This window comes from Argopecten irradians, chromosome 12 (genome assembly GCF_041381155.1).
Source record: "Argopecten irradians isolate NY chromosome 12, Ai_NY, whole genome shotgun sequence".
NCBI classification, from domain to species: domain Eukaryota; kingdom Metazoa; phylum Mollusca; class Bivalvia; order Pectinida; family Pectinidae; genus Argopecten; species Argopecten irradians.
The window spans coordinates 36,233,335-36,296,063 of record NC_091145.1 but is presented as its reverse complement, the minus strand read 5'-3'; the positions used below and the strand labels follow the sequence as shown (position 1 = coordinate 36,296,063).

The 62,729-nt window shown below is 35.3% G+C and overlaps 2 protein-coding genes across 3 annotated transcripts; one reads left to right on the top strand and one right to left on the bottom strand.

Moving 5' to 3' along the window:
- Positions 1–4,380: 4,380 nt before the first annotated feature.
- Positions 4,381–33,747, top strand: LOC138304823 (protein starmaker-like). Its single transcript, XM_069245133.1, has 3 exons — positions 4,381–4,531; positions 8,899–9,553; positions 29,712–33,747. Exons 2-3 carry the CDS (start codon positions 8,938–8,940, stop codon positions 30,647–30,649), a joined length of 1,554 nt encoding a protein of 517 aa, XP_069101234.1. The 5' UTR covers positions 4,381–4,531; positions 8,899–8,937; the 3' UTR covers positions 30,650–33,747.
- Positions 33,748–37,368: 3,621 nt separating this feature from the next.
- On the bottom strand, positions 37,369–46,768 carry LOC138304822 (uncharacterized). Of its 2 annotated transcripts, none has more exons than XM_069245130.1 (4): positions 46,652–46,768; positions 41,023–41,274; positions 40,165–40,635; positions 37,369–39,920 (listed from the first exon to the last, which is right to left on the bottom strand). In XM_069245130.1, the coding sequence occupies exons 1-4, from the start codon at positions 46,653–46,655 to the stop codon at positions 38,551–38,553; spliced, it is 2,097 nt and encodes a 698-aa protein (XP_069101231.1). In that variant the 5' UTR covers positions 46,656–46,768; the 3' UTR covers positions 37,369–38,550. The 2 variants fall into 2 exon arrangements, with proteins under 2 accessions (XP_069101231.1, XP_069101233.1); XM_069245132.1 differs by having other exon boundaries at positions 40,165–40,632.
- Between the last annotated feature and the right edge of the window lie 15,961 nt (positions 46,769–62,729).

Here is a 62,729-nt window from a genome sequence, read left to right as displayed (position 1 = left end):
TGCCTGATCAATATTTATGAACAGGATTATCTTGTCAGTGGGCGGTGATGTACACTCACTCTATCATACCGGTATTTACACAATAAGTACGATATACTTCATCTCAAGGGTTCACTGTGAAGCATTAGCTAAGCTGTTCATGTTCTTTTTTTTTCAAATTCATAGCCAGGAAAAAATGTCAAGTTCATGTTTTTGAATGAAAAAAAAACCCAGAATCCAGCATCAAAATATTACATGTAAATAAAGGTTTTAACATAAGTGATTGTTGTTTATCATCTTTTCAAATTGATTTGATTGAATTTCAAATTTTGAAAAGACACAAGCTTTAGCGAGTATCTTTTTAAAATTTGGAAATTAAACAACAAGATGAGTTAACTACAAATAGGTTTGTAAATTTTTACATTTTAAAATTAAATGTTTAGAGCTTAGTTGCAAGGCAATTATGGGTTGTTGTCTAGGAAATCTTTCATTTCTAAATGTTTTATTAAAGATGATTAAACAGGCATTAATCAATAAAAGTACTTCAGTTTAAGCACTTACTGTGTCAGTTTGGGTTTCGCTTTTATTAGTTAAACATCCTATTAACAGCCAGGGTCATGTTAGGATGTGCCAGGTTTGTTGGTGGAGGAAAACCAGAATACCCAGAAAAAAACCACTGCCCAACATTAAGTACCTGGCAACTGATCACATGGGATTCAAACTCGCGATCTAGAGGTGGAGGGCATGTGGTAATTATAATATGTCAGGACATCTTAATCACTTGGCCATCATGGCCCAGACTTGAATGTTCCTTCCTTAAAATACATAGAAAAAACTTTATGGTAGCTAGGTCCTATGAATATATGTCAGTATGGTTGAATTTGATGTTCTTTGGATATGCTGGAAGGTTCAAAATAATTATAATGCTAGCCTTAACCAATGGAGTTACTAGGATAAACTGGATAATATTGTGATGGAAATTAAATCCTTTAATGTACATGGTTGGGTGTATAAGTAGATGATTAATGAAAATGATGTAGTTATGATGTCAGAGTGTGATCGGTACAAGTAAGTATCTAGTCAATATTAGATAGTTTATTGGATGTTAGAGTTTATGTACACATGTATATAGGGATTAGTCCTCCCTGATCTAACATCACTAGGTCAGCAGTATGTCACCAATACACCCGACACATTCCTGTCTGGTACAAAGTGGGGCACCAACATGTTTCAGTGATCAAACATTGTGAAATTACTCTTCTGTACATGGTCTTATGAACTGGAACATCAATATTTCCTCAAATGGTGTTCCTGATGACCATCATTTTAAATAGATACAACAACATTATTAAAACTAACCAATTGCGTTTTTAGTTTTTGGTAATGAATTAATTTCATGATATTATTTTTGTTTAAATTTTTGCCGTTAAGATAGTCTTTTAAGCCTTTGTTTGTTTCAGTTAAACAAAAACTCTCTGTTGGAAAGCTGAACAGAAGTCGAGAAATAATTCATAGAGTCAATTTTTGTTAAAAAGGAAAAAAAATTAGGCAATATTAAGTTGTTATTGTTCTTATTAAGAAATATTGTTGAACCTGCACTCATTTAGATCATGTATGTTGGTAAGCTTTATAAGGGTATGGTATTTCTATAGTATTTACACTTAATTGACATTTTCCAATTTAGATATTGAACTTTACCATTGTGTAATGCAGGTTCAGGTTCATGTGATCAGGTTCGGGGACTTATCCTCTGCTTTGGAATGTGGTATGAAAGAGGATATGATTATGGAACTGGGGCCTGGTATAAGGTTGGATTATTGTTAATATCAAAATCAATTATAATTTAATTATCTCATCACCATTCTACACAATGACTAGTAAGCTGGTATGGGAGAAATCTACTTAAGCTACATATGTATTAAATTACTTTTGGTTCAAAGTTCATAGGTGAAGGTCATATGTGCATTGTTGATGTACATTTGTTATATGAATTGTCTGTCATTACAATATAAAAGCTCAAATTCCTGTACGCCTATTTTTCTTATGCATGAATTCTACAAAATACATCCAGAATGCTAGAGGTTGCTATCAAATTTGGTTGTCGTGTTTTACAAAACACCATACTCAGGTTTTGTAAAAGACTGATTGGTCATTATTATCAGTTTTTGGATCAGTTTTGTTGTCAGTTGTTGTAACATGTCGGTTTCTATAATGTCTCACATCACATGCTTCAATAGAGAAGACCAAAATCCAAGAGATACAGAATTCACTCTTATAGCCAATTCTCAGCATTTAGTAGGTAATGGAAATCTTAATTGTTATTCCCAATTTTTACTGGAAAGAGGGATATTGCTTTGTGTTTGTCTGTTTATCTGTTCCATCTGTCATAAGGGCATGGTGCAGTGTCAATCCAGCCTTCAACTTTTGCCTTTAAACAACTTCTCCTCGAAAACCAAGAAGCCCAGACATGATACTGAATCTGTAATATACATGTTGGGCTACCAGGTTTGTCTAACTGAATAACCTTGACCTTCATTCAAGGTCACAAGGGTCGAAAAGGTTAAAAACTTAAAACAATTTAATGTTATTATCTAAGCAGATTAGAGATATTGGTTCAAGTATATATTGCTGGAATGAAGGGCTACAAAGTTTGTTCAAATGAATGACCTTGACTTTCATTCAGGTTTACAGGGTCAAATAAGCTGATATGTGGGGGAAGTACTGTATGTGATGACTGCCAGCTGGCCACTGGCAGTAAGAGTACCAAATAGTACCATAACCTGGACACCTTGACCTTTCTGTCAATGGTCAGTGATGTTGACATTCATTCAGGTTTACAGGGTCAAATAAGCTGATATTTTATTTAAACAATTAAGTTCAATTATGTGGACCAAGTACCTTTGTGTTTCTTTGTTTAAGAGAGATGTTTAGTTGTTAAAAACAGGATATTTATGGGAGACTGCTGAAAGAAGAAACTGGGAGTGACACACAGAAGGATTGGCGAGTGACAAATTACCAGGCATGTGGGGATGTACTGTATGTGATGACTGCCTGGCCACTGTCAGTAAGAGTACCAAATTGTAACATAACCTGGACAACTTGACCTTTCTGTCAATGGTCAGTGATGTTGACATTACAGGATGAGGAGATAATAAACTTGATCAACATGGTATGATTCCGACTTCCTAGCGTACAGATCTGCCTACACTACAGTGTAATTTCAACACCTACTGCAGTTATAACTTCTTGTAGGATCACTCCCTAAGGCCGCGATCACTGTCAACTAGCTGGTAAGTATTAAATCTTGTGGCATTACATGACAATTTCAAGGTCAAATGAGTTAAAAAATGTTTAAAGAACATCTGAACAGATATTTACCATTATAGTCAGTTTAATTTTCACAGAGATTGGGTAGTATTTATGCAAAATGAAACATTGTGATGATTGCAAATTAGTTCATTCATATACTTCCCCTGAAATCTTTTTCTTAAAAAATTTAATTTGTTTTCCCATGTTTACTTAAAATTGCAAAAACTTTAATCCACCTAAAACAAACTTGTTACAGTACTGAAATAATATTATATGGAGTTGAAGACTTTATTTCAAATATTTTTTGGTATGTTTAACTTGTAATTTACATTATGCTACCTTTTTCCCACTTGATGACAAAAATTCTCTGTGACTATGCATCCGTGGATCCTTGCATAGATAACTTCCTGGTGAACAATGGGGATGGGGTAGAGATATATAGTCCTCATCACATGTGAAACCTTGCTTACAGTGCTTAAAACCCTCAAATTTTGTTCCTCAATTTCAAAACTGTTGATTTAACATACACAGTTCATTTTCAGAGAAAAGTATTTTGTATTGCTCATTAACCCTTTTTTAACATGGATGAATTGTACAAGAAAGACCTTACTTTCTGGCCTGCAAGTCAAAACATAACGAAGGTATGACGTAAATGGTAACAGTTTGGTTTCCAATGTATAATGCCACATCCCAATTTGTATATACAGTGGAATATAAAAGTATGTAGTATTCAAACCTCTGTTACAAATACATTTATTGATTCCCTTCACAGGGAGTATGTGATCTTATTGTGAAATATTATTTTTTAAGACAAAAACTCCCAATATTATAATCAACGTTTATTGTTAAAGGGCTTGAGTGTTAATTGACTTGTATAACTGAATAAATTACAGAGTATTTGGTTGTCATTTGAGGTGTGTAATAAAACATTTGGTAACGTCCATGATGATATTGACAACGGACTGGTGATGAACTCACAGCTGTAGGTAACCATGGAAACGTCTTCAGTTTATATATATTCTGATCAGGTCTAACCCGTCTGCGTGGCTGATGGATGAGTGAGAGCACTAATCCAACTAATTTGTACAGGATCATGTTTGGTGTAATAAGTGTGTGAGCATTGTGAATATATAGAGCTAATTTGTCACTGAACTTGGCAGGAAAGGTCGTCGGTATGGCCAGGTGAATGGAATTGTCTAATAGCTTCCTCTGTCACAGTGCTAGCTGCCACGACTTACTGAAGGTAGGCTCTTTGGTCACATAGAACTCTTAGACAACTTGCAAGCATTTTTCAATTCTTTAGATATGCATTTTTAAAACATTCATAATTACCCTGGTATCCACATTGACATTTTCACACCGCTATCCTATTATGGTTTTATCTTATTTTTAGCAGTAAATTTTACCTGATATTTCTTGAGGTTAGCAAATTCTTAATGACACCATACAAAGATTCATTTTTAAGCCATGGTTCTGGTATATACACAGTTATAACGAACCTCTAGGGACCAACAAAATCACTTTGCTATCAGCATAGTTCGTGATATACATATTGCAAATAAATGTTTGTATAGGAACCTTGACGGGGAATAAAAAGTACTATGTTGTAACTGTGAATTAGCTGTATAAGGGTGTTTAACAGCATTCTATCCTCAATTTTGATTTTTTTTTAACCAAATATGTTTTCTATCATTTTTTGTAAAACAAAATTCTGGATTTTATAAGTTTTGTGTAAAAGTAATTATGAATAAATTAATGATGTTGCAATTTGTAAAATAATAATAGTATGAAAATCCATCTTTCAAGTTAAAGAATCATTTTGGTGGTTTGCTTATAAATAGATGTATTAGATAAATACACAAATGTATTCAATATAAAAATAATTTTATAATACTGCTGAAGAAAGCATGTGTAAAATTGTGATCACGCAATGCAACATACCATGCTCCAGTTCGTTATCTTCTACATAGAAGAAGAAATAATATAATAAATGAAGATGTTTGACTTGAAGGATCAATATCTTGTTACATGTGGAAGCTAAATCTTTACTCCTTGTGAATCTCCCAGCCTTGAGTTGAATATCTCTGTTTTATGGAACAGTACTGGGAGTACAGAAAAAAATATCAACTCTCAATGCTAATTTGCTCTTCCTTCTACAGAGAATAAGATTGTATTGATTTGATTAGACTATAAGAAGCAAGAATAACTGGTTATTGCTATATACAACTGCCTTGATAGATTGTCATCTTCACAACTGAAGTTTGTTATACATACACAGTGAAACCTGTCCATAAAGACCACCCAAGAGACCAAGAAAAAATGGTCTCTATAGCCAAGTGGTCTTTTTCTGCAGGTAAAATTGTGTTGAAAATGACCATTTGGGACCCAAAGAAAGTGGTCTCATTAAGCAGGTGGTCATTATATAGAGGTGGTCATAAGGCAGGCTTGATTGTATCGGTATTGTTCAGAAAGTACCTCAATGTATATAGGATTTTTTTCTCTATATTCACATGTACCCCATTTAGGTCCCCTCTATTCTTGCATGTGGTTACGTGTTGCATATTACGTACATACATTTTTGAGATTAATTTTGAAACCAAATTCAAGCAATCTTGGATATTTATAATCATTGAAGCTTGGTTGATGTCTGATGTTAAGGTGTCCCAAGTAGTCAAATATTCCAAAGGGACAAAGGTCTGGTTTGTTAAGTCATCTGACCCTGTGGGTCAGGATGACCTAGAGTCATCATGTGTCGTTCTGCGCTGTGCAATAACCAAAAGGCACAAGCTACTCATATTGGACCTGCAGCATGCTGGCATGTAGGGCTAGTAAGTTTGTTCAAATGAATGACCTGACCTTCATTCAAGGTTACAGGAATCAAATATGCTATAATCTGTAAACATCTTACAGTGTATTTCAGTTCTACGGTATCTATTATATTAACAGTCAGATGACCATTAAGGCCCATTGGGTCTCTTGTTTTGTTTATGTCCTATTAAGAGACCAGGTCATTTAAGGACATGCCAGATCAAGATAGCATAGGAAAGCCAGAGTACCCGGAGAAAAACCATCGACCTGCAGTCTCTACCTGGCATAGGAAGAAAGGAAAAGATAAATTGTTCATTGCAGTGCTCTTGAAGAGCTCTTATTTCAAAGTATTCACACAGTGTAACACAAAAACATTGCACACAATGGGAGGTGGTCTGTAAATGACGCTGGCTGTTCATAGGACGTTAAATCTTAAAGCAAACTGATTTAAATCTTGTGTACTATCATCCTATTCCTCGGACAGTTGGTCAACAATATATGGTGTTATGTGTATCCTGATCTTCATGAAATTATTGAAACAATTTTGATCATTGTTAAAAGTAAAAAAAAATATTTATAAGCTTTACATCAAAGTCATTTTGAATGGGTACAATGCCCAGTACATGTTATAGGTGTTGATTTGATGAGTGTTGAGACATAACTAAGTAATTATATCTGGGACACAGGGCCAAGGGATTACGTACCAGGTATTAGTTAGTAGAGTGTATAACGTTACGGGATTTGTTTGGTCGTGATAGGATTATACCTATTTAAGAGCATTACAATCAGATTACACACAGCCTATAATCAGACTCCATTACCAGTTCTACCTACTTATAATACCCTAATAAATCTGTAATCTCGCTGTAATGTGCTGAATGTGTGTTGGTTACATTGACTGGTGTGTCCACTACAAGTGACCCTAGGTCTGGTGCGTCCACTTGTTCTGACCACACGACACCACTGTCAGTGATGTAACCAATGATTTCAAAGGAATGATTATAAAATAACTTTTGTCCTAGTTTACATCGATCTCGACAACTTTGTGGATTTGTAAGTATGTCATTTTACAGTTCCAGAAAAAATTGATATGCAACTCACCGATTTTAAACGTTCAATATTGTTGTGTATGTTACAGTATTTAAAAGCAGTATTTAAGAAATACACTTTCTACATATATATTACCTATATAGCTAAGTTCTTTTCAACAATATGACCATAGCTGTTAAAAGAATGTAAAGATAAAAAAAATTAACACTGTATTACGAAAAATGAGAAGATTGTTTTGGTATCTCTCTTTTTTGGTCAGTTAGGTTTTATATGTGATCTACAAAGATTGTAAAATGTCTATTCTATTGAAAGTGGGTGGTTGGTCAAACAGAGGAACTCAAATTGTTCAAAAAAAATTCAATTTATAAAACTTTGACATTTCAATAACTAGTAAACCGAATGGTTGAAAATGATAAATGCTTATATTATAACAAAATCATACAGTCTGATTGTTACCACAGTGATACTTGGTCATTTGAATGCTGTAAACCAACATGTGGGATCAAATTTTTTAAATTCCACAGAAAAGTATAAATCATGACAGTTAATCATCATGACATTTTTTCATACAGAGGTACTGTGGTCTACATCCTGAAATTAGATTAACAGTGAATAACAAAGACTATGAAATTAATTGGTTTACATCATTGAAATTATATTAACAGTGAATAACAAAGACTATGAAATTAATTGGTTTACATCATTGAAATTAAATTAACAGTGAATAACAAAGACTATGAAATTAATTGGTTTACATCATTTAAGTTAAGCTTTACATGAAAGTATCTAGTCAGGACCAACAAAAAATTGGCAGCATCTTTGTAATGAGGAAAGTTTGATAGTACAATAAAGAATATTGAGATTGTTTAATGAAATGCTAACATCATAACAAAACTATTGAATATTATATTGATTGCATAACTTAAGGTAAGCGGACCAGGTGCTCCAGTAGTATGGGCACTATCTGATTCATCAGTCACCATACAAATGTACCTAGTAGGTAAAATCTGGGTTTATATGCATTACTCTTGTATAGGAATCAGTTTATGTATATGTTACTTATATAAGAAGGGATGGACGTGGAAATCATTAGCGTTTAAAAAAAAAATTAGAACACCAATTTTCAGATAGAGCAATAATCTATGATTACACCAATACTTACATTTTTACTGCATCCCCACTATGTAACCTTACCAAACAAAGTGGTTGCCATCCACATTTGTTAACCTAATTAATTTCAAAGTGATTCTGTAATTGTTCTGCCAGCAATCATAAAAGATGGCTGTTGAAATTGCTGATCCTTCCTTTACAATAATGAATGAATTTATTCATTATAGAGGCAAATCATCATGAGATTTTATTATAAAATAGTTATTAAATGTAATATAAGCATTGAACTGCATTCAGTTGGAAATTGTGGATAGATGAATGACAATTGAACAATGGAAAATTAAGTGCTAAAAAGAAGCACCTTAATTAAGATTGCTATTGTCAACTTGGCAATCATCTTTTTCCATAATTGCCACCTGAAAGCAGTTCAATGCTTAAATAATCAGTGCCTGTTGCCATATCTTGAAGCGTCTTCAAAATTTGTTTTTAATCAAAATTATGTTGTAACACATACTTTGGCTGTCTCGTTAAGAAGATAAAAAATAGAGTAAAAAAATAAGAAAATCAATATAATGGGAAGAACACATTGAGATGTAATTTCTCATAAAATTTATGTTTTATTGATTCTGATGTCTTCCTTAGATCAGAACTTGCTGAGTTTTTGTGAGCACTGTCTGAGGAATGGCGTCCACCGAGGATACAGTGAACACTGGTGAGGGGGCTGAACGGGTCAAAAGTCCGGCAGACAGGAACGAGACCCCAGGGGTCAAAAGTCCAGCTGATGGGGAGGAGACTTCAGGCGTCAAAAGTCCTACAGATCAGGACAGGGAGAAAAGTCCAGTGGGAGAGGAAAAGCCGAAAGGGAAAACTCCGGACAATGATACAAGCTTTGAGGATTACACTTCGGCCGAATCGGAGGATGTGTCTCAAGCTTCTAAAGTGGAAAAACAGGAAGAATCAGGAACAGCTAATCAGGAAGAATCTGGAACAACAGAATCTACAAATCGGGAATCAGGAACTGAAAAAGAGAAAGAAGAGGGAGGATCAAATCAGGATTTAAAAACAGAAACAGATGATACAAAGAACAATGATGATGTTAGTGTACAAAATGATGATCCTGAAAACTTAGGACAAATTGATAAAGGGAATGAACAGCCATCTGGTGCTGACCAACCAGAGACGAGTGATCAACAGAAAGTGGACGAAGGAAGTGACCAGGAGGAGGAGAAGAAAGATGGTGATGAGAGTGAACAAGATGTTGGAACTGAGGCTGGGAAAGAGGAGGAAATGGACGAAGGTAAGGGTACAGTGTCTTAACATTTATAAAAAAATCCACACAACTGACATTTTTCTTTAAAAAAAAAAGAATATAAATACAAATACTAGATGAATTCTTATCCACATATTATTAAGTCTTGAGATGAAAATGATATTAAGGAAATATTTTATAGTGTAGAGTCTTCATCATCATCAGAACTCAATCAAAGAGAGGGACCTAATACAGAATTGCCCTATTGTCAGCGTTGACAGGCTAAGGTTTTGGTTGAAACACTTATCCATAACCACTGACATTAATTTCTATTATAATATAGGATTATAATAATTCTGATTTCTGATAATCATTTACAAGAGCAGAAGGCTGGATTTTGAGAATTTTAAGAGGCCCAATGGGTCGAATTGACCATGTTACAGTTTTGGTGCAAGTCCAGAGTCGAGCTTTGCTGTTCTCAAATAGCTCTTGTATAATTTGCTAATATATTATCAGATGGGAATGTTATGCCTGTCTACTTTAGATGAAGAGTACATATTGATTGGAGTCCTGTGTATCCTTGAATTGTTGGTACTGCTGGACTCTGATTACATAAATATGATGTCATCAGAAATATATCTGGTAATATTCCTTACGTAACAAAAGCCCACAGTGTTGTCTGTCTGTGTAAGCTTAAGGGGTGTCAGGGCTTGGTGTCATTCCAACTTCTAAAGACTCCAACCTTCCTCTTGCTGTGGACTAAACAATCATTTAGAAATGTCTTTTTGATACTATGATATTGGGCTTATACCTAAACAACTTCAATTCTGTCTGTTTAATCAATGCCCCGTATTGAAATTGTGGGTGTGTGTTGTGGGTAGGGGACATACAATGTTTTGTTTTTCCTTTTTGGCAACACTGTGAGCATCCTGATTCATATGGGCGGATTTTTGTGTTATAGACATTTCTAGTTTTAGCATTGTTTTTGTGTTTATTTCATCATATGGTCAAATGTCCCAATCAGTTATGTTAACATCAACGCCCTCAATAGAGAGGTGTATTTACATCAAAGTACAAACACTTGTAGCAGGTCATACATAAATATATAAAACAGGTGTTGGAAATAAGAGATAGCTCAGAAATATCAATAAGTCTGTGTTCGGTGAGAAATATTACGAAGAGATTTCCAGTTGTATTTTGTGCACATGACTGCATGTCCATAATGGATTAGTTAAATGGGCGTTACTGCTGTGTATAGCTATAATGTATAGGGGTTTGCTACACAGAATAGCTCCAATCTCACCGTGTGTGTTACTGATTCGTACAGGACCTTCAGATCACCGTAACCTTGATAGGGTAAGTTTTCATCATCTCTTACAGGTCATTGTATAACCCATGTCATTGTTGTGACTTTAATGAAGAAGACTTTCGATGTATTGATAGTGATTTTTGAAAAAGGAACACTTTTATGTATTTTTCTTCTAATGAAAGCTGAGTTTCATGTAATAGAATTTTGGAATTTGTTTCAAATATGTGTAATGCTATCCAAAGTTAATCAATAAATGGATTGTGTATTACACAATCAAAAGTGGATGGCCTCTCAATCTCAAAATATAATACCAGATTCCATTGTATGTAAAAGTTACTTAGTATGGAAAACATCATTGGGACATATTACATTATACCTTGGTACTTATTGTTGAAGCTCCACTTGCTGATCGTCTAGACCTGTCATTTGAGTCCTTATATATATACTAGTAAATTAGTAAATTGAAAGGGATAAAACAGGAAGTGTTGATACATATTCACAAGGTCAGCTGATTTATGATATAGAATACTCTCTGACACGTACAATCAAGATCTGCACCAAATTGTCCAACTTTGTGCTGCATACAGTGTAATTTGTCTATATTAGATGTCATCAGTTCAGCATATTTGGCTGTTATTGACAGGTGTCTGGATTATCCAGGTTCTGACTAATATTACTATAATCAAGAAGGAAAATGACATACAATTAAGCTTGTATAGAAAAATTAAGGCCGATTCTTCTTCTGGTTCTCCTGATTTCACTTGACTGTGATCATTACAGTATACATGATAACATCAACTACAGCTGATGTTCAGTTCAATGTGCTTAGGTCACTGTGACCTTGACATTGAGTTCCAAGGTCAAATAAGAGAGCTTAAAAGTTTGTCTAGCTGCAAATAACTTAAAAACCTTTAATGATTTACCTAAATATTCAGTCATGAGCATATTTAGTGCTACATTGTAAATATGCCATATAAAGTCAATGTGGCCTTTATCCAAAGGTCAGGGGTCAAACATTTCTGTTTCATTCATTTAAAGGTAAATTACATAAGCTAAAGGTGATATCATCTACTGCTCATTAAACACATCTTTAGTTTAAGTTAAAATGGAATCATTATTTTCCCTTCCAACATACTTAACTCCAATGTTTTTTCATGTCAAGGTCACATGATTTGCTTTACAATGTCAGAGTTCAAGGTCACTTATGTTAAAATGTGAGGCATCATAACATTCAAGTCTTTGTTTTTCTCACCCCTTTAATACTGACACCAGGCTTTTGATACCCTGTCAACTTATCTTTTATCAGTGTAGCTCAGGATTGTTTTTCTAAATCCTATAATTGTGACGTCATGTCGGTTCGCACCATTCTCAGATATTTGTTTCATAGAGGTGTGGGGAAAAAAGAATTGGCCAATCAGGAAGTCAAACTTAGTATGAAAACGAACATTAATTATATGGCTACGATCAGGTAACAAAGACATCCGATGTGTATTTACTGTATCACTACGAGGTAAACAAAGTTATGTTGGTAGAATCAGTACATGTATACAGGTATTGGTAACAAATGACCACGTTTATGTCTAATCCATAGCCAGCTTTTCATGGGAGGAGATTAATCATCATAGACCTGGACATTGATTTTCTGGCCTGTTTGTATGTAAACACTAATTAACGACATTAAGTAAGTCTACACCCACCAAGTGTGGCACACATCTATTAGATAATGTAAGAGGTATTAACGACTGTAAATCTCTATAGTTACTGGGCGATTTATTACTACACACCTCTACCAGACACCTGTCCGTAACATATACCATCAGAGTCTAACGTCAGCTTCTATACATGTAGCTGTAATAGTCAGAGTCATGTAGGTGAACCATCAGCTTCTATACATGTAGCTGTAATAGTCAGAGTCATGTAGGTGAACCGTCAGCTTCAGAGTCATGTAGGTGAACCGTCAGCTTCTATACATGTAGCTGTAATAGTCAGAGTCATGTAGGTGAACCATCAGCTTCTATACATGTAGCTGTAATAGGTGGAGCCATGTAGGTGAACCATCAGCTTCTTTACATGTAGCTGTAATAGTCTTAGTCATGTAGGTGAACCATCAGCTTCTATACATGTAGCTGTAATAGTCAGAGTCATGTAGGTGAACCATCAGCTTCTATACATGTAGCTGTAATAGTCAGAGTCATGTAGGTGAACCATCAGCTTCTATACATGTAGCTGTAATAGTCAGGGTCATGTAGGTGAACCGTTAGCTTCTATACATGTAGCTGTAATAGTCAGAGTCATGTAGGTGAACTGCAATAGTCAGAGTCATGTAGGTGAACCATCAGCTTCTATACATGTAGCTGTAATAGTCAGAGTCATGTAGGTGAACCGTCAGCTTCTATACATGTAGCTGTAATAGTCAGAGTCATGTAGGTGAACCATCAGCTTCTATACATGTAGCTGTAATAGTCAGAGTCATGTAGGTGAACCATCAGCTTCTATACATGTAGCTGTAATAGGCAGAGCCATACATGTAATATTCAGAGTCATGTAGGTGAACCATCAGCTTCTATACATGTAGCTGTAATAGTCAGAGTCATGTAGGTGAACCATCAGCTTCTATACATGTAGCTGTAATAGTCAGAGTCATGTAGGTGAACCATCAGCTTCTATACATGTAGCTGTAATAGTCAGAGTCATGTAGGTGAACCGTCAGCTTCTATACATGTAGCAGTAATAGTCAGAGTCATGTAGGTGAACCATCAGCTTCTATACATGTAGCTGTAATAGGCGGAGCCATGTAGGTGAACCGTCAGCTTCTATACATGTAGCTGTAATAGTCAGAGTCATGTAGGTGAACCATCAGCTTCTATACATGTAGCTGTAATAGTCAGAGTCATGTAGGTGAACCGTCAGCTTCTATACATGTAGCTGTAATAGTCAGAGTCATGTAGGTGATAAACCATTAACTATAATAGCTTTCTATACTAGACATTATCTAGGTTGTGATGCAAAACTTTTATCGTACATATATACATGTACAATGTGTACCAAAGGTATTGTTAATTTTAGGGCGTATATATGTTGATGACATCAAGAATAATTATCTAAATTTACATGTACAAATCACTTACATGAAATGTATTACCAGTATACAACAGATAAAACTTCAACAAAGTCTCGCAACAGAAAGATCTAATCACAGGTGGGGTTTTGGTAGCCACTTGGTTGTCGATTTCAGTCCAAACTGTGGTCAGTTAAGAGCTACAGACTGATCTGTAGCTGCAATATTGTAGCTCAAAAGACTTTTTGACAGAAAATGGTGTCGTCATTAGAGCTACAATTGGTGCCTATTACTGCTAGATGTATAGAAGCTGACGGTTCACCTACATGACTCTGACTTTCACAGCTACATGTATAGACGTCAGGTTCACAATTTATAGACTTGCCATATACATTCCCTTCAACAAGACCATGTATATGTAAGGTAAAGAATGTCTCGCTGTGAATTTGATATTTTCTACAGTTAAGTTTTACCTCCAAGTAGGAAAGTGATATAAAACAAGTACCATAAAAAGGATACAAATGTGAAATAATGTTTTCTATGATCATTACCTTGCTCCATTAGCAGTAATAGGCACCAATTGTAGCTCTAAAGACGACACCATTTTCTATATTAAAGTCTTTTGAGCTACAATATTGCAGCTAAGGTCAAATGTGTCAGAAACGTTAGTAACACTGTGATAGTTTGTTACACTCGCCTTCCATACCTTATAGAACGGTTATTAAATTTGCTATGTACTTTTACAGCAAATACTGTTGAACCTAATTTGCAATGAGACTACTGTTTTGTGCAAAATGTGATCAATTGCCTGAAGGAGAAGTATTGGGTTACTGTATTCAATCACAGGGGGCCAACTCAATGAAAATGGATGTTGTCATACATTTTTTTTTTGTATTTGGTGGATGGACTGAGGAGTATATATGACAGTCATGTGATTTTTTTCAAAAAATACGAGATTTGGAAAATTATTAAAAAATCGGGATATTTACTATAAAACAGAGAAAGGGACGACAGTCGCCATATTGGATTTTTTACCCCCACCCCGATTAAAGTTAATTTTTTCGCAATAGTATACCTTTTTTCCCAGTGTCATAGTCACGCATCAGTCCTCCGATAATCCATGATCACACACAAACCATGCAAATGCATATAAACGATGTCTATATAGTCAAACGCAATATTTTAATCCAAAATTACCGGCGCTTTCTGACTTGTGACATCGAAAGCAACGTTCTAGTGAAGAGCGATTATAGAGTGACTTCCCCTGCAGTGTAATTCAATCGGTTTATTCCGATACGTTTGTTTTCGCGGAAAATTTGAATATTGAAACGTATCGGAATGCCTCTGACTAAACCCATTGAATGACATTGCAAGGGAAGTCACTCTAATCGCTCTTCACTAGAACGTTGCTTTCGATGTCACAAGTCAGAAAGCGCCGGTAATTTTGGATTAAAATATTGCGTTTGACTATATAGACATCGTTTATATGCATTTGCATGGTTTGTGTGTGATCATGTATTATCGGAGGACTGATGCGTGACTATGACTCTGGGAAAAAAGGTATACTGTTGTGAAAAAATTAACTTTAATCGAGGTGGGGGTAAAAAATCCAATATGGCGACTGTCGTCCCTTTCTCTGTTTTATAGTAAATATCCCGATTTTTTAATAATTTTTCAAATCCCATATTTTCCGAAAAAAATTCACATGACTGTCATATATACTCATCAGTCCATCCACCAAACACAAAAAATGTATGACAATATCCATTTTCATTGAGTTGGCCCCCTGTGTATTCAATCTAATAAGTGTTCCAGTAAACCCATAAGCACCCCTCCCCATTTTGTGGGTTCAATTTCACTTATATACCGTATTTTCCGTGAATTAAACAATTTTACGATTGAACATGTATCTGGTACGTTATTATTTTTTATCTTTATTATATTTTCATCACATATTATATCGTTTAAACACTTTTACAGTGATTTTTTTTCGGTGTATAACTTTACTAAACCGCCATTGTGTTGTGAACACGTTTCTGTCGGCGGATTTCCTTGAATTAAACAATTTACGAGTGAACATGCATCTGATACGTAATTATGTTCATCTTTAATATATTTTCATTGCATATTTGATCTTTTGAACACTTTTACAGTGATTTGTTCGATGCATAACTTTACAAAAATGGCGAGTAAAACTTACGATTTTCACATGTGAATCACGACGTAATAATGCAAAAACATGGTCAGATTTTGGTTTTCGTCCACGGATAAGCCGCACTGGTGTATTAGCCGCACTCCCGATTTTCAGGGAAAAAAGTCGCGGCTTATACTCCGGAAAATACGGTATATAATGAATTACCTTGATTACATACAGACTGAAACTACACTATGTAGGATTCTCTATCTGATTTCTTTTGCATACTGATTAATGGCATACTCTCAGCTATTACTCGGAGGATTTGTATTATGAGTGCTCTCCCATGCTTAGTAGCAAAGAAGAAGTCGTTTATGAAGAACCAAATTGACCCCTTTGACTCCGCCCCTCAGGCCCCTGGGGGGTTAGTCCGATTATTTGTACAATTTTCAGCCAGTAACCCATAAGGATGCTACCATTAAAATTTTGTTGAATTCTGACGAGCGGTTATGGAGAAGAAGTTGATTGTTGAGGGACGCCGGACACCACAGTATGGCATAAGCTCACTTTGGTCCTTCGGATAAGGGGTGCATAATAAGACCCATTTCACAAAAATCTGGGGATTCATAATTGTACAAATGATGGGGCTGACTCCCCGGGGGCCTGAGGAGCGGAGGTCAAAAGGAATCAATTTGGCTGTTTCCATATAACAACTTCTTCTCTGCAATTAAGCATAGGATAGCAGTCATAATGAAATGGTAGCATCCTTAATTAAATGATGGGGATTCAAAATTGTACAAATGATGGGGCCTTAGGCGCGGGGCCAAAAGGGTCAATTAGGCTACTATTTTCATATAAATTACTTCCTCTCTGAAACTATGTATTGGATAGCATATTCGTATGGTATATCCTTTGGACGGCCGTAACGTATTTATGCGTAATTATTCATTTGCCCCATTTCATGCACCCTTCTGGAGCCCCACTGAGACCGTTGAAAACTAAATACTAGTTTTTTGAAAAGGAGATGTTCATCCCTATATAGCATGACAATATTGATGCGGTCATTGCATTAGTGACGTCACAAATCACCTTTGAACATGCCCAAATAAGTCAAAAATTGAGGTCTGAAATCTGGATTTTAGTGTGTGCCCGGAAACCTGTCGTTGTGAGCTTAATTATCAAAATACAGACAGGCAGATGATCTTAAACGATAGAAGAGATATCAAAGTAATAGAAAATAGAGAGAAAGGGAAAAGGAAGGGGAAAATAGCACCGATTTCCAAAAAAAAAACAAAAAAAAAACAAGTCCCACGCGCAGGTTTCTGCCTCCCATGACCCGTGCGTGGTGACCTTTAGGGGACTTCCGGTGACTGTTTTTGCTTGTTTGTAGTGTGTACTGTTTGTTATCATCGTGAAAATGGCATCAAACCGAAATTTAGATGCAAACTGCTTTCATAGATGGCATTTGTAATAACCTACTATCAAAATTGAGTCAAGTTCGAATCCTGCCGGCCGTCGAAAGGATATATAGCATCATTTATATGGTTGGGATTCAAAATTAAACAAATTGTGGGGTCAATTTTGCTATTTTTAGGTCACCTGAGACGAAGTCTCAAGTGACTTATTCTAATTGCCTTTTGTCTTTCGTCGTCCGTCGTGCGTTGTATGTCCGTAAACATTTTACATTTTCGACTTCTTCTCCAAAACTGCTGAAGCAATTTCAATGAAATTTTGCACAAACCTTCTAAGGCATAAGGCTAATCAAAATTGTGAATTATATGGTCCCCACCCCCCAGGGGGCTGTAGGAGGGGCCAAAAGGGGTAAAATTGAGTAAAATTTCAAAAATCTTCTTCTCTACTCACAGATGTGGTAGAATCAAATACTCTTCATAGATAGAAAGGTCTTAAGGTCCTTTACAAAAATTGTGAATTATATGACCCTTGGGTCTCTAGTTTCCCCCTGGGAAGGAGGTTAAGTTTACTATAGTTTATATTGGGAAAACACATTTTTGAGCATTATTTGGTCATTTGTAATAGGAAATGAGTCAAATGTTGTCAGAATTATCAGTATGAGATGGCCATTTAATCCTATTAACAAATTTTATATGACTGACCCCCAGAGGCCTTGGGGCCGGGGTCAAAAGGGGTCAAATAGGCTAAAACTTCAAAAATCTTCTTCTGAAATTCTGGAAATGGTAGAATCAAATACTTTTCATAAATAGAAAGGTCTTAAGGTCCTTTACAAAAATTGTGAATTATATGACCCTGGGGTCTCACTTTTCCCCCTGGGGAGGGGGTCAAGTTTACTATAGTTTATATAGGGAAAACACATTTATGAGCATTTTTTGCTCAATTTTCATTGGAAACGAGTCAAAGAATTATTAGCCTGAGATAGCATTTTAACATCATATCCATATTGGTCCAGACTGACCCCTGGGGCAGAGGGGCGGGGCCAAAAAAGGTCAAACAGGCTAAAACTTCAAAAATATTCTTCTAAAATTCTGGATATGGTAGAATCAAATACACTTTATAGATGAAAAGGTCTTAAAGTTTGTTTTATAAAAATTGTAAATTATATGACCCTGGGGTCTCATGTTTCCCCTTGGGGAGGGGGTCAAGTTTACTATAGTTTATATAGGAAAAACACATTAATGAGCATTTTTTGCCCAATTTTCAAAGGAAATGAGTCAAACTTGATTAGAATTATTAGCCTAAGATATAGCATTTTAACATCCATATCCGTCCTCGATGACCCCCTAGGGGACCAGAGGGGCAGGACCAAACAGGGTCAAAATGATTAAAATTTTAAAAAATACCTCTAAGTTCACAGGTTTGATGGAAGCAAATACTCTTCATAGTCTAAAAAGTCAAATTTATAAATCACTGACCAACCTCAAGGCCCAGCATACAGTGTTTATATGTCTTTAATTTGTTTCATTATATATTCTAACTCAGGTGACCGTTAAGGCCCATGGGCCTCTTGTTTCTAATTGTAAGAGTCTTTGTGGTAAAAAAAACAGGTGATCTATACAGGCCTTCTGGGCCTCTTGTTCATTTTTTTAAGTAATCTGTGCACTTATTGGGTCAAATACGGTATACAAGTTAATTACCTGATTTCATTAGAATAAGAACATTATGTGGAAGTGTGGGGTTCGTGACTCCACGTTAATGAGAGTCAGGTATAATTGTCTCAGTAAAGTTTTGAGGTAAGAGCTAATTAAACTTTTAGGAGTAGCTGGATTTCCTTAGATATTTGACCTAACCAACCCTTAGTCCCTATCAAAGTCACCCTTGTTTTTATTTAGACATCCGATATGTTTGGTTTAGAGTCAGGTCCTTGTTTCTATGTTAACATTATAACAATACCTTCTAGAGTGTCTCAGTTCTATTGTTCCAGGGAGAAAACCCTGCCATGCAAGAATAACGAATAAATGAAGTATTGATGGAAACATAATTATCAGAAAATTAACTTTAAAAATCTTGATCTAATCTAGCAATACTATTTAGGAGAGTGAAATGTCCACTTTTACTCAGACAGAAAACCCAGTGTCACGACTCCCACCCTAAAATAATATTACTTTTCTATGGTTGAGCTATCAACAATACCTTAGTCCTTTAGACCTTTAAATGTAACATGTAAAAACTTTTTGTGCGTGTGATTTAAACCGTTGTATGTGTTAGATTGACTTACCCTGGACAGTGGGGGCCGGAAGTTACATAGATTTGTGTGTTTTACTTATTATATCTGATGTACATTTTATATACCGATATATGTACACTAGGCATTAAAATCTTTGTATGCGACTTGACTTGAAAGAGGATCATTTAATGGATTTCCTGTGCATTGTCATCTTACTAGATGTAAATCCGTTTAACACTGACACAGAACACTAAAATCCTCAACTATTTATACTTGCTCCACGCCACATACGGTACTGTACATATGTACTGGTATTACATAACGATCCAAAGACTTTCGAAACATGTATAAATGAGTACAAAAATTGTATTCGTTTTATTCAAACATGGATCGTTATCATATATCAACACATGTCCGAGATATGAAATCAGGAATTAAAAGAGCAGGTAGATGGGTAGAGGATAAGGAACAATGAATATACAGGTATAATTGGTAGATCAAAGACTCGGGGATAGGTCTACAACCGACACAGGTAAATAAACAGGTAGATGATAGTGGCCAGCCCTACCCAGGTGTAACAAACTGTTTTAGCTTGCCGTTATCTGACCAGCTCTCAGATTCTGTACTGTGTTACATGGTAACAACAACAGTAAACAAACGTCCATAAAAGGCATGCCGGCCCGCCACCAGTCACACTAACAATTACACCACCTAAGTGGACATTTAAATGGAATATACTATAGGGACGTATACGTGGAAGGAAGTTCTGTACTAGAGGTAAATATCTGCACAGGTATCAATATGTATACCTGGTAACTTTTTTGAAGCTGTTTAATGAAAAAAGTGGTTTTATAGAGAGGATGCTCTGCTGTCTAACGAGTTATAATTAACACCTATAAAGGAACCGAGATTTACCTGATATCATAGCAGCATATATACCTTCTGATTGTATAGGGTATAAGAGGCCACAGAGATTGGGCGATATCCCTGTTCCTGGAGAATTCAATATTTGATGAGATATATGACAGAAGTAATAAGCTGTTTGATACCTCGATCTAGGCATAGACTTGTATAGTACCTGGATCAGCTTAGTTTGGTTACTGATTTACTATACCTATATGACACTGTCTTATTGCCACGGTTACTTTCTGTAGGACGATCAGGGTATTATCACAGGTGAGGTATTACAAATGTACATTCTAAATTACAGGTTAATTATAGAGAGAAACAAATTCTGAAGTTATAAGGTGAGGTTTGTGTTTGAATTTGTTATTCTGTTATAGAAATACAAATTGTACATAGAGAGAAACATGGTCTAAAGCTATAGGGTGAGGTTTGTGTCAAGCTGAGTATATGAGTGGACATTTAATTATAATGGCTTTTCTTTGTAAATATGTTGAGGTTAAAAGATAGAACTTTTACATGTGTGTACAATGTATATATGTATGCCTTCTATAGTTAAATGTTAAATTGTTCTCTGTTATTAGTGTTAAAAGGATATTCAGATCTTTAAAAAAGACATATAACTTTGAAGCATGCAAAAGAAATATATACCTGTAATGATACCAAATGATATTGATATGTATTATATAGAACAGTCTGTCGTTAAAATAAATTGTTAATGATTTCACATACGATACAAAGTCTGTATCTAAAGTAAAAAGACTCTCATATTACTTACTTGAACATCAATATTAGAATATTTGATTGCTTTAGATGTTTGATGGGACCTGAATTTAACTCAAGGTTGGCTTTTGTAAATCTTGTCTGTATGTAGATTTTGGGTATGTAGAAAGCCAACCAGGCCAATGTCTTGATTAGATTGTTATTGTCAATATTACCTCCAAATGAAGTAGATACTATTTCTGTTTTTATGGTCTGTGGACCTAGCTTACAATACACAAGTACTTATTGAAAATATCCTTATGATGAATTTTGAACAAACTGTTTGGCCAGACTTGCATACTTAAGTCCCTACTGATGGCGTATATGATTTCTTCAGATCTTTACTGCTTATCCAATAAATTCTACAAATTTTTGTTGTTGTTGGAACAAATCCAATGTTTCATTGATAAGTACATAGAAATCTGAATGTGAAACGTTATTGGTTATTGTAGTAGGAGATATCCGCGACTATAGGTGGATGAAAATCGTCAGCGTAATTTCAGTGATGAGAAAACATTTGTTTATGGGAAAACCAAGTGTTTATTTTCTTGTAACTTTATTGGCTCAGCTATTAAGAGATTGTGTTTAGATGTAATAGTGCAACAACATTGATTTTCAGTTAAGCATGATGAATAATGGTGGCAAAGCATGCCTCCATCTGCAGCTGAAATATCCATGTGAAGACTTATAAATATGGATTGGAATTGGTTCAGCACTTTTGCAAATTAAGAAATTTTGACTGTTTCTTTCTTAATATTTTCTTGATGTTACAAACTTGATCTTTAAATGTTTTCAGACAAAAATCTTTTATAGTACTGCTTTTTTGGCTCCGTTACATTCCATTGTTGTATGTTATATTACTCTCTACAATTGTCACGACAAAGGTTTTAAAACTAAGGTGTTGCTCTTCTGATTGATCTGAGATGTCGCCAAGTTACTCATATCACATAGACAATGAAATTCTGGAAAATGTTTTTCCAAGTTCTAGAGTTTTTAAGGTAAAACTTTAGAATTTTGGTTGATTTTAATAATTTGCATTATAATTTAAAGTCTTCAATTTAATTAAGAAAGCTTTGTCTCATTCCAATCTAACTTAGACTTCTTAGTGTAGTATCTTTTCATACACGATAAATTTTACAAACAAGAATTGGTCCTATTCATACTTGTGAAACAGACTTTATCATTACTTAAAAATAAAAGATAATAATTATGCATAATATTGGTATTAAACTACAAGATCAAAGAATCATATTAAGTTAATGAAACATACTAGAACACAAGGTTGATTTACATGTACCAGGGTATGTTTGTCACAGCTAGTAACAAACAGTGTCAACATAAATACAGCCAGGTAATGAGCCTAATTATGGCTATTGATAACAAATCAATTTGGATTATAGATTGTTACTGAGTATAAAATTAATGTATTTATCACTGACAATTTGTCAATAACAGGTATTGTACACATGGGTACTAAACTATAGTGTGACTACAACAAAATAACACCATGCCATCACATATTACTTTTAATGTTGTCCAAACTTGTTAAGTACCAATGAAATTTCTGGATTATGTTGTTGTACTGATACTAATGCAAGACAGATAACTAATTCACCCCTGAAATATTATAATAAACTGGTCTAGTCTTTGATTAGAAGAGTCTAAATGTGTGTTCAGGGGTTAATGAGTTAAAAATAATGGAACTATAGACTAGGGAGATCAACATTGACCCAAGCTTGCTGAATTAGAAGAGTGTCCATCTAGAGGTCAGAGGGTTGAGTTCAATCTCAGGTCTGGTTGAGCTCCAATTTGTTACAAGACTGAACAACTTGCCAAACCCTCTTTCCAATATTGGACATGAACTTTACAAGGAATAAGATCTATATAAAAAGGATAGAGGAGTAAAGAGGGACTGAACAGAATCAATCATCAGTGATCTGTGTACCTCAATTGGTAGCAGATCTAACTGGAGGTTGGATTATTTCCAGATTCTTCTCATCTTAAATTTTAAAGATAAAAAGAGGGAAAAGCTTTGTTGATAATAACTTTAAGGGAAAAATACTTTTATTTCTTGTGGGGATTTAGATTTAAAAAATTCCTTGGAAAAAAATGTCTCAAAGACTTCAAACATCTTCTTAAGAATAAAAATATAACACCATGATCTTTTTTTTTAAATTAGATTTTACCTATATACCCCACCTGATTTAGAATTTTATTTAGAATCTTCACATGTAGTTCACATTTCCTGACCTGCAGGAAGGGCGTAAGAATTGTACCTGCTGTCCCTATTGCATGATCATAGAAGGCAACTAAATTTAGGATCTTCTCTCTTCTTCCTGACTTTCATCTTCCTGACATCTCCCTTAATTCTGTCTCACTGTTGGCCTTAAGTTTAGCACTCATAAGGAAGGCTCTGGATATGTAGAAGTATTTTCTAGTAAATATATGGGCAGAAGTAAAAGTAGGTATATATGTTAGAGGATTTTTATTTGCCTGTTGCAATCAGTTCTGTAATCAACAGAGATACTGAAGATATTGTCCAATTAAATTTGACATTGGATATCTCCACTACCTACTGAGTACACATTGACTACAAGGAAATTACCTTTTAGGCATGAATGAAGTATTACCAGATAATGGTTGGAGATAATTAGCTTTACCAAAAAATCTGCTGGTGCAGTTTGTAATTATTATAACATGCATGTTTCTTGGAAATTTGTATCTTTATTGATTGTTGATTACAGTAATACAGACACAAGGGAAAAGTTATTTATAAATGAATAGCGTGACCTTCATTTAATGTTTAGTTTGGTTTGATTAATTAAACATCCTGTTGACACCCAGGGTTAATTAAAGGACATTCCGGGTTTAGTAGGTGGAAGCCTTAGTGCCCAGACAAAAACCAGCGGTCAGTACCTGGCAACTATCCCACATAGGATTCAACCTCACGACTCAGAGGTGAAGGGTTATGGTAATATGTTGGGACATCATAACCACTCGCCTTCCATGGCCTCTAAGGTCAAGGTGACCTTGACCTACTGAGTTTGACCTACTTTCAAGGTCACAATGTTTAAATATGTGAATTTTCAGGGATTTAATATTAAAATTGAAAATTCTAAAGTTCAATATATTGAAGTTATTAACATAATCTTTCCACTTTAAGTTGGGCAGTCTCATTTTGGCTACTTCCAAATGAAATGTTCATTGTGAAAAAATTTTTGAATGTTTTCTGGTTACTGTGAAAACATGAATACAAACAAGCAACAAAATTAAGACACTATAATGATCGAAGCACTAAACCACAATCAATTTGTTATTTCTACCCCTAAAATAATTTTAAATTCCCAAATTACAAAAGAGAAGTGCCTAAAAATATTTCATATAAGTGATACTGTATTGTCCATTCCATGCCCGTTGACCCTGAAGCACTTTGACCCCAGATTATATAAGATTACATTGTTTCTATAGTGTTTCCAGGTACAACCTACAGAAAGCCAATGTCATTTATTACATTACTTTGGTACCGGTTAGAAATGGTGTACCCGGGGTAATAGACGTGTACATGTATTTACACATAGTTAGAAGTGAACGACTTTCCTCTTATTACAAATGTCTATTGATTTTACAGGTAAGACAATTACCAGGTATTGTACTGGTCATTACTATGGTTACCTGATTTTATTTTATGGGGTTAGTACTTAATGATCCATTAGTAAAGTTAATAACCCGGTGTTGGTATCTATTTGCATGTTGTGTGGGTGAAACACGGAACTATAACACGACTGCCACCACCAACAATCTTTACTTTAACGCTAGATGGTAAACTATCATGGTTTTTTTTTGTCCTTTGTCTTGAAAACCATGCAGGTCTTTCTTGGTGCAGTTTTGTGAACATCACTTATCTTTAAGGAATTTCTTAACTTAAATTTCCTTATAGAAAAGCATTACAAGTGTTGGGGAAAAAAACTTAAGTTCAGGAGCCTTCCTTAAAATCTGAAATGCTTTCCAATGGAGAACTTTAAGTTAAGAGATTCCTTTAATTTAAGGAATGTTCATGAAACTTTGCCCTGAAACATTTTATAGGGAAGAAGTTGAAAGTCTTTCTCAGTGTTGAGTCTACTGAAGAAAAGATGGTTGCTATGACACCATTCATGTCAGATATCCATCTTGGATTTTTATTGCACGCGCATTGCTCTATTGATGCTGCAAGAGGACAATTGTAAGTCATACTAAAGTAGACTGATATAACATTAATCACCCCTGGAAATTCATAATGAACTGTGCCGCTGCATTTGACTTTAAAGAGTTCAAATGAATGAGTTAAGATCACTTATTTTACATATCATTTAATTAATTTCACATAGCCTCCCCACCTCCCTTAAGATACAGCTTGTCCAACCAACTTTATACAAACTCATATAGTACAAATGGACTTGAAATACCCTGAAAATTACATTCAATATCCTTGTATTAATTACCCATTTAGTATGAATCGTTAATACGAACACCTTGGTAATATGTTTAAACCTACATAATGCGAAATGCCAAAACCAGAGTTGGCGAATCATGACCAGATAAATTTTGATAATTAATAACTCTGCCTTGTGTCGACACATGTCCTCTGATTCACATGGATCTGAACCTCCCTTAAGATACAGTGTATACAATTAGGAGGACTCACCAGAGTGCCCTAAGACAATTTTTGAGACGTTTTACATTGTAAAGGTCTAGATAAAAATCGGTAAACATCATACTCTACAAAGTACTATGTACGTAAAGGGTGGAAAGCCCCTCAACAGGAAACTTCTTCTCAAAAACGGTTACTACTGTTGGAAAAAGTGATTATTTTCCGTTCAAAATCATCCTTCACAACTATACAAAGCACCGTCACTTAGACAATTAGCAGCCCCAAAAATACAAAAATATGGGCAGATCGGGGTCTGGAAAATCATATATTTAGCAGATCCCTGTGCTCCAATTTGCATATATACAGTGGATAATCCACATACATGGGGTGAACAGTTGTCAATAAAACAATGCAGTAGTATATCCCTGTCCAAAGTCTCACTTTGTCTCATTTCTGTGTTTGTTGTACAAATGTCAACCCACTTAGTACGAAACCAGCATAATATGAAAGGATTTCAAGGGTCCCCAGAAATTTGTAATAACCGGGTTGGACTGTCCTTGACAGATAATTTGTGACTACATATATATGTAGCTGGATTTGACTGGATTGATACATTTTCTCCTCTCCTGTTACATATTTACATTAGTAATATAAGAGATAACAGATATAACAGACAGCTAAATACAGGGTTTCAAGATTCTAAAACAATGTTGGCCCAATTATGTATGATTAGTCCTACCTTCCGATGATAGTGATGTCAAAAAACACATCAAAATATGATGTCACACTCTCCAGAAAGTGGGACTAATCTACAATAAGTTGTTACCAACATTTTTAGGTCATCTGACCCGAAGGGTCAGGATGACCTATAGTCATCATCATGTTTCGTCCGTCGTCGTACGCCGTCCGCCGTGCGTTAACTTTTCACATTTTGAACTTCTTCTCAAGTTTGACCAGTGGGATTGAGCTGAAACTTACCTGAAATGATCCTGAGATGGTCCCGACAAAGTGTTGTTATTTTTCGGGTTGATCCGAAATCCAAGATGGCCGCCACAGCTGCCATCTTGAAAACACATTTTGAACTTCTTCTCAAGTTCTACCGGTGCGATTTGGCTGAAACTTACCTGAAATGATCCTGAGATGGTCCTGACAAAGTGTTGTGTTATTTTTCGGGTTGATCCGAAATCCAAGATGGCCGCCACAGCCACCATCTTGAAAACACATTTTGAACTTCTTCTCAAGTTCTACCAGTGCGATTTGGCTGAAACTTGCATGAAATGATCCTGACATGGTCCCGACAAAGTGATGTTATTTTTCGGGTCGATCCGAAATCCAAGATGGCCGCAAGAGCCGCCATCTTGAAAATATATTTTGAACTTCTTCTCAAGTTCTACCGGTGCGATTTGGCTGAAACTTGCATGAAATGATCCTGACATGGTCCCGACAAAGTGTTGTTATTTTTCGAGTCGAACCGAAATCCAAGATGGCCGCCACAGCCGCCATCTTGAAAACACATTTTGAACTTCTTCTCAAGTTCTACCGGTGCAATTTGGCTGAAACTTGCATGAAATGATCCTGACATGGTCCCGACAAAGTGTTGTTATTTTTCGGGTCGATCTGAAATCCAAGATGGCAGCCACAGCCGCCATCTTGAAAACACATTTTGAACTTCTTCTCAAGTTCTAATGGTACGATTTGGCTGAAACTTGCATGAAATGATCTTGACATGGTCCCGACAAAGTGTTGTTATTTTTCGGGTCAATCCGCAATCCAAGATGGCCGTCTCAGCCGCCATCTTGAAAACACATTTTGAACTTCTTCTCAAGTTCTACCGAAGGGATTTGGCTGAAAATTGCATGAAATGATCCTGACATGGTCCCGACAAAGTGTTGTTATTTTTCAGGTCGATCTGAAATCCAAGATGGCCGCCACAGCCGCCATCTTGAAAACACATTTTGAACTTCTTCTCAAGTTCTACCGGTGCGATTTGGCTGAAACTTGCATGAAATGATCCTGAGATGGTCCCGACAAAGTGTTGTTATTTTTTTGGGTCGATCCGAAATCCAAGATGGCCGCCAAAGCCGCCATCTTAAAAACACATTTTGAACTTCTTCTCAAGTTCTACCGGTGCGATTTGACTGAAACTTGCATGAAATGATCCTGACATGGTCCTGACAAAGTGTTGTTATTTTTTAGGTTGATCCGAAACCCAAGATGGCCGCCACAGCCGCCATCTTGAAAACACATTTTGAACTTCTTCTCAAGTTCTACCGTTGTGATTTGGCTGAAGCTTGCATGAAATGATCCTGATATGGTCCTAACAAAGTGTTGTTATTTTTCGGGTTGATGCGAAATCCAAGATGGCCACCACAGCCGCCATCTTGAAAACATATTTTGAACTTCTTCTCAAGTTCTACCGTTGCGATTTGGCTGAAACTTGCATGAAATGATCCTGACATGGTCCCGACAAAGTATTGTTACACCTCTGGTTGATCCCAAATCCCATGGCTGCCATGACACTATATCTAATTAATTTCCTATATGTTAAGGCCCTTGGGCCTCTTGTTTGAAATAAAATTTGTTGAAAGAAATTGAAAATGATCCTGACATGGTCCTGACAAAGTGACACCATATATAATTAGTTTTACTATTGCCAAGGTAGTCAGATGACCGTTAAGGCCCTTTGGGCCTCTTGTTTTGTATTTAGACACTGACATATTGAAGTTCTCATTTGAATTACAATCATTAACTAGAGCAATAGCTTGTGCAGGTAAAACACTATTTCTATCTGAAAAATGTTAAGTAAGTAATGGTTATTGCATGGCTTTCGAGTAATAAGGGATTTATTACTCCCGAGCGAAGCGAGTGGGTTATAAGTCCCGAGTGACGAGAAATCATGCAATAACTGAATTACTGCATGCTCTTTAACCTCGAACAAAAAGACAGGTTGATTGAAAAAATACACACCTTTCCATCCCTATATCTTTACTTGTTTCAGGTTAAACAGAAATTCCATAAAAAAAAAATGATAATCAATATTTATTTCAGGTAAAACACAAGTTTTATCTGAAAAACAGTAATCAATTGTATTTACCATATTCACCATAAATAGAGCCAAGGCCACTTAAAGAAATATAACAAAGTGAGGGGGGCTTATTAGGAAATCAAAACATAAGCTGTAAACAAAATAATCTAAACAAGGCAGATTTTAACTCTTTCTGTACTCATGGCATATTAATCTGTCATAGTAAACATTGATATGCTGTCTTTCCTTGTGAAACCAATTAGGTAGGTATTACATTGTGATGCAAATGTGAAAGACTAGAGCAAGTTTATATACATGTCATAACTTGAATGTCATGTAATTAGCGATCGGTATACTTAATACTGATGTTATAGTCGTTTAATCATAACAGTGGTCAGCTGTTAAACATTTATTTTATGGGATGGTGGGGCGTTCATATAGCTTCAACCCATTCAAAAGAGGGCAGGAGTGCTTATACAAGGTGAGGGATGCTAATTACCTCAAATACAGTATTTCAGCTAAAACACAAGCTTCATCTGAAAAACGTTAACCGATTGTAATTACTTCTGGTATAACACAATTTAATTTTCATCTAGATAATGATAATTAATATGATATAGGTCGCACTCCCGGTTTTCAGGGAAAGAAGTTGCAATTTGTTCTCAGGAAAATACAGTACCTGTTAAATTGTATTTGAAAAAGGCATACAAATATTTATGACTAATTTTATACTATTGTTCTGCTGCAGGACACAAGGTAGAGGGCTGTGTATTGACAGAAGGACTGACAGGGGATTCACAGTCAGAGGATAGAGGGGAACTAGACACCATAGCAACAGGGGCAGACAACTCAGGTGAAAACATGGATTCAGAGGCAATGAAAGATGATAACGAGGGTCAGCAGACAACTGAACAGGAGACTGTTCCGACTGGAGACGAAGGACAGCAAGAAACAACAGAGGAGAAAACAGAGGAAAAAACAGAGGAAAAAACAGAAGTGGGTGATGAAAAAGAAGCAGAACCCACACAGGAAACAGAAACAAAAACTGAAGAACAGAAAGATGAAGAGGAGAAGTCTACATCAGAGAGTGGGCCAGCCGATCCTGTCGGTGGTGTAGTCGCAGCAGAGACAGCGAACGATTCTCAGACAGAGGAATCTAGCAAGCCAGAGGAGGAACAGAATGAACAGACAAATGAAGAGAGTAAAGAGGAAGAACAAAAACAGAAGGAGGAAGAAGAGAAACAGCAGCAACAGGAATCTATGTTAATGAATCAGAATGCAGAGAAAGAGGCATTCCAACAACTCATGGACCAAAATGTTAATTTGGAGTCAGAATTCAACAAAATGAAAAGTCAGTTTGATGAGATAAAAGGCAAATATGTAGCAATGGAATCAAAAGTGACTGAGGTTAGCAAGGAAAACGAGGAAAAGCAATTACACATTAGTAAACTGGAGGAGGAGATAAAGAAGCTCCGTAGCCAGATACACGACGGAGGGAGTGAGGACAGTGAACAGAAGATCAAAGATCTACAACAGCAGCTACTGAGGCTGGCAAAGGAGGACGAGGAGAAGGATAAAGAGATCAGCACTCTCAAAAAGGAGCTGGATAAAAAGGATGTAAAGTTGTCTGAGTATGGGAACGGAGGCACACAAAACCAACCGTCTAAGTCCTGTACCATACTATAACATTGATATCACTAGATCAGCATCTATTGGTCCCTACACTGGCTACCCAGGAATAGAACGGATGGATGTGCTAAAGTTTTAAGGTACTGTATTCAACCTAGTGAGTGCCCTGTGTGCAAAAATATGACCAAACTACAGTGTATGGTATTCATATTGTAAGTCTACATTTGATAAGTATTTTAGTTCAATGGCTATACTTTACCTTATGATAAAAGGTGAGCTTGAGAGATGCCTTTTAGTACGAGGGCACATATACGGTTGAATATGGTATACAGTATATATCAAGTGTCATTCTGATCTTACACTGGGTCAGAACTGGTGCCTGACCTTCAGCTGTAGAGGTCATAGGTCTACAACAAGTGTGGATGAGAATCAGATATGGACGTATAACAATAGGTGTAATTAACTGATGTTTTCAATATCTATAGATATGGATTTGGAACGAAAGTGGTGATACATAGTGTTAGCATTATGTTAAGGTTTGACAACATGAAGAATTACAACGAACTATTTACATTAAGCATTACATATGATAGTTAGAGAAGGGTTTCAGAAGACAATGTTATACACAGCCTGATGGTAGTGATATACTTAGGTTTACTGTGTATGGACATCAATATTAGATTTCTTTTCAGCTTCAACTTATAAACAGCAGTCAACTTCATGGAGACTACATACGTATTCCAATTCAAGAATGTAATAATTTCTTATCAAATTTTAAGAGATATAATCTGTTAGTTTTATTTTCCACTTGACATTCAAGAGAAAAGAACATTTAAGAATTAAGAAACAAATAGCAAACACAATTTTTTTGTGATTGAAAAATCTGTAGATTATGATGCTAATTTGGGGGTTAAAGTTATCTCCCTTGAGATTGATTTATTTCCTTTATCACTCCATTGGTGGAAGATAATGTGAACCCTATAAAATGAAATGTTGGCTGTGCATAAACTTTCAATGCCTTTGTGGTTGCTATAAAGACATGAATATTGATTATTTCACTGGCTAACAGCAAACATGAAATATAATACCAAAAAATGTATCGTATACTGGTATACATCATAGTATCTCCCATTAGTGGCCTAGCTACTGTATATTTCCTATAAGTAGACAGGGTAAGGGGTAACAACTAATATTTATAATGTTAAAAGATTAATAATGATACATCAGAATAGTTTCATCATTATCTTTCTGGTAATGCATTTAGTTTGAACAAACGAGATTGATATCAGCTGAACCTCAATTTGTAATGAAAGTTTATACACTGCATCTGTGAGCATACTGTCATACTCTTTAGCTTTAAAGGGACAATTTAATGAGGCCAGTTCTGTTATATTACCACGAGGCAAAATAGGACATAAATGTATTGAACTATATTCCTTATGAAACATGAAACAAGAAATATTGACAAATAACACGACATTGTTAAGTATTTTGATTGATACCGTTGAAATTCCAAATCGTTGATCAATAAGATTAAGCAAGTATAACATGTATGCTGTACCCATACCCGAGCCAAAGCAGTCGTACGTTAATCAAATGCAATATATCACCACTAAGGAGTTGGTGAAATTATATTTAGACAAGAACATGCACCTAATAACGTAAACACACTACTGTAAGGGCGATTTGACTAGTTCTAGACAAAAACTTCTTTACTACACTAGCAAGGACCAGAGTTCGGCATACAATATGTTGGACCACAATGTGTAATGGCGGACAGCAAGCAAGTTTGAATATTTCACATACATTTCACTACAGCGGGCGTTTCTGGCATATCACAGTAAAACCAACTAATCTAATTTCCATAAGAAATGGTTTGTTTCCAATATATATGCAAATTTTGATGTACTCTTAGACTGAATTGTCTGTTTAACAGGATTCCGTATTTGCATATTACAGAGTTATACGTTTCAGAGAAAACTGTGAATTGAGCTCATAAAATGATGACGTAACAATCGATACCTACCCTCAAGGGAGCTAACTCTGTAATCTACAAAGACGGAATACTACATTATGGTACATTGTTAGTTGCTCTGTCGAGTTAAAAATCAAACAAGGTGCTATGTCTGCATGATTGTAGGTATAATTAATAGTTAGATAACGGATTCCTTCATAACACACTAAAAGACAGACAAATTATCAAATTAATTCATTCTGAGAAAATCATGTGTTTTATGATTTCTGTTTTTAAGTTACACAAATGTTGAATGTATCCTAAAATTTTTACATCCTTTGAAAGTAGATTTACTACAGTGAGTTGTAAAAATACATTCCGATAATGATTTGTGATATCATTCTCAATTTGTATTTCCACTTTAATGAGATTTATGTTCAGTGTTATAATGATATGCATGTTCTTTGAAATTGATTCTTCTGTTATGATGTGACACGATATCAAGTCTTTTTCTTTAAATAGAGTTATCTGCTCCTAGGAGTCGATGTTGACATAACACATTAGAAATTCCTACCCCAAGGGTAGATAACCCTTCCTAGCCTGATCACAATTCGGCAGTTTATATGTACAGTAAATTTAATTTATTTACAACTTGTGTACTCCGTCCATGTTTATTTATGTGATAATTGAGATTTGTTGACCTTGTATGTTATGGACTGACATGTTCAAGTCCGTCTTAGGCTGTTTGGTTTATAGTCACTTCAGAAGATGTGAATTAAAAATCATCCTTTGTAGACAGGTGATCATTTTATTTGAAAAATATTGAAATGTGAAGCCATCCGTTATATAATATTAAGCTTCATAAATCACAAGATTGTGTTTTAAGTGGTCTTTTAACACAATGTCCACTGTATAATATTATCAGTTCATACAATCCTCAGCACATCAGTCACATTTTAAACTGTTGATTTATTTAATATCTAGGGATCATGATTATGTATTTATTCAGAATATCAAATTGATTGAAATTCCACGTGTATTGAGATTATCATTGCTATGTTTAATGAATTTGTTATGTGTAAAGGGGGATAACCCTTCATCCACTGTGATACTTTAAACTTTGGTTAGAATCCACATCTAATATTGTCTTTATCCTTACACATGTTTCACACAAAAATACAAAACAATTTTTTTTCTTGCTTTTGTTATTGTCTTTATCTACACATGTTTCACACAAAAATACAAAACAATTTTTTTTCTTGCTTTTGTTTATCTGCAAAATAGTACTTCATGCATTCCATATAGGGTATGGTGCTATGGAATTAATTATTTTAAATAAAATTAAATTTAATTAAAGAAGTTCAAGCTTTTCAATGATGGTAATAGTGTACAGTAAGCAGACTTTTGTTACTGAAGAAAAATACTAATTTTTCTGTTCCTGTTTTCATTCTTAACATTGAGATCAGTTTCAGATAAGAAGAAAGCCACAGTACATATATAAACCGATAGTTATAAGAAATTTAGTCCAATTATTAGGAATTGATGAGATTATTTTCTCTTTTTTTATTATTATTTTTTAACATTTGACATTACCGGGTTCAAGTAAGTTGTGAAGTTACAGGTAATCTTGTGAAGAATTATTTTATTAGAAACATGATCCGTCCAATTGTTGCTATTATTTATTAGATATTTTTGTCACAGCTTTCCATGGTAAAGTCATTGTCTCTTGATATATTGAACACTTGTATTGTTACCTGTACATAGGTACATTGTGTACACTAACGTGTTACCTGTTTATAGGTACATTGTATTGTTACCTGTACGGGGGTACATTCTGTACGATGTATTGTTGCCAGTACGTGGTACGATGTACTGTTACCTGTAAACGTTGAGCCATATATCTGTGATACATGTACCTCTTCTGAGGATATCTTGTAAATTATTGTATTGTATTTTTAGCTTTTTATCTGAAGAATTTTCTTTTCTACAAGTTTTTTTCTGCCATTAATTCTAGTGTTATATTAATTTATATTTAAAGTCACTCGTTATTCTGTAGTTTAGTATAGTGGCAATGATGGTCAGAGACTTTTATCTCCACATCAAATTAAAACAAGCCTTAACACTAAATTCTTTGTTCTTTGATGCTGATTAATTTTTGGCATTAACAATGTATGTAGAATACCTGGTTAAAAATTACACTTACTACTGTAATGCTTCCCAAATTTTATTTCACATACTTTCATCAATAGCAAAAACAGCATTTTTTCAACAGGAGACATTCGCAGCTATGAGTGAAAACAACATATTTTTATAAAATTGATTCATTCACCCCTGAAATTTCATAATTGACTGATCTAGTGTTTGATTTAGAAGAGTCTAAGCGTGTCTTCAGGGGTGAATGTGTTAATAGAATGTTTTCAACATAAGATCCCAGCTTAAATGTGTATATTTTGTATATGTTGAATGCCCTGGGAGACTGGTTTGTTGATGTAATAAGCTACCCATCCTATCCATGTCATACATGGCCATTTTTATTTCCCTTTTATGTCTTAAGTTCTCTTTACATTCTTAAACATGTAAAATTATCAGAATGACTTTCATAAAGAATAAATTAGTTATCAGTCTGTCTCTTTTGTTTGTTTTAATTGATTAATTAAGTAAATTTTATTATAATGAGTTAATATGACTTTATATGACAACATGTAGTCAAAGTAGAAAGTTGTTAGAAATTGATTCCTTAAAACTTTACTCTAATGCAATTTTAAGACGTTCCTATCAGCCTTACTTCCTGTCCTTAATTTGATTTGATTTTGAGACATTCCTTATCAGCATTTGTATAGCTATAAGATTTAACATTAAGATATCACTTTCTTAAATTATACATCTAATTTGATATTTAGACATTCCCCCATCAGGATTTAGACCTCATTTTCTTACATCCTACCCCTTGTTTGATTTTTGAGATATTCCTTCATCAGCATCAGACAACACTTCTTACATTCTACTGCTAATTTAATTTTGCAACATTCCCCATCAGTATTTGTAGAGCAAGAAGCTTGGACATTCAGACATCACTTCATTACATCCTACCTCTGTTTGATTTTGACACATTCAGCATAACAATTTGTAAATTTTCTTACATCCTGCCCTTGGTTTTTGATTTTTAGACATCCCATCAGCATTGGTAGAGCAATTTTTTTTTGTTTGTTTGTTTGTTTGATTTATTAACGTCCTATAACAGCTGTGGTCATGTAAGGACGGCCTCCCATGTATGCGTAGCGTTGCGTGTATGTTGTGCGAGGTGCGTGTTTTGGAGACTGCGGTATATTCGTGTTGTGTCTTTTTGTATAGTGGAACTTTTGCCCTTTTTATAGTGCTATATCACTGAAGCATGCCGCCGAAGACACCAAGCAACACACCCCACCCGGTCACATTATACTGACAACGGGCGAACCAGTCGTCCCACTCCCTGTATGCTGAGCGCTAAGCAGGAGCAGAAACTACCACTTTTATAGACTTTGGTGTGTCTCGGCCAGGGGACAGAACCCAGAGCCTTCCTCACAGGGGCGAACGCTCAACTCAAGGCCAAAATGAGGCGATGCCAAGGGAGGCATTAGGAAAGATAAAGTCAGTTAGGAAGAAGAGAAAAGATAAGATCCTAAATTTAGTCGCCTTTTACGATCATGCAATAGGGGCAGCAGGTATAATTCTAACGCCCTACCTGCAGGGCCATGGTAGAGCAAGAAGATTGAACATTTAAACATAACTTATCTATTTGATATTGGGACCTTTCCCATCAGCATTTGTAGAGCAAGAAGGTTGAAAATTTAGACATCACTGATCTAATTTGATATTGAGACATCCCCCATCAACATTTGTAGAGCAAGAAGGTTGAGCGTTTAGACATCACTTATCGAATTTGATATTGAGACATCCCCCATCAACATTTGTATTGTAAGAAGGTTGAACATTTACACATCAATGCCTTACATCTTACTTTTGATTTAATTTTGAATCATATTTCCATCAGCATGTGTAGAACTAGGACTTCCAGAACCTACCACTTGTTTTATCTTTAATATTTGTCGAAAAGTTAAAGTGATGAGACTCCCAAAATATTTTTGCAAATATGTATAAAAAAGGCATGTTCAAGTTTTGTGACTTATACCAAATTCATTTTGACATAGTTTCAAATAGACATAACATACATATATCTGAAACCAACCCTAATTTTACTTTAAGCAGAGCTTCTTCCACAAACCTATATGAAGTGGGAAAAGAGGGTCGCAAGCACTTCATACATGTTTCCATCAGCTATAAGCCAAACGTATTCCTAAAAAAGTCTACTGTCAACTCTTTCAAGGTAGACCTGCTTCACCACGTCAGATGATATATGAGGACCAAGAATTTTAGAAGTACGGAGACTATCGAACATTGAAAAGAGGAGTCAAGAAGATCAAATCGTGATCCTGTCATAAACTAAGTGAACCAGCGGATGATGGAATCGTAGGACGATTATAAAACTTTAGAGGACATTTTCAGTCCGTAAATAAACATTTTATTCGATTTTACTGACACATGTTTAGAAGATTTTAGTAAGGCCTTTCCAGATGGCCTTACCTAAACCAATCACAGTGGTGAGTAGTTGATCGCCGATTCCCATTTTGCCGCTTTCCACTTCTTTCCTCACAACTTCCCTTGTTGCATTCTCTGATTCAGCGTATTTCTTCTCCAGTTCTTTCAGTCGCTTCTCCTTATCATCATTCTGTTCACGTCTTGCATTGGATACCTTTTTTTTCATCCCTTGCAGCTGTTGTCGTAGTGTTTTTTTTAATTGATTAATTTAGTAAATTTTATCATAATGAGTTAATATGACTTTATATGACAACATGTAGTCAAAGTAGAAAGTTGTTAGAAATTGATTCCTTAAAACTTTACTCTAATGCAATTTTAAGACGTTCCTATCAGCCTTACTTCCTGTCCTTAATTTTGCAACATTCCCCATCAGTTATTTGTAGAGCAAGAAGCTTGGACATTCAGACATCACTTCATTACATCCTACCTCTGTTTGATTTTGACACATTCAGCATAACAATTTGTAAATTTTCTTATATCCTGCCCTTGGTTTTTGATTTTTAGACATCCCCATCAGCATTGGTAGAGCAAGAAGATTGAACATTTAAACATAACTTATCTATTTGATATTGGGACCTTCCCCATCAGCATTTGTAGAGCAAGAAGGTTGAAAATTTAGACATCACTGATCTAATTTGATATTGAGACATCCCCCATCAACATTTGTAGAGCAAGAAGGTTGAGCGTTTAGACATCACTTATCGAATTTGATATTGAGACATCCCCCATCAACATTTGTATTGTAAGAAGGTTGATCATTTACACATCAATGCCTTACATCTTACTTTTGATTTAATTTTGAATCATATTTCCATCAGCATGTGTAGAACTAGGACTTCCAGAACCTACCACTTGTTTTATCTTTAATATTTGTCGAAAAGTTAAAGTGATGAGACTCCCAAAATATTTTTGCAAATATGTATAAAAAAGGCATGTTCAAGTTTTGTGACTTATACCAAATTCATTTTGACATAGTTTCAAATAGACATAACATACATATATCTGAAACCAACCCTAATTTTACTTTAAGCAGAGCTTCTTCCACAAACCTATATGAAGTGGGAAAAGAGGGTCGCAAGCACTTCATACATGTTTCCATCAGCTATAAGCCAAACGTATTCCTAAAAAAGTCTACTGTCAACTCTTTCAAGGTAGACCTGCTTCACCACGTCAGATGATATATGAGGACCAAGAATTTTAGAAGTACGGAGACTATCGAACATTGAAAGAGGAGTCAAGAAGATCAAATCGTGATCCTGTCATAAACTAAGTGAACCAGCGGATGATGGAATCGTAGGACGATTATAAAACTTTAGAGGACATTTTCAGTCCGTAAATAAACATTTTATTCGATTTTACTGACACATGTTTAGAAGATTTTAGTAAGGCCTTTCCAGATGGCCTTACCTAAACCAATCACAGTGGTGAGTAGTTGATCGCCGATTCCCATTTTGCCGCTTTCCACTTCTTTCCTCACAACTTCCCTTGTTGCATTCTCTGATTCAGCGTATTTCTTCTCCAGTTCTTTCAGTCGCTTCTCCTTATCATCATTCTGTTCACGTCTTGCATTGGATACCTTCCTTTTCATCCCTTGCAGCTGTTGTCGTAGTGTTTCTATATCCGTCTGCATCTTTTTCACACTAGCGTCCGTTTTGACGATTCTGTCGCGCTCAGCCTCCAAGTCTAGTAGAGAATTCTGAAGTCGCTGGCTTACTTTACGCCCAGCACGTCGCTCCCCTTCAATTTGTGCTCGAATTGATCTGACGTCTTTGTCAATTTTTTCAGTTCGTTGTCGTCTATCTCTCCCAGTTTTACTTTCCCTGGATTCTGCCTCCCTTAGCTTCCTCTCTAATTCATACTGCTGTTCCTCGTACTTTTGGAGCATCTGTCTATGATATCTATCGTTTTCGTCCACCAGCTTTTCGATGTCACGTCGCTTGTTCTCCTCTGCCATGCTTTTGATCTCTGCTTCCCTCATCCTGATGACGTTCTCTGCCTCCGTGTACATGTCGTTTGTATAATATCGCCCTTGGTTCGTTTCGTAAAGTTCTTCAACCATTTCCATCAGTTCGTCAACCTGACGCGATACCTCTTGCGATGTCCCTTTGTTGTTGAATCCGACACAGCGTCCACGACAACGTTTCAGGACGCTTGCCAGTCCGGATGGAATTCGCCTCAGATGATCATCAAGTGTCATTCGCTCGTCGTGTAGGCTATCCATTCCTGTAAATAGGACAATCATATATTTCTCAACTGATTTACCAAAACTTTCTATGAAATGTTCCACTGAATCACGTTCTTCTTGTGTAAAACGCCCGATGCGAAGGACGAGAATAAAGGCATGTGGTCCCGGTGCTGTTATCCCTATGCACTTGACGATCTCTTTAGTCGTCTCATCATTATCTACATCCGTGTCGAATATTCCCGGAGTGTCGACCACGTGGATTTCTTTTCCGTTCCTTTGGACCACGCCTCGTCGACAGGCTCGGGTGATGGATACTCCAGAAATTTGGGAGCGGAAATAGTCGCCGCTCAAAATACTATTACCAGTTGCGCTTTTTCCGCTTCCGGTTTTACCTAAAAGAACCAATCGTCGTTCTTTACTATCCACACATTCATCCCACACCGGTTTGTTGTTATTCCTTGACCTTGGATTTGACCTGGGGTTTCTGGAACTTGGGGTCGAGTCATTAAATGGGCCTGGTGAGGGAGTTCTAGCCGTCCTGGCCCGCCTGGGTCCTACAACATATCAACCAATAATTCTTGCTAGCATGAAAGACTTCCGCGGGACAATCAGTATTCATTTGTAAGGAAAAGAATCATCAGAATAGGATAACAAACAAACTGGTGTTTATAAAACATATGGTGTCATACAAAGAGTGTGCACACCCGAAATCAATTTGACATTATGATCTGGTTTAGATAATATAAACTGACAACTATTATCGAAGAGAGCTAATCATTAACAGTAAGGATATCTCACTTCTGTCATCCTCTTGCGTCCAGCGTCTGTTTTGACTGGATCTGTCTGGATTTCTACTAACAGGTGGATTGTTTTCTTTGTATGATGGCGAAGGGGGTCTGTGCGGATATCTCATCCTGTCATCATGCGGTGGTCCTCTGGGACATACCTGCGTCTCCCTTGGCCGTGAAGAACCTCCCTGCTGCCCATTGTAGCATGAGGGACCACTCTGCGGTCCTCCAGATCGTGTAGAATATTCCTGTTCTGTCCCTGACCGTGAAGAACCTCCCTGTTGTCCACCATAGCGCGAGGGACCACCCTGCGGTCCTCCATATCGTGTAGAATATTCCTGATCTGCGCCTGACCGTGAAGAATATACCCGCTGATCTCCCGGACGTGTAGACTTGTGACACATCGTACATTTGTGCGACGCAGTTTTGTTATAGTAGGTGCATTCTGAACATTTCCATGGACTTCCGGCTTGGTCGTCTTCTGAACAAATAACACACGTATTTCTTATTTGATGAGATATATAGGGAAAGTGTTACGTAGCGAATGCTATTCTATTTCAAACTAAAATAACATTCAGTTGGATGAAATGGGGCTACAGTGTATTCTAATAGAACGATCCTCACTATCCGATTCTTAAATCCATCTAACTGCAAATAGTTAATAATTTCATAACAATGGAAACTGTTTGAATTTATACAAGATTGTCCTATACACATGACGTTTTTCCTTTGAAATTAAAATAATGTTATACCGATATTTAGGTTGACCTACAACGAATAAAACGTACCCGGCCGTACTGTATCTTAAGACGGAAACAGAATCGAAAAATCTTATGAGCTACAATAGCTGCAGCTAAGGTTGACCTACCGTATCTTGTTCGAGCTCCATATCTTTTCGGGGGAGGATCATCTGAACCTCGATCTGAAGACTGCCCCCTGCCTCTGGATACACTGTCCCAATCGTACTTGACTCCATTCCTACCACCTCGTCTCCCGGATGACGACTTCCGGCGCGAATAGTGATCACCGTCCTTTCTGTGTTGTCCACATGAGTTACATGTGACGTCACGCTCGCCGTTGATGCCGTTGCAGAGACTGCATTCCCAATTGTTTCTAGAAGCTGGCAAAAACAAAAGATGGGCATAAGAATAAAACCAAAACTGAAACTCAAAAATGGCAAAATAAAGAGAAAATATATTGTTAAATTGGCAACTTCTATACAAATTAGGCGATCACATATGGGTCATATAATATTATGTTATATGAATATTACCGAGCTGTAATGGGGATTGCGAAATTTCTCTAAAGGTCATGCGAAAGAAGTCCTACGTCCTAGAATGTAGGACGAGCTAGCACATGTATGTGATGCTGCCATGTTGCTGTCCAAAATGAACATTTGAGTAAATGACATTCTCATTCTCCACGATTGCCTTTCAAAGTATTTCCACTATTCTCAGTGGCTTGTACAAACGTTGAGTTCTTCAGGGTGCCGTCCTATGGTCATTATTCTTTTTTGTAATAAACACGCACTCCAGAAAATCTTTTTGACATTTGAAAAATATTAAGAACATTTGATTTAAACTTTATTCATTTTACATCGATTGCGAAACAAGTTATACAACTTATACAAATCACTTTCGATGGCCCTCGAGGGGTCTTAGAGTTAGAGGAGAAACCAGAGTGCCCGGGAAAACCTCACGTGGACTGGCAGGTGACCTCTGACATTTTCACGCCCGACTCTTGGTGTGCCCTTATAAACCAACAAGTTACCCCTCCTCTATTATCTCCCCTTAAAACCACAGAAACCTCCAGTATATATATTTCCAAAATCACAGTCCAATATTTTCATCTCCCCTCAAAACCACAAAACCTCCGGTATATATATTTCCAAAATCACAGTCCAATATTTCCATCTCCCCTCAAAACCACAAAAACCTCCAGTATATATATTTCCAAAATCACAGTCGTATATTTTCATCTCCCCTCAAAACCACAAAAACCTCCGGTATACATATTTTCCAAAATCACAGTCCAATATATTCATCTCCCCTCAAAATCACAGAAACCTCCAGTATATATATTTCCAAAATCACAGTCCAATATTTTCATCTCCCCTCAAAACCACAAAAACCTCCAGTATATATATTTCCAAAATCACAGTCCAATATTTTCATCTCCCCTCAAAATCACAAAAACCTCCAGTATATATATTTCCAAAATCACAGTCCAATATTTTCATCTCCCCTCAAAATCACAAAAACCTCCAGTATATATATTTCCAAAATCACAGTCCAATATTTTCATCTCCCTCAAAATCACAGAAACCTCCAGTATATATATTTCCAAAATCACAGTCCAATATTTTCATCTCCCCTCAAAACACAAAAACCTCCAGTATATATATTTCCAAAATCACAGTCCAATATTTTCATCTCCCTCAAAACCACAGAAACCTCCAGTATATATATTTCCAAAATCACAGTCCAATATTTTCATCTCCCCTCAAAACCACAAAAACCTCCGGTATATATATTTCCAAAATCACAGTCCAATATTTTCATTCCCTCAAAACCACAAACCTCCAATATATTTCCAAATCACAGTCCAATATTTTCATCTCCCTCAAAACACAAAAACCTCCAGTATATATATTTCCAAAATCACAGTCCAATATTTATATCCCCTCAAAATCCACAAAACCTCCGTATAATATATTTCCAAAATCACAGTCCAAATTTTCATCTCCCTCAAAATCACAAAAACCTCCAGTATATATATTTCCAAAATCACAGTCCAATATTTTCATCTCCCCTCAAAACACAAAACCTCCAGTATATATATTTCCAAAATCACAGTCCAATATTTTCATCTCCCCTCAAAATCACAAAAACCTCCAGTATATATATTTCCAAAATCACAGTCCAATATTTTCATCTCCCCTCAAAATCACAAAAACCTCCGGTATATATATTTCCAAAATCACAGTCCAATATTTTCATCTCCCCTCAAAATCACAGAAACCTCCAGTATATATATATTTCCAAAATCACAGTCCAATATTTTCATATCCTCTCAAAACCACAGAAACCTCCGCTATACATATTTTCCAAAATCACACAGTCCAATATTTTCATCTCCCCTCAAAATCACAAAAACCTCCAGTATATATATTTCCAAAATCACAGTCCAATATTTTCATCTCCCCTCAAAACCACAAAAACCTCCAGTATATATATTTCCAAAATCACAGTCCAATATTTTCATCTCCCCTCAAAACCACAAAAACCTCCAGTATATATATTTCCAAAATCACAGTCCAATATTTTCATCTCCCTCAAACACAAACCCCTATATATATTTCCAAAATCACAGTCCAATATTTTCATCTCCCCTCAAAACCACAAAAACCTCCAGTATATATATTTCCAAAATCACAGTCCAATATTTTCATCTCCTCTCAAAATCACAAAAACCTCCAGTATATATATTTCCAAAATCACAGTCCAATATTTTCATCTCCCCTCAAAACCACAAAAACCTCCGGTATATATATTTCCAAAATCACAGTCCAATATTTTCATCTCCCCTCAAAATCACAGAAACCTCCAGTATATATATATTTCCAAAATCACAGTCCAATATTTGTATATCCTCTCAAAACCACAAAAACCTCCGGTATATATATTTCCAAAATCACAGTCCAATATTTTCATCTCCCCTCAAAATCACAAAAACCTCCAGTATATATATTTCCAAAATCACAGTCCAATATTTTCTTCTCCCTTCAAAATCACAGAAACCTCCAGTATATATATTTCCAAAATCACAGTCCAATATTTTCATCTCCTCTCAAAACCACAAAAACCTCCAGTATATATAGTATATATATTTCCAAAATCACAGTCCAATATTTTCATCTCCCCTCAAAATCACAAAAACCTCCAGTATATATATTTCCAAAATCACAGTCCAATATTTTCATCTCCTCTCAAAACCACAAAAACCTCCAGTATATATATTTCCAAAATCACAGTCCAATATTTTCATCTCCCCTCAAAATCACAGAAACCTCCAGTATATATATATTTCCAAAATCACAGTCCAATATTTGTATATCCCCTCAAAACCACAAAAACCTCCGGTATATATATTTCCAAAATCACAGTCCAATATTTTCATCTCCCCTCAAAACCACAAAAACCTCCAGTATATATATTTCCAAAATCACAGTCCAATATTTTCATCTCCCCTCAAAATCACAAAAACCTCCAGTATATATATTTCCAAAATCACAGTCCAATATTTTCATCTCCCCTCAAAATCACAGAAACCTCCAGTATATATATTTCCAAAATCACAGTCCAATATTTTCATCTCCCCTCAAAATCACAGAAACCTCCGGTATATATATTTTCCAAAATCACAGTCCAATATTTTCATCTCCCCTCAAAATCACAGAAACCTCCAGTATATATATTTCCAAAATCACAGTCCAATATTTTCATCTCGTCTCAAAGCCACAAATCCTCCGGTATATATATTTCCAAAATCACAGTCCAATATTTTCATCTCCCCTCAAAATCACAAAACCTCCAGTATATATATTTCCAAAATCACAGTCCAATATTTTCATCTCCCCTCAAAACCACAAAAACCTCCGGTATATATATTTCCAAAATCACAGTCCAATATTTTCATCTCCCCTCAAAACCACAGAAACCTCCAGTATATATATTTCCAAAATCACAGTCCAATATTTTCATCTCCCCTCAAAACCACAAAAACCTCCGGTATATATATTTCCAAAATCACAGTCCAATATTTGTATATCCCCTCAAAACCACAAAAACCTCCGGTATATATATTTCCAAAATCACAGTCCAATATTTTCATCTCCTCTCAAAACCACAAAAACCTCCGGTATATATATTTCCAAAATCACAGTCCAATATTTGTATATCCCCACAAAACCACAAAACCTCCGGTATATATATTTCCAAAATCACAGTCCAATATTTTCATCTCCTCTCAAAATCACAAAAACCTCCGGTATATATATTTCCAAAATCACAGTCCAATATTTTCATCTCCCCTCAAAACCACAAAAACCTCCGGTATATATATTTCCAAAATCACAGTCCAATATTTTCATCTCCCCTCAAAATCACAGAAACCTCCAGTATATATATTTCCAAAATCACAGTCCAATATTTTCATCTCCCCTCAAAACCACAAAAACCTCCGGTATATATATTTCCAAAATCACAGTCCAATATTTTCATCTCCCTCCCTCAAAATCACAAAACCTCCAGTATATATATTTCCAAAATCACAGTCCAATATTTTCATCTCCCCCTCAAAATCACAAAAACCTCCAGTATATATATTTCCAAAATCACAGTCCAATATTTTCATCTCCCCTCAAAATCACAAAAACCTCCAGTATATATATTTCCAAAATCACAGTCCAATATTTTCATCTCCCCTCATAACTACAAAAACCTCCAGTATATATATTTCCAAAATCACAGTCCAATATTTTCATCTCCCCTCAAAACCACAAAAACCTCCGGTATATATATTTCCAAAATCACAGTACAATATTTTCATCTCCCCTCAAAACCACAAAAACCTCCGGTATATATATTTCCAAAATCACAGTCCAATATTTTCATCTCCCCTCAAAATCACAGAAACCTCCGGTATACATATTTCTGAAATCACAGTCAAATATTTTCATCTCCCCTTAGAACCACTGAAATCTGTCTATATTTCAAAAACTACAGTCCATTACCTCCCCTTATTCCTATAGATAGTAATACATTCCTCTATGTATTAACCCCTTATCGCCAAATAATGCCCCCTCTAATAGGGAACTAACGCACCTCTCGTTATATCAGAACTAAAGAACATTGATATCATTATTTTCAGCTTCGCAGGAAATGATTTCCCCGAAAAAAGAGATAAAGATGCTTTTTTGAAGATAATATTGTTGTGAACCGTATTGTAGTTTCCTTGTTGAAACAATACTTCTTAATGGGAAAAGTGTTATATGACTTTTAATGTTATTTTTGCTATATCTTACAAAAATACTTCAGGTGCTTCAGTAATTTTTTACATTGATTATGAGAGTTGTGTCGTAATCACATTTCAAGAACTGGTGAATCGAATTGGTAAACAACTTCATCGTATCGGGAGTACCACCCACTAATTTGCTAGAAAAATATCTAAATATTCTATTTTTTAAACAAAAACGAACTAAATCTGTTTGAGTGCTCGTTTTTTCTGGGGCTTTTCCTAATCACCCTAACCACTAGTACCTCGTGTGGTTGTCGTGTTGTTTATAACAACGTGGAAGAGGAAAATAACCTTCCGTAGATATGAAATATTGAAAGTCATGATAGTTATTGAGTCAAAAGTCAAAAGAATAATAACAAAAATAAAACGGGAGATTAATTAGAGAAAACTTTTAACTTATGATTTAGAATGCGACTTACCCATAACAGAGTTCCAGCTCCTAACTGCTCAGGTCACGATGATACATTGGGGTAAACCAAGGAGATATTTCCGGCCATTCGCCATTTATTTCCTTGTATTACAAATAAACACGATATTTACGCTTCACTATCAATCTTTATTTCACTTGCTTATGTCACGCAAAAAAAATGCGCACACAACATGTAGGCCTATTCTAAATTGAATTAAATAAAATGTTATCCTCTCAATTCTTCAATTTGATATGAAAATGAAATATTTTCACTGTCAAATGATTAACTTATTACATTGTATATAGATATCTACTGCTATTTTTGTGCAAATAATTATAATACATGAACGTCGAATTTCATTATTAATTTGGCTACAAATAATAAACATATAATACTTTCTTATGTTGTAAAATGACTTAGGACACCTTCATTATAATGCATTGTAAGCAAGGTATCGGCCAAAACTTAAATTGAATACACTAACTGGAAATTTATAGCAGAGATAAGCTGTATAAAATTCTGACGAAAGCAAACAATATGATTAAGTTTCACACTTGTGTGTTTGTGTCCGACAATCTGCTTAAATAACTAAAACGTGGCTTCTGTAAAAAAATATTATACATCTATTGTTACCTGATCATGTAGTCTGAGCGAAGGGAGACAACTGCTACCTAGTTACATTATCAAAGTTACATTACATTCTGTCTGATGTAATCTATCCGATACTTTTTTATGGGAGAGTTTTTTTGAGATTATCAAATAAATATGGTTACCGGAATTATTTAGAAGTCCCTTCAGAATGTTGAATTGTACATGAGTTGTTATCAATAGCGGATCTAATAGGCCTGTGGAATTTATTAAACGACATTCAGTTATTTGATATGTCATTCGCCATTTATTCCCTTGCCTTTACGGGTTTTATAAATTTTATATAACGTAGCCACGAGTGTAAGATTCTTTTCATCACATAACTAGTGTGTATGCAAATATAGACGAAACTTTCAATTTTATGTCTTCATAAGAGTGGAGAAATCAGACTCGGATTTGACGTTTCCGTTCACCGAGACATTCGTGTGACGTCATATTTTCATTATAACGTCATTATTACCTGTGCCATCACACTAATGTTATTACACATGTGTCTGGCTATATTTATGACATTGGCTACCGAAATGTGCGTTTTAAATAAATAAATAATTATAATAATATTGGACGCAGGCATAATGCCTATATATTCAGATCGGTAATCATACTATACATCCCGACTATTAATAAGTTCAGTATTATCTATCTCATGATTAAAGAAGAATTCGGGCTGACCCCAATGCTTATCCAAGCGAGATTCAATGTTTTTATTGATGGTGACGTAACCACGGCTTCGGGAAGAGAGTTCCAGTGATTGATGATCCGCTCCTTGAATGAATACTTTCTTATATTTAGACGACTTCGTCGTTTTGATAAAGTCAAAGAGTGGCCCCTAGTTCTTTTGTTGTTATTTTGAATTAAAAATCCCCTGTTTTGTTCAATATCTATATAGACTATACAAATACTTGAATTGGCACGATCAGTCAATTAAAAAAAAACATGTGAATTTTGGCGACTTTTTAGCCCACCATCATCTGATGGTGAGCTATTCAAATCGCCCTGCGTCCGTGGTCCGTCGTCCGTCGTCCGTCCGTAAACAATGCTTGTTATCACTATTTCTTAAAAACTGCTGCAGGGATTTTGTTCAAACTTCACATGGAGGGTCCCCTTGGTCCATATTTGTGCCATACAGATTTTGAGGCTGATCGGAAAAACAATATGGCCGCCAGGCAGCCATCTTTGATTTTGGCAGTTGAAATTTGTTATCGATATTTCTTGAGAACTACTGAAGGGATTTTGTTCAAACTTCACATGTAGGGTACCTTTGGTCCCTAGTTATGCTATACAGATTTTGAGGCTGATCAGAAAAACAAGATGGCCGCCACGCCAGGCGGCTATCTTGGATTTTAATAGTTAAGGTTTGATATCCCTATTAGGCTATTTCTCAAAAAGTGCTGAAGGGATCTTTCTCAAATTTAATATGTAGGTTCCCCTAGGGCCCTTGTTGTGCATATTGCATTTTTGGACCAATCGGCGAACAAGATGGCCGCCAGGCCGCCATCTTGGATTTTGATAGTTAAAGTTTGTTATGGCTATTTCTCAGATAGTACTGAAGGGATCTGTCTCAAATTTCATATGTAGGTTCCCCTAGGGACCAAGTTGTGCATATTACATTTTGGGACCGATCGGTCAACAAGATTGCCGCCAGGCAGCCATCTTGGATTTTGTTATTCAAAGTTTGTTATCGCTATTTCTCAGAAAGTACTGAAGGGATCTGTCTCAAATTTCACATGTAGGTTCCCCTAGGGCCCTAGTTGTGCATATTGTGATTTGGGACCGATTGATCAACAGGATGGCCGCCAAGGAGTCATCTTGGATTTTGATAGTTGAAGTTTGTTACCGCTATTTCTCAAAAGGTACTGAAGCGATCTGTCTCAAATTTTATATATAGTATTTTTGAAAAAGTTTAAAAAGTAGAGAAAAGATCCATCTTTCCTTTGTCAGATATAGATCATTCTTTGGTGGGCGCCAAGATCCCTCTGGGATCTCTTGTTTCGTTTTAATATAATAAGATCCTTGAACCAAAAAGCAGAAAACAAAGGTTAGGCCTCTATTTTTCGTATCTTTACTGGAATTATGAGCTGAAACTTGACTAGAATAATACTGAGATGGCCTCGACCAAAGGTTACATGTTGTAAACTTAGCTATCGTGAATTTCAGGGGCAGTCACTATGAAAGGCCGTTCATATCAGAAACGAGATAATTAATGCGTTAACATTTAACGCGTTAAACGTTTATAACATTTACGCGTTAAAAGTAACTGTTAATGCGTTAATTGTTAACGCGTCAAATTATCTCGTTTCTGACATGAACGGCCTTTCATAAGTCACCACCTTCAAAAAAAGATTTATGCTAAAATTTTCCAATTTCAGCTTGTGTCATAGCGCTTAAAGTTTGTAGATATGTAAACAGCATTAATTAATAAAACTGTTGTTACTATCTGAATAATTATTACTCGGATTCTTCACAAACCACTCGAAATATTAGATGTTTTCTGTGACAAAATATATTATAATTTTCCGGATTCCGGATCCGTGTTCTTCCGGTTTGATTTACAGCGCCCCACGCTTCTGGAAGCTAAAGGCTAGTGACCTTGCCATAGGACTAGGTAGCTGGATCAAGTTTTTGTTGTAGCTTTACAAGGTGTATTATTTCAAACATGGCATCTGAATCTGAAAGAATCGTCGTTATTGCTATAGACGGGAGTGAGACAGCTCGAAAGGCATTCAATTGTAAGTAGGCACACCGTTTCTTCTAAAGAATTAGGTTGAGAAATATCAGCTGAATGTTGCACATGCGTAACGTTAACGTTAGCTTACTTTATCGTTACTGGTCATGCTCTATTTTGATTCTTCTTATCTATTCATCTTAAATAATTGTATTGATGATTATTAATAAAACTATTAACACAAGTTATTATTTTGCGTGTTTTTATGATAACGATTGTACAACGGTTAGTACAGGGACTGGGACTCTAAGTGGGCGGGGCATTCGAGTAGATATACACCATGCGTGAGTTTTATATGGATCCAATGTGACAAAGAATATACTAGTTAGACCTATCTCTTTCTTTAAATTCATATCCCGTTAGTCTTCTGGTATTTCGGGCATATCTACAATGCAGATATTAAATCTAAACTCTGCAAGACAAAAGCCATGGTGTTGTTATATTCTGTTTAGAGAAAATTGCTGGTATTCAAAGGGCTACTACACATATGCAAGTCCGAAATTCTGTTGATCTTGCTATAGACATAACAAATACCATCAGTATTAACATCAGATTGATACAATACATGATAAAAATTGTATCTTAATCAGGAAAAGGCATCCATATGATGGTTATCTTTAATTCTATATTGCTATATATATATATATATATATATCTATATCCAAAAGCCGTGTAAACTTCAAGGAGTCGTGTCTTTTTAGAATATGATTATAAACAGCTAGCCCTACAGCTTTTTGGCATAGTATATACTTTGCAAGCTTTTCTTTGTTTTTGTCGATTGTTAATAATTTGCTTACCAAATATCTTATACGATAAATTAAAAACTAATTTAATTTTTATTGCTGAGATCTCTTAATCTATACAAAGACAAATTTACAATTTATTTTAAAAATATCAGAATTAACTTAGTTGTAATATATGATTGTTCATAAGTATTGAGAATTCAATGCCCTTGCATTGCTTTTGTTACATGTTTACTGTGCACAGTGACACATCTTGTTGATTTGTCCAGCATCAGCTTATGATCAATATAACGACTTGATTATTTATTTAGATTAAAGCAGCTAAATATAAGGCTAAATCAAATGGAACCAGACATGCTACTTTTCTGAGACAATGTATCAGGTATAGAGATGGACTGGGTTTATCTTACTTTATCATAGCTAAATAGTACCCTAGCTAGGCCTGTAACCAGACATAGTCCAACTCATCCTTTCATAGAAATATTATAATTATTATTATGTGATTTAATGCATGGTGCATGGGGAATCGCTGTCATATGCATAATACATTTATTATATAACGGTAAACTGAATTAATTATACTTCTTTAAAAATAGAATTTCATTCAAGTAAAACAAGGGTTATATCTTCTAATCTAATTGAAGTCCTAAAACCTGTGCATCTATTACTGGGATGTTGATTTCACAGGGCCTGACACCAGAAAGCTTATTAATGAAGACAATGAGGAGTAATGTGCTGACACTCACTTATCACTAACCTTGACAGTCTGTAGGTGACTGTCGGTTATAGTGAAGGGCACACTCACCTGTATATGGAACAGCAGTTTAGGTCTGTTTTGCATTTAATGTGACAGGTATGAATAAATAAATGAGCATGACGACATGAATGTGTGTCAGATGTGTACTGACCATTTTAGGTTACTAAGAACACATGTGTTCATTAACTCCATATATTATGGCATGTGTCCTCAGGCACCACATCTGATGTTCAGCAGGGTAGTACACAATACAGATTTAAGTGGTCCATCACTGGGGCACCAAGAGGGTAATACATAATACCTGACTAAGTGGTCCATCACTGGCAGGGGCACCAACAGGGTAATACACAATACCTGACTTAAGTGGTCCATCACTGGCCGGGGCACCAACAGGGTAATACACAATACAGATTTAAGTGGTCCATCACTGGGGCACCAAGAGGGTAATACACAATACTGATTTAAGTGGTCCATCACTGGGGCACCAACAGGGTAATACATAATACCTGACTAAGTGGTCAATCACTGGGGTACCAACAGGGTAATACACAATACCTGACTAAGTGATCCATCACTGGGGCACCAGCAGGGTAATACACAATACCTGACTAAGTGGTCCATCACTGGGGCACCAGCAGGGTAATACACAATACCTGACTAAGTGGTCCATCACTGGGGCACCAACAGGGTAATACACAATACCTGACTTAGTGGTCCATCACTGGGGGCACCAACAGGGTAATACACAATACCTGAATAAGTGGTCCATCACTGGGGCACCAACAGGGTAATACACCATACCTGACTAAGTGGTCCATCACTGGCCGGGGCACCAGCAGGGTAATACACAATACCTGACTAAGTGGTCCATCACTGGGGCACCAACAGGGTAATACACAATACCTGACTAAGTGGTCCACCACTGGCCGGGGCACCAGCAGGGTAATACACAATACCTGGCTAAGTGGTCCATCACTGGGGCACCAACAGGGTAATACACAATACCTGGCTAAGTGGTCCATCACTGGGGCACCAACAGTCCATCACAGGGGCACCAACAGAGTAATACACAATACCTGACTAAGTGATCCATCACTGGGGCACCAGCAGGGTAATATACAATACCTGTTTAAGTGGTCCATCATTGGGGCACCAATAGGGTAATACACAGTACCTGGAGAGTTCTGGATAAGGTTGATCGCCAGTGACTGCAGTAGTGTAATTGGTAGAACATCCTCCTAGTGCAGTATAACCCCTCTAATTCAAACTCTCGTTCCTCGATTGAAGAATACCTCTCTTACGTCGAACTGATTATAATGTCATGACCATGGCCCTATATTTTTAACCCCTGATTGTTCGAACCACTATTCGTTTGAATTGAATATCCCCTATTCCTCGAATAGATATATCCTAGTTAAATCAAGCATGTATTTGTAGAATAGGTGTTTGGCCATTGAGAAATTTTCAAACTTTATTTTTATGTAATACATATTTTTTTTCCAAGTTGAAAAAATACTTTCATAAAAGTTCCAAATGCTGAAAATTACGGTAATTAAAATGTCATTGACATGCATTGTTTGTCTTATTTGAGACAGGACATTTTGACTATCGATGATTGATCATGACCAACCTCGAGCTATGATGAGTTGAATACCCTGTAATGATCTGGTTCCCAGCTGGTGGAGTTATAGGGGTTTTACTGACTGTATTTGGAGCATCCCAGGTTCCAACTCCTACTACTTGTGTACACCAAATCCATTCCTTTATGTCATCTATTTTATGCTTAGAGATTGCATACTACTGCTATGTATTCTTTCGCATGCAATGGATTTAAGTGTTACAATAATTACATGCATGTGTACATACTTATATACCAAAGGTTGTATCATAATGCCTGTGCTGTTATGATAAAGCTTTCACCATCTTGCGAACAACACATAAACTTTGTCTCAAAGAAGGAATAATCAGAATCTGATACACTGAGATATTGTAAAGTCCATATTTAAATAAGTCTGTAGTAAATTGGATGCCATCATGAATTACCACTTGCTGACAAGAAAAGCCACTTGATAACTTGATGAAAGTGTGTATATGGCCAAAATAAACACACAATAAGAACAGAATTAGATTTTTCTCACCTTTTGTAGGTTTTATTTATTTCAAAACATATAAAGCATGCTAAGAAAAAACCTGTTGACATGATGAAAATGCTTTCTACATTTTGGCTGCAGACAATCTTGTTTTGAAGGCAATACAAAGTTGTTTCTCAGATTTGTGTGCCAATGTATGTGTTTTTAAAGACCTACACAGCGCCTGGTACTACTGAGGGATGACCTACACAGCGGCATGGTACTACTGAGGAACAACCATTCTCGAGCACAGTATTGGTACTGTACTCCAGGGGCCCCTAAACAAATCAATAATCCATTAATTATTTCTATTCCACGACTGCATTGATAGAATCCATCGTATCGACAGTTAATTACACTTAACTTGAAACCTTATTTAAAGCTTGATTACTACATATACTTGGAATCAAATAAAAAATAAAAAATTGGGATTATTTAATATTTATTTATCCAGCTGCATCTGACTCTTTATCATGAGAACCTAGCCATGGTTGATAACACCAGTTTGTGCTGTACAATTGGATGTTCTATTTTGTACTGATAAGATTTTACTAGCTCTATGTGACTCTGTTCCCATTTCAGGGTGACCTCTTGCGTATGAGATTACTCTGGGAACAGTGACCCCAGGTATTGTTAGAGCTGTACACATCCTGGTGATTATACACAGAGCAATAAATATAACCTGGTATGTGGACAGGTTGAGCTGCCTGGTGCTTTAATAGAAGTACATGTCATAGAAACCATAGTACTATAAATACTACCACAGTAAGCTAGAAGTAACTAAATATATCTACAACATATTCCTATTCTGCCAAGTGTTCAGCATTAAAACTAGCACTACTACTACTGTAAGTGTCATCAAGAAATAAAAGCTAGGTTAATAGCAAAAAAATAAAGTCTAGGTTTATCAACATCATCAAGCAATGCCAAGATTGATAGTCATAACTAAAACCTAAAGGTTAACCAATAATTGATAGTATAACTAAAACTAAACTAAAACAAGGTTAACCAATAGATTGATAGTAAACTAAAACTAAAACCAATAATTGATAGTATAACTAAAACTAAAGGTTAACCAATAGATTGATAGTAATAACTAAAACTTAAAGGTTAACCAATAGATTGATAGTAATAACTAAAACCTAAAGGTTAACCAATAGATTGATAGTAATAACTAAAACCTAAAGGTTAACCAATAGATTGATAGTAATAACTAAAACTTAAAGGTTAACCAATAGATTGATAGTAATAACTAAAACTAAAGGTTAACCAATAGATTGATAGTAATAACTAAAACCTAAAGGTTAACCAATAGATTGATAAATAACTAAAACCTAAAGTTAACCAATAGATTGATATAATAACTAAAACCTAAAGGTTAACCAATAGATTGATAGTAATAACTAAAACCTAAAGGTTAACCAATAGATTGATAGTAATAACTAAAACCTAAAGGTTAACCAATAGATTGATAGTAATAACTAAAACCTAAAGGTTAACCAATAGATTGATAGTAATAACTAAAACCTAAGTTAAAGATTTATATAAACAATAGATAGATGATAGTAATAACTAAAACCTAAAGGTTAACCAATAGATTGATAGTAATAACTAAAACCTAAAGGTTAACCAATAGATTGATAGTAATAACTAAAACCTAAAGGTTAACCAATAGATTGATAGTAATAACTAAAACCTAAGGTTAACCAATAGATTGATAGTAATAACTAAAACCTAAAGGTTAACCAATAGATTGATAGTAATAACTAAAACCTAAAGGTTAACCAATAGATTGATAGTAATAACTAAGATTGAAACTAAAACCTAAAGGTTAACCAATAGATTGATAGTAATAACTAAAACCTAAAGGTTAACCAATAGATTGATAGTAATAACTAAAACCTAAAGGTTAACCAATAGATTGATAGTAATAACTAAAACCTAAGGTTAACCAATAGATTGATAGTAATAACTAAAACCTAAAGGTTAACCAATAGATTGATAGTAATAACTAAAACCTAAAGGTTAACCAATAGATTGATAGTAATAACTAAAACCTAAAGGTTAACCAATAGATTGATAGTAATAACTAAAACCTAAAGGTTAACCAATAGATTGATAGTAATAACTAAAACCTAAAGGTTAACCAATAGATTGATAGTATATAATACTAAACAAGGTTAACAATGATGATAGTAATAACTAAAACCTAAAGGTTAACCAATAGATTGATAGTAATAACTAAAAGACCTAAAGATGAGTTAACAACAGTTATGTAAAACTAAAACTAAGGTTAACCAATAGATTGATAGTAATAACTAAAACCTAAGGTTAACCAATAGATTGATAGTAATAACTAAAACTAAAACTAAAGGTTAACCAATATAGTAATAAAAAAGTTACTAGATAGATATAATAACTAAAACCTAAGGTTAACCAATAGATTGATAGTTAACTAAAACCTAATTAACCAATTGATTGATAGTAATAACTAAAACCTAAAGGTTAACCAATAGATTGATAGTAATAACTAAAACCTAAAGGTTAACCAATAGATTGATAGTATAGTAATAACTAAAACCTAAAGGTTAACCAATAGATTGATAGTAATAACTAAAACCTAAAAGTTAACCAATAGATTGATAGTAATAACTAAAACCTAAAGGTTAACCAATAGATTGATAGTAATAACTAAAACCTAAAGGTTAACCAATAGATTGATAGTAATAACTAAAACCTAAAGGTTAACCAATAGATTGATAGTAATAACTAAAACCTAAAGGTTAACCAATAGATTGATAGTAATAACTAAAACCTAAAGGTTAACCAATAGATTGATAGTAATAACTAAAACCTAAAGGTTAACCAATAGATTGATAGTAATAACTAAAACCTAAAGGTTAACCAATAGATTGATAGTAATAACTAAAAACCTAAAGGTTAACCAATAGATTGATAGTAATAACTAAAACCTAAAGGTTAACCAATAGATTGATAGTAATAACTAAAACCTAAAGGTTAACCAATAGATTGATAGTAATAACTAAAACCTAAAGGTTAACCAATAGATTGATAGTAATAACTAAAACCTAAAGGTTAACCAATAGATTGATAGTAATAACTAAAACCTAAAGGTTAACCAATAGATTGATAGTAATAACTAAAACCTAAAAGTTAACCAATAGATTGATAGTCATAACTAAAACCTTAAAGGTTAACCAATAGATTGATAGTAATAACTAAAACCTAAAGGTTAACCAATAGATTGATAGTAATAACTAAAACCTAAAGGTTAACCAATAGATTGATAGTAATAACTAAAACCTAAAGGTTAACCAATAGATTGATAGTAATAACTAAAACCTGAAGGTTAACCAATAGATTGATAGTAATAACTAAAACCTAAAGGTTAACCAATAGATTGATAGTAATAACTAAAACCTGAAGGTTAACCAATAGATTGATAGTAATAACTAAAACCTGAAGGTTAACCAATAGATTGATAGTAATAACTAAAACCTGAAGGTTAACCAATAGATTGATAGTAATAACTAAAACCTGAAGGTTAACCAATAGATTGATAGTAATAACTAAAACCTAAAGGTTAACCAATAGATTGATAGTAATAACTAAAACCTAAGGGTTAACCATTAGATTGATAGTAATAACTAAGACTTAAAGGTTAACCAATATCGTGATTAAGCAAAAACTAAGACCAAGCATAGCATAGCAAAAGTTGAAATCTAGGTTAATAGCAAAAGTTGAAGTCTAGGTTAATAGCAAAAGTTGAAGTCTAGGTTAATAGCAAAAACTAAAGCCTAGTTAAATTGTGAAACCTATCAACAGCCAGGACTATTTCAGGTTTAGGAGTTTGATGACAGCTTGAGAACCCCCACAAAAAAAAAAAAAACACTCCTTGACCTACAGTCAGTACCAGTCTGTCCTATGTGGTAATCTAACTATTTAAAACAATGTTGGAATAGCCTCCTTCAACAACTGAATGCTAGTTTATATACGGTAGATGTATAAGTATTATAATACATATAATACAACAATAGTATAAGGCAGTCAGTCCAATCCAGAACATGATAGAGAATTTAAATTGGCACACCTCCACTGTCATGTTATATGTCATATTTAATTATAATGAGAGAGAAAATAAACTGAGCATGGAAATAATAGATTCCATGTTGATGGGTGTAACTGAGGCATTGATGGGGTTGCCTTGCCTGACAGAAAGTTGTATATGATCAATACTATAATGGCAGTTTGCCACTGGTGTGGTGATGGTTGGGGAGAAATCCTAGAAGGTAGATCATACCCCAAGGAAACACATAACTCCTGTTCAGTAATAACTACAGCTAAAGTGTCCTTAAATGTAGATACCCAGCCTGGTGTCATCTCATTATACATCAAATTATAAAAGAAAATAATTTCACAAATTTAGGTTGCTATGCCCATATGTCATCATTTATTGAATCAACAGACACATTTGTAAGGAGAAAAGATTGTATACAGCAGTACCTCAAGGTCAGCATTCAATGTTTGAAGCATGTGTTGTATGATTTTGTATTATATTGGAGTTATTTACTCCACAGTGGATGTAGATATCTGATATAAATGTCGGCATTGTTTTAAATTTTACTTGGTAGATATACAAGAGAGAGCTTTGTGTATCTGTATATTTGAATAAGAAAAGTGAGTCATTTTAAATGTGCATATTAAGATGGATCTATGCATAAATTGAAGACAGATTGCATTTGCTAGTGTCAGAGGCTCAACGTATCAACTTGCTGTATTACATTATATTAGATATTGTATAGATGACTTTATACAAGTTCACAGGCTATTGCAACATGAAACATCGTCTTATAAGAATTTAGACCTGAAGTCTCATACCATCTGTAGGGCATTACAGTGGTTCAGACCTGATTAGATTTCAACCAGACACTATCAACCACCTTTTTATTATCTCGTGCAATCAACTACTGTTGTCAATTTCATTATCAAAGTAATCTCTCAAAAGTCTAAAGATTATCCCTGTGAATCATATTCTACCTGGCTTACTGAGTATTTTGAAAGGTACACATTAATTTTAGTTTTTATCCCGTGTAATAAGTTACTCTCCTGAAAACGGCGTTTTGATGTGGCAGTCACACAATTAGATAGTCACAAAAGAAATGTGGTGGACGGTATTATTCATGTTCTGATGTTCAATAGTTAATGTATAGTTTGCTATAGAGAAGTGTCTGTCATAGCCCCTGCCAGTAATCCAGAGAAGGTTTGATGGTTTTAGTGACAATAGTCTGTCTGTATTGATGGATTTTGTTGAAACTTCATGCAATGGTTACAGGTATGAAGTAATCAGTTTGGAATTGAATTTGGGATAGTTACTAAAAAATTGTTTTGGCAAATGTTGGTTTGCAGATGAAAACTTGTGGTAACTTGAGAACGAAATGATGGATTTTTAAAACTTTTGAAACATCATATAATGGAAGCTTATGGGGTAAGACAGCTTGGGATTGAATTTGGGGTCAAAATGTCAACTACAAAGGTCACTGTTGTTAATAGAAATAATAGTTGCAGGGATTGGCAGGGGTCAGGGGTCGTGCATTTCTTCGGCAATACACAGAATGCCTTTTTAACTAGATGCCCTAGTTGACCTTGAACGAATATATGTACCCGGCCTACTATACCTTGCGGCCGGGTACGAATTGGTCCCTATGTGTCGTAGTGGAGCACTGCCTCCGAAAATCACTCAGGCATTGTTTTCTTTACTTTTTTGTAGGTTTTCAAATATTTTATGCGTATACATGCATTTACATATGATTTTTGTCCAAAACAAACATAACTACCATTCTTAATATCTACCATACCGCTCACAACACGTCAAATTCACAATTTGTGGATTTGCCGTATAAATTTCGTTCAGAAAGACCTTCATATGTATTACCGTATGTAAAAAATAATGCCTCGATGAGAATTTGATATTTTATGTGGTTCAGTTTTATTCCCTAGAAGGTAAGCGATATCAAACAAGTACGATAAAAATGCAAACAAACGTTTTATAATGGTTTGCATAATCATTACTTTGCTCCATTAGCAGTAATAGGCACCAATTGTAGCTCTAAAGACGACACCATTTTCTGTCAAAAAGTCTTTTGAGCTACAATATTGCAGCTATAGTTGACCCTATAGAAAATCAGACAGGAGTTCTGCCAGATACCATAGAATTATTATTGTCAAAGAGAATTCAAACCTCTGACAGTATTTTATCCAATTATCATCAATGACCTTATAGATTTCACTCCCAAATTCACTTGAAACCGTAGATGTTTTATTTTCATACCAGACATTATTCAGGTACCATAGATTACTAACTATTGAGTGTGGCTTAGATTAATTTATTGCAGGGTGCCTAGACCATGTACCACAGTACTAGTGTACATAGACCGAAATAAGGTAATTGTGCTGACCATATTTATCTCTGTTTCAGGGTATATAGACCATCTCAACAGGAAAGGAGATAAAGTTTTTTTGTTGACTGTCGGTGACATTTCCCAGAAGATCAACATGGGAATTTTGCGTAAGTCTATTTGCTCTAGTGATTCTCTAGAACATAATTTACCTTGGCAGCTATTTAGGTCAAAATATAAATTACCGGTAGTTATTACAATGTATTTCACCTTGTGACTGTTTGTAATTTGTAGAAGTAGGTGAGACATGATATGTTGTATATATCTTGTTTTAGGTATTGTTGTATAGGGATTTTTTAGCATGATTGGGGCCAGAATTTGGCCCCATTCCCCATTGCAGTGCTTCTAACTTTTAGGTCATCTGACCTTTTTCTTCACATTTTGAACATCTCCTAAGTTCTACCAGTACAATTTGACTGTAACTTTCCTGAAATGACCCTGACATGGCCCGACAAAGTGTTGTTGTTTTTGGGTTGACCACAACCGCCATCTTGAAAACCTATTTTGAACTTCTTCTCAAGTTCTACTGGTTTGATATGACAGAAACTTGGCAGAAATGATTCTGACATGATTCTGACAAAGGCCTGTAATTTTTTGGGGTTGACATGATCCCAACATAATGTTATTTTTCGGGTCGATCTGAAATCCAATATGGCCACCACAGCCGCCATCTTACACATTTTGAAATTCAGTTCTACCTGTAGAATTTGGCTGAAACTTGCCTTGATCCTTGGATGGTACCAACAGAAAGTTGATATTTTTTTGCTTGATGCAAAATCCAAGATGGCTGCCACAGTTGCCATCTTGAAAACTTATTTTGAACTTCTTCTCAAGTTATACTCTTGTGATTTGGCTGAAACTTGCCTGAAATGATCCTGACATGATCCTGATCTCCACAAAACATTGTAACATCTCGGGTCGATCCCAAATAAAAAAAAATTGCAACCATGACACCATATCTAATTAATTTCCTATACAACTGTTGCTAGGGTAATCAGATGACCTTAAAAGGCCCTTGGACCTTGTGTTAGCACATTTGTTTCAAATTGGTTGTTGGTATTTTATTCAATTTTTTTCTCCACTGCCTTATAATCCTACTGTGTTTGTATTGAAATAAAAGTCATATTCAGCTGACCATTAAGACCCAAGGCCTCTTGTTTTGTGTGAAGTCTTATCTTTGATCTGTTGATGTGTTTTTTTGGATTTTTTTTTTTTTTTTTTTTTTTTTTGCAGTAATTTTGATATTAAACAGAAGAAAAATAAGTACTCTGTATATTATAAAATAATTTTACAAAATAGATTTGAGCAGTTTATCTGCTTGGAGGATATTCTGTTTACAGAGGGATGCTATTGTTAACATTGTTTATCTACTTGGAGGATATTCTGTTTACAGAGGTATGCTATTGTTAACATTGTTTATCTACTTGGAGGATATTCTGTTTACAGAGGGATGCTATTGTAAATATTGTTTATCTACTTGGAGGACATTCTGTTTACAGAGGTATGCTATTGTTAACATTGTTTATCTACTTGGAGGATATTCTGTTTACAGAGGGATGCTATTGTTAACATTGTTTATCTACTTGGAGGATATTCTGTTTACAGAGGGATGCTATTGTTAACATTGTTTATCTACTTGGAGGATATTCTGTTTACAGAGGGATGCTATTGTATTGTAACATTGTTTATCTACTTGGAGGATATTCTGTTTACAGAGGGATGCTATTGTTAACATTGTTTATCTACTTGGAGGATATTCTGTTTACAGAGGTATGCTATTGTTAACATTGTTTATCTACTTGGAGGATATTCTGTTTACAGAGGGATGCTATTGTTAACATTGTTTATCTACTTGGAGGATATTCTGTTTACAGAGGGATGCTATTGTTAACATTGTTTATCTACTTGGAGGATATTCTGTTTACAGAGGGATGCTATTGTTAACATTGTTTATCTACTTGGAGGATATTCTGTTTACAGAGGGATGCTATTGTTAACATTGTTTATCTACTTGGAGGATATTCTGTTTACAGAGGTATGCTATTGTTAACATTGTTTATCTACTTGGAGGATATTCTGTTTACAGAGGGATGCTATTGTTAACATTGTTTATCTACTTGGAGGATATTCTGTTTACAGAGGGATGCTATTGTTAACATTGTTTATCTACTTGGAGGATATTCTGTTTACAGAGGGATGCTATTGTAAACATTGTTTATCTACTTGGAGGATATTCTGTTTACAGAGGTATGCTATTGTTAACATTGTTTATCTACTTGGAGGATATTCTGTTTACAGAGGGATGCTATTGTTAACATTGTTTATCTACTTGGAGGATATTCTGTTTACAGAGGGATGCTATTGTTAACATTGTTTATCTACTTGGAGGATATTCTGTTTACAGAGGGATGCTATTGTTAAACATTGTTTATCTACTTGGAGGATATTCTGTTTACAGAGGGATGCTATTGTTAAATATTGTTTATCTACTTGGAGGATATTCTGTTTACAGAGGGATGCTATTGTAAACATTGTTTATCTACTTGGAGGATATTCTGTTTACAGAGGGATGCTATTGTAAACATTGTTTATCTACTTGGAGGATATTC

Excerpts from the sequence above, each read along its gene's own strand:
- LOC138304823 (XM_069245133.1), top strand. The coding sequence starts at position 8,938 with ATGGCGTCCACCGAGGATACAGTGAACACTGGTGAGGGGGCTGAACGG. Across the intron at positions 9,554-29,711 it reads AGAGGAGGAAATGGACGAAG|GACACAAGGTAGAGGGCTGT; the intron begins GTAAGGGTACAG and ends GTTCTGCTGCAG.
- LOC138304822 (XM_069245130.1), bottom strand. Across the intron at positions 40,636-41,022 it reads TGGAGCTCGAACAAGATACG|AAGACGACCAAGCCGGAAGT; the intron begins GTAGGTCAACCT and ends TTATTTGTTCAG. Across the intron at positions 39,921-40,164 it reads GACGCAAGAGGATGACAGAA|GACCCAGGCGGGCCAGGACG; the intron begins GTGAGATATCCT and ends GATATGTTGTAG.